This window comes from Hibiscus syriacus, unplaced genomic scaffold (assembly GCF_006381635.1).
Source record: "Hibiscus syriacus cultivar Baekdansim isolate YM2019G1 unplaced genomic scaffold, ASM638163v2 tig00011547_pilon, whole genome shotgun sequence".
Lineage (NCBI taxonomy): Eukaryota > Viridiplantae > Streptophyta > Magnoliopsida > Malvales > Malvaceae > Hibiscus > Hibiscus syriacus.
This window is the reverse complement of record NW_024062249.1, coordinates 150,904-222,992: the sequence shown is the minus strand read 5'-3', so window position 1 is coordinate 222,992 and position 72,089 is coordinate 150,904. Positions and strand designations below refer to the sequence as shown.

At 32.9% G+C, this 72,089-nt stretch overlaps 2 protein-coding genes, 1 long non-coding RNA gene and 3 pseudogenes across 6 annotated transcripts; 3 read left to right on the top strand and 3 right to left on the bottom strand.

The window, feature by feature from the left end:
- Positions 1–20,251: 20,251 nt before the first annotated feature.
- Positions 20,252–26,531, top strand: LOC120204723 (histidine kinase 3-like). Of its 3 annotated transcripts, none has more exons than XM_039204753.1 (11): positions 20,252–20,388; positions 21,001–21,589; positions 21,831–22,067; positions 22,367–22,536; positions 22,742–22,954; positions 23,216–23,402; positions 23,484–23,535; positions 23,672–23,901; positions 24,026–24,124; positions 24,265–25,385; positions 25,639–25,882. In XM_039204753.1, exons 2-11 carry the CDS (start codon positions 21,101–21,103, stop codon positions 25,880–25,882), a joined length of 3,042 nt encoding a protein of 1,013 aa, XP_039060684.1. In that variant the 5' UTR covers positions 20,252–20,388; positions 21,001–21,100. The 3 variants fall into 3 exon arrangements, with proteins under 3 accessions (XP_039060684.1, XP_039060683.1, XP_039060685.1); XM_039204752.1 differs by lacking the exon at positions 20,252–20,388 and having other exon boundaries at positions 20,764–21,006; positions 21,053–21,589; XM_039204754.1 differs by lacking the exon at positions 20,252–20,388 and adding an exon at positions 26,131–26,531 and having other exon boundaries at positions 21,101–21,589; positions 25,639–25,984.
- A 3,446-nt stretch (positions 26,532–29,977) lies between these two features.
- LOC120204720 lies at positions 29,978–31,920 on the top strand (annotated as a pseudogene).
- A 508-nt stretch (positions 31,921–32,428) lies between these two features.
- Positions 32,429–32,712, bottom strand: LOC120204722. The gene is made up of 2 exons (XR_005523972.1): positions 32,644–32,712; positions 32,429–32,514 (listed from the first exon to the last, which is right to left on the bottom strand). It is a non-coding gene; the product is annotated as an uncharacterized LOC120204722 (long non-coding RNA).
- A 13,767-nt stretch (positions 32,713–46,479) lies between these two features.
- Positions 46,480–46,684, top strand: LOC120204721 (annotated as a pseudogene).
- A 2,496-nt stretch (positions 46,685–49,180) lies between these two features.
- On the bottom strand, positions 49,181–54,425 carry LOC120204719. Of its 2 annotated transcripts, XM_039204750.1 has the most exons (3): positions 54,321–54,425; positions 49,514–49,925; positions 49,181–49,330 (listed from the first exon to the last, which is right to left on the bottom strand). In XM_039204750.1, the coding sequence occupies exons 2-3, from the start codon at positions 49,879–49,881 to the stop codon at positions 49,273–49,275; spliced, it is 426 nt and encodes a 141-aa protein (XP_039060681.1). In that variant the 5' UTR covers positions 49,882–49,925; positions 54,321–54,425; the 3' UTR covers positions 49,181–49,272. The 2 variants fall into 2 exon arrangements, with proteins under 2 accessions (XP_039060681.1, XP_039060680.1); XM_039204749.1 differs by lacking the exon at positions 54,321–54,425 and having other exon boundaries at positions 49,514–50,158.
- Positions 54,426–57,810: 3,385 nt separating this feature from the next.
- Positions 57,811–60,739, bottom strand: LOC120204718 (annotated as a pseudogene).
- Positions 60,740–72,089: the final 11,350 nt, after the last annotated feature.

The window sequence follows — 72,089 nt, the reverse complement described above, 5'->3', positions numbered from 1 at the left end:
ATGGAATAATCAGGATGATAATTTGTCTCTAGCCTGAAAAAAAGGAAATGAGAGTGATAAGCTGAAGATGAATAGTATAAGCTCGAGAGAGAGATGAGAGATCCCCCTCTGTTAGCCATACATGGAGTTCATACATTGATGTGTGGTTGTTAGACCTATTGTCATGATTGCTATCTGTTGGTATGGTCTTGAAATCAGGCTGCCTGACAATCGATTTGACCTTAACAGGTCTCGCGGTCATGATCTGCCATCTTGTCAAGGGTTTGTGGTTCGTCGAATGATATGAAGCTACGGAGGCTTTGATAGACGAAAGAGTGGGGTTGGAATTATTATTTGCAGAGGAATATCCCCGAAGGTACAACACACCCATGCCCATGTCCGGAAATGAGTTGGATGCATAAGTCCAAGAGGAGTAAACGCAATATAAATACCGTATTTATCCGTTCACCACCTTTCGTTCCAATGACATCTTCTTGGACGCCTTCACTAAAAGCCCTTTTAATGAAATACTTTGTTTAGTGCAACCATTTCTCTACCCAATGAAATACGTGTTCAATATAACCACGTCTCAAAGTTGATGATATGACTTTAAAAAAAGGCTCTAGAGTTGCTGTGACAAGCATGCTATCCAGTTTTGCTGATGAAGAGGTCACTATAATGGGGCATCACTCATCTCCAGTTTTGGCCTGGGTAGGACCTCAACTTTTATGCGGTGACAAAATTTCACGTGTAAGTGTATGTCTCGAGCAGTCTCTTCTATTTTTCTGATTGTAATTCTTAGCCACATATGGATGTCACTTTATGAACTGTATTTGACAAAGAATTGGAAAAAAAGGTGAAAGATAAAGTTCATGACCCCTTGTTCTGTAACATGAACACCTGGAGCCATTACGTATGGTATTTGGCCCCTCAATAATGTTCAAATTTGTCAAGTTTTATTTGTCCCACTTGCTTTTTTAAGTGAGCAGATACCTAGTTGAGTTAGCTTACTGGAGTTATACTACTATGGCGAGTGATGTTCATGTGGGATGATGTTAGAAATAAGGACCCATCGAGTGGGCAGTTTCCACTTTAGAGAATATCCTAGTGTTGATGGATTCTTCATGGTATATTGTTAGAATTACAGACTACTGCAGCCTGCAAGTGCCTTATGCACCAGCCAGGGGCGTGGCTGAGGGTGTGCAAGGTGGGCGACCACGCAGGCCCCAAAAATAGGGGCCCCGAAATTGATTATATTTATCAGTTGTTGCCATTAATAAGCATAAAAATAGAGGTCCTGAAATCGAGTATATCTATCAGTTATTGCAATTAAAAAACATAAAAATAGGGGCCCCGAAATCGAGTATATCTATCAGTTATTGCCATTAAGAAGTATAAAAATAAGGGTCCTGAAATCGAATATATCTAAAAAATAAATGCCCCTTTATAAGAATTTACACAGAACCCCCAATAATCTAGCCATGGCACCAACCACGGTGCCTATTCATTCATCGAACTGCGACAAAGGGTTCATCTTTTTTCACTATTCAATAAATGTCGAGCGTTGTAGTCAAAGCATTGTCTTTGTATCCCAAATTCATCCTTTTCTCTGAAGAATAAAAATTGATCATTATAGATGAGAATAAGTGAATTATAATATTATAAAAGATCATTCTTTTAGTTTGGACGGAGAATCGTTATTGTAATTCTGTTTCTTTTTAAAATGATGGAAATCTGGGTTATAAGCGTCAATCTCCTCTTTTGGTCTCGGTGTATGGTATTAATGTGAGATAAAAAAAGATTATTCTTTTAGTTTGGATGGAGAATGGTTATCGTGATTCTGTATTTTTTTTATAGAAAAAGATGAATGGAAATCAGGGTCATAGGCGTCAATCTCCTCTTTCGGTCTTGGTGTATAGTAGTGATGTGAGATAAAAATGTGTGAAGTGAGGTTTAAGATATGGCGGTAAATGAGATGAGACGGATCACGAGTTACTTGAGATTGATTCGGTCAAAGCTCAATAAATATTCAACTTAAATAGATTTGAGCTCGAACTCAACTCGAGTTTTTAACAAGCCGAAATGAGCTACTTGATACTTGACTTGAAAAATTCGTGAGTAGCTCGAAAATATAATATATTAAGATTTTATTTTTTAAAATAAATTATTAATAATATTAACATTTATGTAGTGATTTTAAAAAATGCAATATAGGGTTTTTATGTATTTAAAATTCATATTCGAGTTCGAGTTTGAGACCTCAATCAAATTAAATTTAAGAATTTTTTTCATTTCGAGTTTTTACAAACTTCAATTTATGATTTTGAATTCGAATCGAATTTAAAAATTTTAGAGTCGTGTCGAGCTCAATAATACTCAAGCTCAACACAACTCGTTTACAACCCTAGTTTTAGGAGAAGCAGCAGCTGGTAACTGAAATTCCATCAAGTTGCAGTTTTACACTCCGCGTTGTTTGGATAAAGCCGAAAGGGAAAGGCTCATGATTGGCGCAGCTATTGCGGTGTGAGTCATCCGGAGAGAGCGTCATACGGCGCTTAGGCAAGCCAACAGGTAATGGCTGATTGGGTGGGTGCTACAATTATTATTAATCGTAGTTTCAGCTTTTAGGACAAAAAGGGAGAATAAGGTTTGGCAAACTCCGACCAATCTACCCATTACACGAGTTAATGGGTGCGTTGGATACTCTCTGATAAGTTAATGGGTGCGTTGGTCCATCATTGAAATGTTCTATACTCATATAATATTAATATAACCCCAAACTCATTAATCTAATCTCTGTCTTATAATAGGATAAACTATTCGGATAGTCCCCTATGTTTTCATTTTGATGGACTTTGGTCACAAATTTAAAATTTAAGGGATAATGGTCCCTAACATTATCTTTCCGTTCGATTTTAGTCTCTCAATCATTAATTTTCGTTAACCCCCTTTTGTTTAAGTCCCTAACATGGCTAAGAGACTAAAACCGATGGGAGTTAACGACTGAGAGACTAAAATCGAACGGATCGATAATGTTATGGACTAAAATCAAACGGATCAATAATGTTAGGGACCATTCCCCTTAATTTTTAAATTGGAGACCAAATTCGATCAAACCTAAAAGATAAGGGACTATATGCATAGTTTACCCCTTATAATATAATAATCCAATTCCTCCGACATCTGTTCTTTCCACGTCAGCATATCGGATGGTCCGTTTTGTATCACACAGTAGAACCCTAATAAATATTCCGAATTCAAACAACACCAAATTTAATGATTTTGATTTAAGGTCTATTGTGATTAGAGATGTATAAAATTTGATTAGATTAAAAAATATGCTTTTTTTAAATTTAGAGTTATTTGAGTTATATGAATTAATTTGAATTTTTTGCTCGATTTTTTGAGTTTGTATCGAATTTAAATTTATAAAATTCAAATAATCGAAAATTTTATATAAAATAAAATTATTTTGATTTTTAATCAAGTAATTTAATTGATTTTTAGTTTACTCTCTAATTTCTTTATTCTTAACTTCCTCGACCACTTCATTTCTTCTCTCTGGCAACCAATTTTTTTGAAATACAATCCTTAAAAAAAATTATTCAATTTGATTCATTAATCTCAGCTCTTTCTAAAAAATATTTATCACTCAATTTCTTGATTCTCTTCAATATTTTATATTCAAAATTAAGTCCTTTATAAAATATATATATTATATGATTTTAGGTGATATTTAATTTGTTTAATAATGTAACAACCCGGAAAAATTTAGAATAATATTAAATTGAAATTGGAGGTTAATTGTGAAAATTAGTAAATTATGAGGACTAAATTGAAAGTTTTGAAAATTTGAAGTCCATTTTAGAAGTTGAAGAAAATTCAATGACCAAGCCCTGAGTTATACCTTTGAGTGTCGGCAGGTTTTTCTTTTAAAGGAAATGAATTGGTTTCTGCGTGAAAACACAGAAAACCAATTCAGAAATTTCCTTTCCCCTACACTAGTTTCTAACATCGATTCCGACGCCGTCTAAATTCCGATCTTCGTTTTGAAACCACCGTTGTGTTCATCATCGAGCGAGACACAAACCCTTCAAATTAATTGAAGCGAAACGCTGCCAAACGTCGGGAATTTCCAGTCAAAGTCTCGACGTTTTATTTAGCTCGATCGCCGGGAAAATCTCAAATTCATCGCCGATCGTTGCTCTGTTTACGACACCTCCTGCACCATAGTGTTCCTTGTGCCGTTTCGAGTCTACCGGTGTCAACCTTGGTCTCCGTCGACGGTGGCGCGTAAGGAGGTAGAGCAGTCAAAGTTTCGACCAATTTAAAATCGTGCTCTCCGCCGTTCAAAAATTGGAACTGATCGTTGTAAGTATCTCGAAATCGCTCAAAATAATTTGTAGAAATTTTTCCGTGATTTTTAGAGCCCTGGAGGACGTCTCACGCGCCACATGCGCCGCCGCAGGGAGAGTGAGCAGCTGGAAAACCGGTTTGACCGGTCTAAACCAGTCTGACCCGACTGTTGACCGTTGACCGTTGACTTTCTTTGACCAGAACCTTAAATGGCTTTGACCGACCCTTAAACGACCGTAAATATTTTCCGAGTATACCTATTCTGATAGTTTTCGACGACCTGAATCCGTTTTCGAAGTCTGTTTCACCAAATTCAAACCCGAAGGCCTCCAAATTGACGGTCAAAGTGGTTGACTTTGACTTTGACCAAGAATTTAAATTTTTGAAAAGACATACTTTATGTTTTTCGACGTCCTGATTCCGATTCCGCAATCCGTTTGGCCAAATTCAAACCCAAAATCCTCCAAATTGATAGTCAAACCCTGAAAATGCTTATATACTTAAGAATTTAGCTTTGAACAATTAAGTAAGACTTGGGGCTGATAAATTATTATTGTTTGAAGGTACAAGAGACTCTCTGGATCGTTCGACAGCTCGACCCAGCTCTTCTAGATCAATTAAACAACGTGTGCCAGTATTCACCCGTAAGACCCGTAAATTTTATGATTTTAGAGATTTATTTATGTTACCCATAAGTAATATAGTGTTATTATAAAATAGGTTCAAAAACTGTAGCAGAGCGTGGTGAAACCAACAATCAGTAAATCTACTATTTGAACCTATTATCGAGGTGTGTTCCCTAATTATTACTGAACTGTTTTATTGGTTTTAATATGAGGTACACTGAGTTCTTTGGTTACTGTTTTATTGATGCACCAATTTAATGTGATGATTTATGGAATTTGTGTCACGGTGCAATTGAACTTTTGGATTGAATTACAATAGTATAGCTCTGATCAAGCTAATAAATAGAATGGGCCTAATGTGACTCTTGGGGCCCCAAGATACATTAGGTTGGCTTCCCTTGTTGTGTGCTTAGGGTAAGCTATATGGACTTAGACTTACGGGCTTAAGGATACAAGCTCTAAAGCTTATCCTTAGGTTGGCTTTCTTTTTGCTGTGTGATTAGAGTAAGCTATATGGAAAATAGTTTTGGAAATTACTGATGGTGTACAAGAAAAGAGTTTAAACTATGATTTTCAAAAGTTAAACTCTTTTATGAATTTATGAGATTTACTGGACTATGATTTGTTTAATGTACCTATTGTGATTTTAAGGTAATATTGGGACATAATAAGCCTAGCTCACATTTCGAAAATGTTTTTCCCCCTTTCAGATATTGTTGGTTAGATACATCGTTTTGAGCACTTGGAGGATCAACATATCTCTTGAAGTATATCTGATTGTAATGTTTTATCTTGCTAGTTGACTTTATTTTGGTGACATGGACCTTATTTTAAAGTATCGTATTTTAGGATGATGACACGTTTGCTATTACTGTTCGATTTATTGTGATTTTGATTTTGAAGACCTGTTTTAAATTAATTTATTACTTATTGGTATTATATTTACAAGTTGGGTTTTGATGATATAATTTATTTCATGACATTTATAATATGATTTACATTGATTGAATAACGGTTTTAGAAAATGTCTTTAAGAATCATAACGTGATCCACTAGACTTAGTCGAAACGCATAGGTCGGGTCTAGGGGGTTACATACATTGGTATCAGAGCTTTTGGTTTTTAAACCGCGGACTGTGTATGAGTCCACATTGAAAATACGGTTTTAGAAATATTTTACAAAACAAGTTACTAAGACCATGTCACAAGTTATTAAGATTTTAACTGTGTTCGAGACTCCAAGTGCTTATCTAACCTTAAGTTTTATCTCCTGTAGTAAACTTGAGATCCACAAAAAAATGAGTGCTAAACGTGGTCATCGAACTAGCCGTGGACGAGGTCGAGTAGCTAGATTTGCAGACCCGATCGATGAGATACGAGTAGATCCCCCACCTCCGATAGGTGATCCTACTCCTACGACCCCAACGAATCTGCCTCCTACCGCTGGTATTGGCATGACTACACCGACCATAGGAGCGACCGATATTGAGTCAGAGTCTACCGGAGTTGCTTTGGATGAGAATTTTGGTAGACAATTTCTGCAGTTGATACAGGGAGCAGTCAGAGCTACTGGTGTTGTATCAGAGGTTCCTATTTCGCGGACTTTGATTGCCAATGGAGTTAGAACTTTTGGGGGACAGATTGGTGGAGCTCCTACTGAAGCTGAGGATTGGCTCCAGGATACAGAGAGACGAATGGATCAGTTGGGTTTAGACTCAACTAAGAGATATCAGGGTGCTGTGGCGATGTTAGATGGCAATGCCTACACTTGGTGGGAGTCAGTGACCAGTAGTGTTCCTACCGATCGTTTGACCTGGAATTTCTTTAAGGATCGCTTTCGGAGTCGTTTTCTAGGATAGCGCTACTTAGCTCAGAGATATCAACAGTTTCAAGACCTGGTTCAGGGAGACATGACTGTTTCTGAGTATGAGATCGAGTTCTTGAAGTTGCTGAAGTATAGATTCAGTATGGTACCTACTGAGAGAGATCAATGTCGTAAATTTGCCCTTGGACTCAGATACGAGCTGCGTAGGCAAGTTCTAACCCATCAGGATGAGATATTTGATGTGTTGGTAGGCAGAGCCAAAGATGCTGAAGAGGTGGAGGTTTTAGCTTCTGGTAGAGAGCGTGTTGAACAGTAACGATCTAAGAAATTTTCAGGCCTGATAGAGTCATCAGCACAGTCCGGGAAAAGGACTCGTACTTCAGTCCCTCAGAGAAGCAATACATGTTTCAGGCTTGCAGTATCCTCACCGTTAGTTGGCAGTCGAGGCGGTTCCTCGTCGTATTATCATGGGTTCCTCTGTGAGTTTTGTGGTAAACAACACACAGGAGAGTGTCGTAAGAAGATGGGTCTTTGCTATCAGTGTGGATCTAGTGGTCATTTTTGGAGGGATTGTCCTCAGCTAGCTTCGTTTGAGCAGACCGCTACCCAGACTCCTGTGCGTTCTCATACTACAGTACAGACCCCAATTAGAGATCGTAGTCAAGGAAAGACTCAAGGATCAGCATCCAGGACAGACAGTAGAGCCTGACCTCAGCAAAATAGAGGGCCAACAGTTTCTGAGGCTAGACAACCAGCTTTGGTTTATGCCACTAGACATCGGGATGACAGAGATGAGCCTGAGGTTATTGCAGGTACATTTACTATATATTACATTCCATACTTTGCATTACTGGACAATGGCTCCACTCACTCCTATGTATCGAGCTCGGTATCTCGAAACCTTCAGATTCTGATCGAGAACACTGAAAATAATGTTACGGTTACGAGTCTAGTAGGACATGCGATATTACTGAATAAAGTATTTCGGCGTTGTCCTCTGGAGGTTAAGGGAGAAATGTTTCTCGCTGATCTTATGGAGCTTCCTTTAGAGGAGTTTGATCTAATTCTTGGGATGGATTGGTTGACTAAACACAAGGTAAATATGGATTGCGAGTACAAGAGAGCTACTCTGAAAACTTCTGATGGTCGGACTGTTGTGTTAATTGGTGAACGTCGCGGCTATCTCTCCAATATAGTTTCAGCGATGAAAAATGATCGTATGATCCGGAAGGGATATGAGACTTTCATTGCTTGTATTTTGAACACCAAATGTGCATTGTCCACGATCGAGGAGATTCGTACAATTAGCGAGTTTCCTGATGTTTTTTCAGAGGAGTTGCCTGGGTTACCTCCTGATAGAGAGGTAGAGTTCGAGATTGAGACTTATCTGGGATCTGCACCTATTTCTATGGCACCTTATCGCATGGCTCCAAAAGAACTTAATGAGTTGAAGGTCCAATTGCAAGAATTATTCGATCGATGATTTATCCGACATAGTACCTCACCCTGGGGAGCTCCAGTTCTGTTCGTGAAAAAGAAGGATGGGTCGCTAAGATTATGTATTGACTATCGGAAATTGAACAAGATAACGGTCAAGAATAAATATCTACTACCCAGGATTGATGACTTATTTGATCAATTACGAGGAGCTACTGTATTCTCTAAGATTGATCTTCGTTCGGGGTATTATCAATTGAAAGTTAAAGGATCTGATGTTGCAAAGACGGTCATTCGCACTAGATATGGTCATTATGAATTCTTAATGATGCCTTTTGGTTTGACGAACGCTCCTGCAACTTTCATAGATTTGATGAATCGGGTGTTCCGACCATATTTAGATCAATTTGTGGTGGTCTTCATTGATGATATTCTGATCTATTCTCGTACTGTGGCAGAGCATGACGAGCATTTGAAGATCGTTCTGCGAACTTTGAGAGAGCATCGTCTTTATGCCAAACTAAGCAAGTGTGAGTTTTGGCTTCAAGAAGTGTCGTTTCTGGGGCATATTATTTCAGCGCGAGGTATTCAGGTCGATCCAAGCAAGATTGAAGTTATTTTGAATTGGAAACGACCCAAGAATATCTCTGAGATTCGCAGTTTCTTGGACTTGGCTGGTTATTATCGACGTTTTGTTGAGGGCTTTTCGATCATTGCTTCTCCTTTGACAAAGTTGTTAAGGAAGAATGTGCCGTTTGACTGGGGTGAGGCACAACAGGAGAGCTTTGAGAAATTAAAGGCGGTATTGACTCAAGCACCAGTATTGATTCAACCAGAGTCCAGGAAGGATTTTACAGTGTATAGTGATGCGTCACACTCAGGACTCGGTTGTGTTCTAATGCAGGAAGGTAAGGTGGTGGCTTATGCATCCCGTCAGCTGCGACCGCATGAGTGTAATTATCCTACTCACGATTTGGAGTTGGCAGCAATAATTTTTGCCTTGAAGATTTGGAGACACTATCTTTATGGAGAGAAGTGTTACAATTTCATGGATCATAAGAGCTTAAAGTATCTTCTGACCCAGAAGGAGCTTAATTTGAGACAGCGACGCTGGTTAGAGCTTTTAAAGGATTATTATTGCGTGATTGATTATCATCCTAGTAAAGCTAACATTGTAGCGGATGCTTTGAGTCGAAAGGCGGTAACAGAGTTGATATCTTTAATGGCCAAGATGAATTTATATGACGATGTCACTCTGTTAGCAGAATTGCAAGTTAAGCCGACCTTGGTTGATGAGATCAAGGCTAAGCAGCCCCTTGATAGCTCATTGTTTCCCATCTTTGAACAAGTAGAGCAGGGGACAAATTCAGATTACGCAATTGATCGGGATGAAGTTTTATGCTTTAAAGGTCGGTATTGTGTGTCGGATGATGCTGAGTTGAGGCAGACTATCCTTATTGAGGCTCATAGTAGTCCATATGCTATGCACCCCGGTGGAGATAAGATGTATCGGAATTTGAGAGAGAGGTATCATTGGGTCGGCATGAAGAATGACATCTCGAATTTTGTGGCTAGGTGTTTGACTTGTCAGCAAGTTAAGGCAGAACATCAACATCCATCAGGTTTGTTACAACCTATCAAGATTCCGGAATGGAAATGGGAGCGTATTACTATGGATTTTGTTACTGGTTTACCTATGACTCCTTCGAAAAAGAATTCAGTTTGGGTGATTGTTGACAGACTTACAAAGTCAGCTCACTTCATTCCTGTGCGGGTAAATTATACTTTGGACAAGCTGGCGAGATTGTATATTTCAGAGATTGTCCGATTACATGGTGTTCCAATGTCTATTATTTCTGATCGAGATCCAAGATTTACTTTGAGATTTTGGAAGGCGCTACATACGGCTTTGGGAACAAGATTGGATTATAGTACATCCTTTCATCCAAAAACTGATGGTCAATCTGATAAAGTGATTCAGATATTGGAGGATATGTTGCGGGGTTGCGTAATCGATTTTAATGGTAGCTGGGAGAACTTTTTGCCTTTGGCTGAATTTGCTTACAATAACAGTTATCAGACCAGCATTCGTATGGCACCTTACGAAGCACTCTATGGGCGTAAATGTCGCACTCCGATCTGTTGGACTGAGTTGCGTGATAGGAAGACGTTGGGACCTGAGTTAGTGCGTGAGACGGAGGACACAGTTAGATTGATCCGTGACCATCTTAAAGAGGCATTTGATAGGCAGAAGTCTTATGCAGATCAGAGAAGGAAAGATATACAATTTGAGGTTGGTGATCTGGTCTTTTTAAAAGTTTCACCCTGGAAGAAAGTATTGAGATTCGGGTGTAAGGGTAAATTGAGTCCAAGATTTATTGGACCATTTAGTATCTTGAAGAGGGTAGAACCTGTAGCATATCAGCTTGAGTTGCCTTCTGAGATCAGTCGTATTCATGATGTCTTCCATGTATCAATGTTGAGGTGATATCATCCAAATCCAGATCACATCATTCAGGTTGAGGATGTAGAGCTGAGACCTGATTTGTCATATGAGGAGGAGCCCATTCAGATCTTAGAGAGAGATGAACGAGTTCTTCGGAATAGGCGTATTCCAATGATCAAAGTTCAGTGGAGTAATCGAGGCCCCTCAGAAGCTACTTGGGAGACATTGGAGTCAATGGAGGCTCAATTTCCTCATCTATTTTCATAAGGTAAATTTCGAGGACGAAATTTCTGGTAAAGGGGGAGAATTGTAACAACCCGAAAAAATTTAGAATAATATTAAATTGAAATTGAAGGTTAATTGTGAAAATTGGTAAATTATGAGGACTAAATTGAAAGTTTTGAAAATTTGAAGTCCATTTTAGAAGTTGAAGAAAATTCAATGACCAAGCCCTGAGTTATACCTTTAAGTGTCGGCACGTTTTTCTTTTAAAGGAAATGAATTGGCTTCTGCATAAAAACACAGAAAACCAATTCAGAAATTTCCTTTCCCCTACACCATTTTCCAACCTCGATTCCGACGCCGTCCGAATTCCGATCGTCGTTTTGAAACCACCGTTGTGTTCATCATCGAGCGAGGAACAAACCCTTCAAATTAATTGAAGCGAAACGCTGCCAAACGTCGGGAATTTCCAGTCAAAGTCTCGACGTTTTATTTAACTCGATCGCCGAGAAAATCTCAAATTCATCGCCGATCGTTGCTCCGTTTACGACACCTCCTGCACCATCGTGTTCCTTGTGCCGTTTCGAGTCCGCCGGTGTCAACCTTGGTCTCCGTCGACGGCGGCGCATGAGGAGGTGGAGCAGTCAAAGTTTTGACCAATTTAAAATCGAGCTCTCCGCCGTTCAAAAATTGGAACCGATCGTTGTAAGTATCTCGAAATCGCTCAAAATAATTTATAGAAAATTTTCCATGATTTTTAGAGCCCCGGAGGACGTCTCACGATCCACACGCGCCGCCGCAGGGAGAGTGAGCAGCTGGAAAACTAGTTTGACCGGTTTTGAACCGGTTTGACCGGTCTGAACCGGTCTGACCCGACCCGACCGTTGACCGTTGACTTTCTTTGACCAGAACCTTAAATGGCTTTGACCGACCCTTAAACGACCGTAAATATTTTCCGAGTATACCTATTCTGATAGTTTTCGACGACCCGAATCCGTTTCTGAAGTCTGTTTCACCAAATTCAAACCCGAATACCTCCAAATCGACGGTCAAAGTGGTTGACTTTGACTTTGACCAATAATTTAAATTTTTGAAAAGACATACTTTATGTTTTTCGACGTCCTGATTCTGATTCCGCAATCCGTTTGGCCAAATTCAAACCCAAAATCTTCCAAATTGATAGTCAAACCCTGAAAATGCTTATATACTTAAGAATTTAGCTTTGAACATTTAAGTAAGACTTGGGGCTGATAAATTTTTATATTTTGAAGGTACAAGAGACTCTCCGGATCGTTTGACAGCTCGACCCAGCTCTTCTAGATCAATTAAATTACGTGTGCCAGTATTCACCCGTAAGACCCGTAAATTTTATGATTTTAGAGATTTATTTATGTTACCCATAAGTAATATAGTGTTATTATAAAATAGGTTCGAAAACTGTAGCAGAGCATGGTGAAATCAACAATCAGTAGATCTACTATTTGAACCTATTATCGAGGTGTGTTCCATAATTATTATTGAACTGTTTTATTGGTTTTAATATGAGGTACACTGAGTTCTTTGGTTACTGTTTTATTGATGCACCAATTTAATGTGATGATTTATGGAATTTGTGTCACGGTGCAATTGAACTTTTGGATTGAATTACAATAGTATAGCTCTGATCAAGCTAATAAACAGAATGGGCCTAATGTGACTCTTGGGGCCCCAAGATACATTAGGTTGGCTTCCCTTGCTGTGTGCTTAGGGTAAGCTATATGGACTTGGACTTACGGGCTTAAGGATACAAGCTCTAAAGCTTATCCTTAGGTTGGCTTTCTTTTTGCTGTGTGCTTAGAGTAAGCTATATGAAAAATAGTTTTGGAAATTATTGATGGTGTACAAGAAAAGAGTTTAAACTATGATTTTCAAAAGTTAAACTCTTTTATGAATTTATGAGATTTACTGGACTATGATTTGTTTAATGTACCTATTGTGATTTTAAGGTAATATTGGGACACACTGAGCCTAGCTCACCTTTCGAAAATGTTTTTCCCCCTTTCAGATACTGTTGGTTAGATACATCGGTTCGAGCACTTGGAGGATCAACATATCTCTTGAAGTATATCTGATTGTAATGTTTTATCTTGCTAGTTGACTTTATTTTGGTGACATGAACCTTATTTTAAAGTATCGTATTTTAGGATGATGACACTTTTGCTATTACTGTTCGGTTTATTGTGATTTTGATTTTGAAGACCTGTTTTAAATTAATTTATTACTTATTGGTATTATATTTACAAGTTGGGTTTTGATGGTATAATTTATTTCATGACATTTATAATGTGATTTTACATTGATTGAATAACGGTTTCAGAAAATGTCTTTAAGAATCATAACGTGATCCACTAGACTTAGTCGAAACGCATAGGCCGGGTCTAGGGGGTTACAAATAATATTATCGATCTTCAATATATTGTATATGATCATAGAGAATTGTTTAAATTAGAATCAACTAATATCAAAACATCATATATAATTATATTTAAATTTGAACGTAAACTAGAAGTAAACTACTTTATTTGATTCGATTCAAATTTTATAAATAAAATTAAAATTTTTAAAATAAAAGTTAAATAACAAATTATATTAAGAAATTTAACTAATTTAAAATTTCCATTTAACACTTGATGAAATACCCATCCTTAATTATTGATATATAAATAATCAAGATATAATATATATTAATCCTTTACTTACCTTTTTTTTATAAAATGTAAATCTAGTTACAATTCTATTTAGAATTGAAAGGAAAGAAAAACTTTAAATATTCTTAAAAAGGATTAGGATCAACTTACATTGTGCAAACTGTAAAACTCTATTAATTTTACTCTCATTTAGGATTGTTGGATGGGAGAAAATCAAAGGTTGATATTAACATCTTATTTTTTTCAGTAAATATCTTCTCATTTTCTATTATTAATCTCAGTTTTTTATTTTTCTTCGACCAACAATCCTAGAAAGATGTAAAACTTAGTGTAAACTATATAAGTGATCACCTAACTATAGTCCTTTTTCATTTTAATCACTATTTTTGAATTTTCTTTTCAATCATGTCACTCAACTATTTAAATGCATTCAATCAGGCAATTTGTCGTTAACATTTAACGGAAATGGTGACGCGAAAGTTAATAAAATTAGTATAATTACACATTTGATTCTCAATATTTATACATTCTTTCAATTTGGCCATAAACTTTAATTTATTTTAATAAATTTAATCATCCAATCGTATGATGACACGTGACACAACATGATTAGAGAGATTTTTAAACTATTTTTAAAATTTTAATTAAATAATATCTCCAACAATCAAGTGGTGACACGTGTCACCAACTATTAAAAGGAAAAATAAAACAAAATTGAAGCTAGGCGCAGGAAAAAATAGAACCCAAAACCTTATGCAAAGATGGCAGTGCCTTAACCATAAGAACAAATCACATGTTTTCATTGAGTTCAATTTTTTTTTATATATTATATTTTAAATTATGACAGAAAAATAAAATAAAAAGTTATTAATTGGATTTGAATATGAAATTTCAATTTGGAATGGTACACCTTAATTATCAAGATAAATCAAACATTTGAATAATTAAACTATTTTTTACATATTGTTAATATCTATTAATAATAAAATTAATTTTAAAATTTAAATAAAATGAGAAATAATTTTTTAAAATGTTTTAAAGAAAAAATTTAAGATTTGAATTATAAAATTGTCTTGTGATTTAAGTTGTGTTCGTAACTTTGGATTCGTTAAATAAAATTTTAATGTAACTTTATTTTTTAAAATATAATTCATATATAATAATTGAAAAATAATTATGAAAAAATAAAAAGAAAATAATTTCATTTAAAAATAAAAATTTCAAACTAAGTTTTATTATTAATAGATATTAACAATATATATATAATAGTTAAATTGTTCAAATATTTGATTTACCTTGGTAGTTAAGGTCCACCTACTCCAAATTGAAATTTCATATTCAAATCCAATTAATAGTTTCTATTTTATTTTTCGGTCATAATCTAAAATATAATATAGAAAAAAATTTGAACACGTAAACCAAGACGGAATTGTCTTGCTGGTTGAGGTGCTTCCGCAATTGCATTGGGTCTTTGGTTCGAATCTTCCTAGTGCTTAGCTTTTAGGTTTTTCATTTTCCCTTTAAATAATAGGTCACCACTTGATTATTGTAGGCATTATTCAATTAATATATTAAAAATATTTTTTTAAAAATTTCATTCAATTGATGATATGTGTCATGATAGATATCACCTTTAACATACGTTATCACATGATTGGAAGATTTTTTTTAAAATTAAATTAAATTAAAATTATCACTAATAGATATTAAAGATCAAATGTGTAAATATATAATTTTATTAATTGTTATATCAATACTTTTATTAAATATTAACGATAAGAAATTTAATTAATTATATTTAAGTAATAGAATAAAACACAAAAAATGTGTTAAAGCCGGCAGACTGACGTGGCTCTGCAAAAAGAAAAGATAACTAGTATAAAATAAACGTGTTTAAAGTTAAACCTGGAAGATGGTTGGGGTTTTAGATTAACGAGAAAGGTTAAATGGAGAGATGCCTACTTTTGAGGGAAGTATGATGTAAGACAGTTTAATATATAGTTAATAAAAATATTATCAATTTTATTATTATTATTTTAATAAAATTAATAAAAAATTATTAAAAATATTTTTATCGAAAATGTTATTATTGAGTATTTTATCGTGTTTGGTAATATAAATTAATAAAAAATAATATTTTAAGTAACATTTTATTATATATATTATCAAGTTTGGTACAGTACTTGATAATATTTTGAGTAGAAATAATAATATTTATGATATTTTTTTATCTATTTTATTTAAAAAATAATAAAATCAGTAATAATTTTCTTTAATGATATATTAAGGTTGTAATATGAATATATGATAGAAGTTACTCTACTTTTGTTTATTCCTCAACCTCCCTGTTGACGACAGCAGCTGTTCTTTGGCTGGTGATGCCGTAATCTCTGACGCCTTACTTGTTTCTTTAAATAATAATTATAAGTGATTATTGGATTGAGTCGCCAACAAAATTTTGATTAATCAATTTAATGAGTTTTATTTAATTTTTTTTAAATAAATTATTCAATCTTTTAAAAATTTAATTATAATTATTTATAATATTATGATATAAATTAATTTCAATTTAAATTGTTTTCTCTAATCATATAAAGCATGCATATGTTTTTTTGTATTTTTTCCATATATATAAGATTTATGATATTATTTAATAAAGAAAAAATTATATAAAGTTATAAAATATATTTATAATGTTACTTTTTAAAGAATAAAATTTGAGGAAAACGTTTAGGAGCATAAAAGAATCAATAATTGTAGGAAAGAAATGATTTACAACCAAAAAAATACAATAGATTGAATAAAATAAAAAGCTATGAAATTAAAATAATGAAATTTATCGTTAAAAATAAGAATTAAAGTTACATATGTATTTTATAGTGTATGCTGTTAAAATTTAATTAAAAATATATTTAACACGAAAGATGAAATAAAAAAATAAAAAAAAATCATACAAAATTAAGAGATTAAATAAACATTCAAATATTTCGTCTGCTTTTGCTTTCACTCTTTTGCGGGTTTAACCTAAAGTGATTTTTTTTAATTTTATTCGGTTTCTCGTGTTTGAACAAACTTTCTTTTGTTTAATATATACGACGTGCTTGGACATTGCTTTGGAACTCTAATTAAAATCATACACGAAAAAGATATAAATTCATTATTTTAAAATATAATAATTAAATCATCTCAAACATATTTTTACAATCATCGAGGTTTGATCTTCATTTTCATTTCTAGCCTCTTCATTTTAATCTCAACAAATTGGTAAATATGTAAATTTAAAAATTTTATTTTATTTATTTATATAAAATAAAAAAAACTCTAGTATTTTCCTTAAAGTGATTCTTTAATTTCCTTTTAAGTGTCGTCTTAATTTCTTAAGTAATGACTTAAGCATCTTCGCGTCTCCTGATTAAGAAGGGTCGACGATCTCGTCTAGTTAAATATATTTTTACGATAATTTATCGATGCATTTAGAATTTTTTGCGGAGTAATTTGTCAGATCGGTCCTCTCGAGTCTCGATCTCCACGTCTTTAGCAATATTACAAAACGTTAGAATAAATTATTGGTGGTTATTAATTTTTTGTGTAAGATAAAAAATGTATCCCATTGAATATTTTGATTTATTTTTCTTCGCGTTCTTCAAATTTATATGTTGAAATTATGTTAGTTTTATTGCATTTTACCTTTTTTATTTAATAAAAATATAGCTTATTTCAAAGAATTAATTTAATTAAACCCTAGAACTAAAATTAAATTTTTATTTTATTTTTAAACCCAAATCTAATTATTTGTATAAATCATAAAAAAATAATGATCGAAAAATGGTTTCCTTTTAATTTTGTTTCTATATACTTCTTTCAATTTTAACTCGTGTTGCGTAAAAAAATATTTCATCTCAGTTTTAGTCAAACCCTATGAATTAAACACTATAAAAGGAAGGGTTAAAATAATTAAAGAAAATAGAAAGAGACGGACAGCTATGTTGGGGGTTGGCTTTAATTAATTGATTAAACATGCTTTTGCATTTATTTCCTTCTTAATTAAATATTATTATTTAAATATGATTAAAATGTTTTTATTGTATATAAGACAAAGCTAAGAAGCATCAGAAAACATGCTTCCACAATTATTTTATCTAGAAGACTTTCAGTCCATTATCCTTCTAGAATTCCATAATTTTGTTTTTAGTTTCTTATTTTCTCAGTATTAAATTTATTTAAAAATTCATTATTAAATTAAAGTTTCAACATATTTGTTTATGTTAATAAACAATACGTTGTACCTTTCCCCTAACCACTGCCGACCCCATAAATTAATTGAGGCCTTGTGTCTGTTGATGCATGCATGACTTTCTTTATGTTTTTTTTAGTTAATAAGTCTAAATTGTTTGTATTAGTAGTTAATTATTTTATTAATTAAGTGTGAAATTGCCTGGCACATTGCTGGGTGCACAGATTCACAAGCTTGGTTAAAAAACAACGAAGGAATTACGTTTGATTAAACCCACGATCTTGTGGGGTTCATGTTCCAGTTGGAATTTATGGACAGAGAAAGAAAAAGAAATTCAAACATCCAGCTTTCCAGTTTTGGAATTTTTTAAACGGTGAAGTGAAATGGAATCTTGTTGGATCTAATGTTTTCTAAAACGGTGGTGTAGGCTTGTGCTGGATTTAATTAGGGATGTGTAACATTATTTGATTCGGTGTATTTGATTTATTGATAGATTAAGTATTCAATTCGTTAGATTTTATAAATCTGGTCACAAGTCGTAATATTCGGGTTGTCATGTATTCGGGTACTTGAATTTTTGTTGTTGTCATTCCTGTTTCAAAGGACTTTGCCTTGACTTATCCGTATCGACCTAAGTTACACATCTGATTTTGATGGGTTAGTCTTTCGGTTTGAATTTTTTGCATACGCATTACACAGAAGCTTTGAACTCGAGATTTTTTAACGATATCACGCTGCTTACCACTTGAACTAACTCCCGTTGATACTTGAATATTTATTTTCTTATTTTAGATTTTTTTCACAATCCCTAAATTATTTCATCTTAATATTCTAAATCCCTGTTCTTTTAAATTGTTCTATTATGTGATTCTAATTTTTTTTCAACCTCAAAATATTTTAAATATAATTGTATTTTTTAATTGATTTTTTTTTAACTTTTAACTTTTATTTTTGGACTGTAATTTAGATTTCTAAATTATGTATTAAGAACATTTTAGGTTTTATGTATTTTTCATATGATTTCTTAAATAATATTTTTTTGGAAAAAAAAATATATATAAATATAAACCGAATACCCGTGATTTAAAAATATAAGTACCTAAATTTTATAAGTATCCGAGTTTCACAGATTGAGATACAAAATGATTATTTTAGTATCCGAAAAATTGAGTATACAATACCTCGAGTATCTAATTACGAACATATCTAAATTTAATAACATAATACTTATCCTAATAATTATAATCATAATCGATTATTATCGGGATGGACTAAGGAGGGCGGTGGGATAGTCACCCCTAAAATTTTCAGATTATCATATATTTTAGATTTTTTATGTATTTTCTGTTGATAATATACTTTCACTCCATAGAATTTTATAAAGTTAACTCCTAAAATTTTAAAAGTTCGTCTTCCTTAACATAGAATCATAAATAAGTCCTTAATTATTTCAAAACTCGCTCAAATTGATAACTTCAATATGTGATAAACAAATTGCTTACTTTGTAACAAAGGCTTATTTTGTCATTCAATTTATAGTAAAAGGACTCATCAAATAATTTGACCTTAAAATAATAGTGATAAACTTTTTTTAGAAATAAAGCTAAACGATAGAGATTCTCATTGTTGGACATGTAATTTAGAGAAAAGATAAATATGCATTTTAGTATTTAAATTTGGTTTTAAAGTGTAATTTGGTACATACTATTTTTTTTAGTCCAATTCAATACTTAAACTTGACATCAAGTCTAATTTAATATCAAACTTTTTGATCTAGTTAAATATACAAATTTAAATTTAAATTTAAATTAATTCAAATAAATTTGTAAATATTGATTTGAATAAAAAAGTACGTGTCAATTTAAATCAATAAATAAATTTTAAAAACTTAATTATATTTAAAATTTTAAGTATTAAATTAAATTAAATTAATTATTTTTAATACTTTGAAGTAATTATATAGTGATATTTATTCATAAAATTTTGTAGTATATTGATGGCGCACATATAGTTTTGTAATTATATTTTTATTAAGCCATTTATTTTTATCGTTTCATTTAGGTCACTTATTTATATTTTTATATTATACCTAAAGTTATGTTTTAATTTTATTTTGGTCACCTATCACCGTTAGAAATTAATAGTGATATTGACATATTACCGTAAGATAATATTATATCATCATTGAAAAAATAAAAAATGACATAAAAACAATTCTATTTTTTTAACGACGAGTAATTAAAATGAAACCAAAATATAACGTTAGATAAATTTTTAAAAAATAACAATTAAATGATAAAAAAACTACAAAAATAAGTGAATGACTAAATACTTATTTTACCCTAACTTTATTGTATTGCTATTACGAGTATTATTTTATGGGGGTTGGGGTGTCGTGAAGGGAACGGATAAAGATAATGGCCTAAACTAGCTGACACTTCTACAGCCATATTCTTCTCCTCTCTCTTTTTTCACATTTTTCACAGATTCTTTCAATCTTAAATGTCCATTAAGCCACTTTCGTTATGTTCTTTTTTTTTTTTCTCTCTCTTCAACTACAGAACCAACTTGTTGAAGGTTAGTGTCATCTCTTTAAGTAACTAATAAGATTTACTTTCTATTAAGTTTTATAGTAGCTCCAGAATTCTGTTCATAGATCTCTCCACAGTGGGGGATGCTGTTCTTTGGGTTTGTGGGGTGTCAAACATTAATACCCTCATATTTGATTGTCGTCTTCCCTGCTTGATTTTAGGAATTTAAGGATTTCATTTCAGATTCTTTTGCCTTGAGGGAAGATTATCTCTTTAGCTAAGTTTTTCATTGATTTGATATCTAATTTTGGGGCTTTGGGTGGTTGTTAGAAAATTGAAACTCAGAATCTTGAGAGATTCTTTGATTATTTTTTATGGTAATTGTGAATCTTTTTTTTTTCATTTTTCTTCCTCATTCCAGGGCTTATTATCTCGCATTTATCAGATAAGATAGCATCTTTTGTTCCTTTTTCCTTTCCCGCACGGATACAACTCCTAATCAATCTCTGTCTTGCAGTCAATTTGGCGTTTGATGGGTTTGCATTTTTATTTTTATTTATTCTCTTATCCCAAGGTTCTTGAGATTTTCTGGTGATGTTGGATTTTACTAGACAGTTTTTATAGATTTGACAACTGGGTGTCTCTCTCTCTTTTCTAGCTGGAACTAGCGAGGAAGTAAGACCCACTTTCAGGCTGGGGCTTCGGGGGGTTTACTGTATCTCCTTTAGTTTAGCTGGTAATTAGTCACTGTTTCTTGGATGAGTCTGCTCCATGTTTTTGGGTTTGGTTTAAAGGTGGGGCATCTTCTTTGGATGTTATGTTGCTGGATCGCGTCTATGATCTCGATGAACTGGTTCATTAATGGTGAATTTAAGAACCCCAAGGCTGGTGTCCTTGGTGATAGTGCTGGCAAGATGTGGTTCAAATGTTGGGATGAAATCTTAAACTTTAGCTTTAAGATCCACCATCAGTACTACCAGTATATTGGTTCGAAGAAAGTTTGCAAGTCCTGGTGGAGAAAGCTCTTGTTTTTATGGGTTATTGGCTGGACCTTGGCTTCTGTTTGGATCTTCTATTATATGAGCTCTCATGCGACTGAGAAGCGCAAGGAGACGCTGGCTAGCATGTGTGAAGAGAGAGCTAGGATGTTGCAGGATCAGTTTAATGTAAGCATGAACCATATCCAGGCTATGTCTATTTTGATCTCGACTTTCCACCATGGGAAAACCCCATCTGCTATTGATCAGGTAAAGCCATATCCTCTTCTTGGAACTTTTAGATAGGATCATAGAACTAGTTGATATAGATAATTAAGTGCTTGATTGCTATTGTTCAGTGTTGTTTTCTTGTGCTCAAATCTAAGTGTCAAAATGCTCAATAAAGCATGGTTATTTAAGCTTAAGACCAATGAGATTTGTGCGTTTAAGTTGTGAATCATGATCGCTTGTGTTTTAGTGGAAAAAGAAAACTCACTTTGAGAACCTGTAGGGGACTTTTGCGAGGTACACCGAACGAACTGCTTTTGAGAGGCCCCTTACAACTGGTGTGGCATATGCTGTAAGGGTGCTCCACTCTGAAAGGGAACAATTCGAGAGGCAACAGGGCTGGACTATTAAGAGGATGGATACTCTTGAACCATCACCAATTCAGGAAGAATATGCTCCTGTTATATTTGCCCAGGATATCGTTTCACATGTGGTTTCTCTTGATATGCTGTCAGGAAAGGTGAGTTCCTTAACTATTTTTAAAAAGGTTTTTGTGATTCCTTCACTAGCCATGGTCCATAGTGATTAATTTCACCTAAAGTCATGCTATTTCTGATTAAAAAAAATAACATAGAAGAGAAACCTTAAATTTTATTAACCATAACAAAACTGAAGAGTTATTTTTTATCACTTCCTAGTTTGGAAGAACACATAATTTTCATTCTATTAAGACCTGTAACACCGATTTTATAAAAAAAAATTAGTCAATTCATTATAATATTCAGTTGTGAGTTTTTTATATTTCTTGTGTATCAACAGGAGGACCGTGAGAATGTATTGCGTGCAAGAAGATCCGGAAAAGGGGTGCTAACAGCTCCTTTTAGGTTACTCAAAACAAATCGCCTTGGAGTTATTTTGACATTTGCAGTTTATAAGAGGGATCTTCCCTCAAATGCAAATCCGAAAGAAAGGATTGAAGCAACTGATGGGTATGTTTTCAGCACAAACAATAGTAGACAGGGAATGTTTAATCAATGTCTCATTGTTTTATGAAAATTAGTGAAAAGATGATTTCATTATGCTGCCCATCACTAGAGACAAAAGATCTCTTTTTAACAAGAGGACCCTAATGTGACGTCCCTTGTTAGTAGCTTTTATAAGAGACGTTATCCTAATATCTCATTGCTCTATCAGGTATCTTGGTGGAGTGTTCGATATTGAGTCACTAGTGGAGAAGTTGCTACAACAGCTATCAAGTAAACAAACAACCCTTGTGAATGTATTCGACACATCTAATCAGTCTTGCCCTATTAGTATGTATGGTTCCAATGAATCAAATGATGGGTTGGAGCACGTCAGCCACCTTAATTTTGGAGATCCTTTCAGAAAGCATGAGATGCGTTGCAGGTAATCCATATATCTAATGTCACCTATTAATATGGTCCCTGAGGTTTAACTTCTCTTCAATATGGGCCTCTTTTGTCGATTTTTGACTGAATTTTGGCATTTCCTTGAAAACCTATAATTTTAGTAAACTGTGCTTTGCAAGTGGTATGTCAACCGTTCATCTATGTTCATAAACCCAATCTATAAGAGGTTCTAAGTTCTTTAAAACATTTCAAAGATAAAAAGTGGAATATACATGGACTCAGTTTGTTCTTTTCATAGGTTTAAGCAAAAGCCACCGTGGCCATGGGTAGCGATAACCACTTCAATTGGCATCCTTGTAATTGCATTACTTGTTGGACATATCTTCCATGCGACTGTCAATCGAATTGCCAAGGTGGAAGATGATTGCCATAAGATGATGGAACTCACAAAACAGGCCGAGGCAGCTGATGTTGCCAAATCTCAGGTATATGATAATCTGATTTATACTCAAGCCTTTGGATCAGTCATGGATGTTTGGTCCTAATTATTTGTGTCCTTTTTGCAGTTTCTTGCTACCGTTTCCCATGAAATCAGAACCCCAATGAATGGTGTTCTTGGTGAGTCTTGGAAATTTCTGTTTTTTTCTCCGATGTTATTTCAAGTTTTTTATGATTGTACTTTATAGGATTATATTAAATATCTAGTAGATAATATGGTTTTCTTATCCATGACAATGAGATGCTTTTCGTGCAGGAATGTTGGATATGCTTATGGACACGGATTTAGATGTTACACAACTAGATTATGTCAGAACTGCACAAGCTAGTGGAAAGGCACTGGTTGCACTCATAAATGAGGTTTTGGATCAGGCTAAGATTGAATCTGGTAAGCTCGAGCTCGAGGAAGTGCAGTTTGATCTACGAGCCATCTTGGACGATGTGTTGTCACTATTTTCTGGGAAGTCTCAGGACAAAGGAGTAGAGGTAAGTACCAACTTATCCAATTCCCCCCATTTCCTTCTCTCCTCTGCCATTTCTTTAGATCTTACCCTTCCATATGGCATTCATCCAAGAATCTAACGAGAAATCAATTTGTGGGTGAGTGCAGTTGGCTGTTTACATCTCTGATAGAGTGCCTAAGATGTTAATTGGTGATCCTGGGAGGTTTAGACAAATAATCACCAATCTCATGGGAAACTCAATTAAAGTATGTGGTTGGTTCTCCTTTTAATTTATACAAAACTTGTTGAGACTTGAGATTTATTTTCTCCTATTTTAATTTAAGTTCAGTTTTGTCTGGACTATGCTTTGGTATCAATAACTTATAAGTTAGTTATCTGTTGTCAGTTCACTGAGAGAGGGCACATCCTTGTGACTGTTCATCTTGCGGAAGAGGTCATTGATTCAATAGAAGTTGAGACAGAATCTTCGTCAAAGAATACCTTGAGTGGTTTCCCTGTTGCAGATAGACACCAGAGCTGGAAAGGATTTAGAACTTTCAGTAAAGAAGAACCTGTGCATCCTTTCTCCGACAGCATTAATCTTATCGTATCGGTTGAAGATACTGGTCTAGGAATCCCCCTAGACGCCCGGCCTCGTGTTTTCACTCCTTTTATGCAAGTTGGCCCTTCTATTGCTCGAACACATGGAGGCACGGGTATTGGATTAAGCATAAGCAAGTGTTTGGTTGGTCTAATGAACGGAGAAATTGGATTTGTTAGCATTCCTATGGTAGGTTCCACCTTCACATTTACTGCTGTTTTCGCCAGTGGCAACTCTAGTTCAAAGGAGTACAAGAGCCAGCAAATCAATAGCCAGTCTAATACCGTTTCCTCAGAGTTTCATGGGATGAGAGCATTAGTTCTGGATCCTAGACCTGTCCGGGCCAAGGTGTCAAGATATCATATCCAACGTCTGGGTATTCACGTCGAAATAGTTTCTGATTGGAAACAAGGTTTATCTATCATAAACAGGGGGAATAATGCTGTCCACATGGTTCTCATTGAACAAGAAGTTTGGGATAGAGATCTAAACAGTTCGGGTCTCTTCATCAATAAATTGGAGAAAATAGGTCATGGTACTCCTCCAAAGGTATTTGTTTTGTGTAATTCTATCAAGTCTTCCAAAGGGAATACTACTACTGGTGCCTGCGACTTGACCATCATCTCAAAGCCATTGAGGGCTAGCATGCTAGCGGCATCTCTACAACGAGCCATGGGCATTGGGAACAAAGGGAACCCCCGTAATGGGGAGTTACCAAGCTTGTCTCTTCGGAATCTTCTCCTCGGGAGAAAAATTCTAATTGTAGATGACAACAATGTGAACCTGAAAGTTGCTGCTGGTGCATTGAAAAAATACGGAGCTGATGTGGTTAGTGCCACAAGAGGAATAGAGGCAATCGAACTTCTTACACCTCCTCACAAATTTGATGCCTGTTTCATGGATATTCAAATGCCGGAAATGGATGGGTATGTACTCATTTCGCATTTAGATGCTAGAACTTTCTCAATTCGGATCTAGAAATTGAGTTTTGAAACCTTCAGAATAAGATAACAAAATATGGGAAAAATATTTTCTCTAGTTGGTGCAGTGAGCATTGAAGACACCTTTTGCAATGTCTTTTCTTTGGTGGCTGCTGTTTGCATGTCATTAGTTCTCAATTGATTATATTCGGGCTTAGTCGTGTTTATCTCTGATAGTCTTTTCTTCTTTTGCCTATAGGTTCGAAGCTACAAAGAGGATTCGTGATGTGGAACGGAACATCAATAAACATATTCAATTTGGAGAACTATCAGTAGATGCTTATAACAATGTTTCAAACTGGCATGTACCCATCTTGGCTATGACAGCAGATGTTATCCAGGCCACACACGAGCAATGCCAACGGTGTGGAATGGACGGATATGTGTCAAAACCGTTTGAAGCCGAGCAATTATACCGGGAAGTTTCACGATTTTTCCAATAGGCAAGATGAGATCAGAATCCATTGGAAGAACATCTACTCGTTACATGCCTGCCACTGGCTACGCTCGATCCTCAAAAAGAACCTTCCGAATTCACGATAAAGGTATAGAAAAATTGAACATCCTTGTTCGATACAAAACATAATCCGATGCTTAATCCCGAGCCCGAATAACACAGTTCCATATGAATATTTAGTTTCTTCTGTTTGCCGATCCGTTGACGTCTTTGTAATGGTTGATGTTTTTGCAGGGAAACACTTGTTTTTGTTGCAGAGTGTACATAGAATCATGCTAGAACATAGGGATTGAGTTCTTTTGTATTTTACAACGAATATAGCAAATCCTGATGTACTTCCGTGTGACTTGTAAGGTTGGTCATTCCAAATTCCAATCCATTTCAGCAGGGTTGGTAAATTGCTGTGCAGTAAAAATGAAGCCACAAGACTTTGGGGTAAAAGAAAAAAATTTACCGGATGGAAATGGATGATTCCAATTCCAAGACCTGGAGTGTGGTTATATAGAAAATTCCAGCTGTATCTTCCTTGTGTTGGTAATAAAAACCCCTGCAAACTGGGAGCTGTTTTCTCTGGACATTATTTATTGTACAATATTGACCACGACTGAATTGAAAGATGAATTGCTTCTCAGCTATTGTGGGAGATTGCACCCTTGTATTCATAATGCTTTCTATTTTTATTGTCCCACCATAACTGACTTATCAATAATCGTTTAAAATGTGTGTGTATGATCATATAAATATATATAATATTTTTGTAAATTTATTAATCAAGTATACGTCTGTCATTTAATCATTTCAACACGTTTAATTCCATTTGAAATATTTTTTAGTCGAATTTCACCTGCTCCACATCCCACACTAACAAGTATAATTTTCTGAAAAAGAACACAACTGAGAATTGTAATAAATTCTTGAAGTAAGCAAAAGAAATGAAAATTAAAGGGTAATTAACACAATTACCCTCAAATATGGAGTTTATATTTGACAAATTGCTTCTCAGCTGTTGTGGGTAATTGAAATATAAAGTTTTTTTGTCCTAATTGTGTAGACAAATTAATTTCTTTTAAACTAATTCTACGTTTACCCCATTAAATAATAATTTTAAATTATTTTATATAAAACAAGAAAAAATTATAAATAGAAAAATATCAGCGTTCATTTACACTTTTACGTACATAAACTATATCTTAAATTGACTTTTGAGGCGTTTTTTTTCAGAAAAATCACTTTTTCATTTAATATTCTCGATCAGGCACCATTCAGACTATATTTCCCGATCTAACACCCTTTGCAGGAAGGCGCCCCCTGAATCGCACTTTACGCCACGTGGTCGAAGGCGCGGCCCCCGGGGCGCGCCTTACCAAATGTGTAAAAAATTCGGGTGCTAATTTTGTAAATATTTTTAAACGGGTGTCAAATACGTAATTAATTCCTATTATGGTGATATTTTTGTAAAAACGTCGGCATTTTGAATTGTGCACAGCTCACAACATACGGTTCATGTGGTTTTAATGAAGTGTACAGTGTTTGTAGTGGTTAAGTTTATTAGTATTTTAGTGTCACAAGTTTATTTTTTATAATAATAAATATTTTATAATTTTAAAAATTATAAATTTTATATATTTTTGAAAAAAATATTGTCTTTTAAAATTAATTGTATAAAAATATAAAAAATATTAAAATAAACTTTTAATTACAATTGAGGGATCAAATTAATTTTTATTCATTATTTTTTATTTTTTAACAACAGTTAATAATATTTATTCCTTTTTAATAAAATTATTTAAATTTTTGCATTAAAATTACACAATACGTATAATCTAGTATATAAAAACTTTGAGGATAATTATTTTAAAATATGAATAATTTTATAAAAAATTTATAACTATTATTTCTTTTACAAAATGATGATGATGATAAATATTTTATAATTTAAAAAATTATAAATTTCATATATTTTTGAAAAAATTATTGTCCTTTAAAATTTATTGTTTAAAAATATAAAAATATTAAAATAAACTTTTAATTACAACTAAGGGTTCAAATGAATTATTATTCAATAAATTTTTTAAAAATATATGAATTTTATAATTTTTTAAATTATAAAATATTTATTATTATAAAAAAATAAACTTGATATACACTAAAATACTAATAAACTCAATCACTATCACCTGGAATCGTGCGGTGTGGGGTGTCTGCACAATTAAAATGCTGACGTTTTTACACAAATGTCATTATAATAGAAATTAATGACGTATTTGGCACCCGTGTAAAAGTATTTACAAAACTAGCACCTGTGTTTTTTACACATTTGGTAAGGCGTGCCCACCACGTGGCGTAAAGCGCGGTTTATGGGCGCGTCTTCCTGCAAAGGGTGTTAGATCGGGAAATATAGTCTGAACGGTGCATGACATGGAAATATATAGGGTTAGGGTGATATTTCGGGAAAAACGCCGACTTTTTGATGCCTAATGAATTTTTTGTTAAAAATAATTATTTAATATTTTCTCCGTTACACTTTTAGATTTGAAGTGTAATTTAGGCATCTAAAAATAATTAAGCGAATTTTTTTCAATTGTCTTTATAAAATAATTAATGCCAAAAATATTTTTTTAATAATTTTACATTGTCGCTGTAGTTAATAATTTATATAATATAATCTGATTAATTTCCATTACAGTTTAACTAAAATATTGTTTTTTTTAACTATGTAACAAATACCCATACTAATATAGTGATTAAGCATTGTACTATCTATATTTGATATATTTTTAATTGATGAATAAGGTAGTGACATTTTTTTTTGAATAATTTGGTGTAAGTATAAGACAATATTTGTTCAAAGATAACTCTCTACCTTTTAACATTGAACGCTCACACCCCTGAACATGATAACTCTCAACCTTTCAACATTGAACGCTCACACTCCTAAACATCTATGATGTTCGAACTGGGGTCTTCAGGAATAACAACAATTCCTTTACAACGAAGACTACTTGATTTGTACATGTAGTGACATATTTCTTTATTTTATTAGAGAATATTCATTTATTAATATAAATGATATATGATAAAGCTGACGTGGAGGAAAAATGAGAAAATCATCACATCACATCATTTTCATCATTAATTTTTAATATCAATGATTAAAATCGAAAAAAAAATGTAATATTAGTAATGCTTTTATCAAAATGAAATTGGAGACCAAAATAGATATATGGTATTATTTTAATAACCAAATAGAGTAGTTTACTCAAAATACACAAAATGAGAAAACGCAGACAGCTACTTGTTGATACTTTTATAATTCAAAATGAGCCGTTAGATCAATCATCCTATAAAAGAAAGGGTAAATTATACCATTCCTCACTGAACTATACTTTCTCTTATTTTACTCATCGTACTTTCAATTTTTCTATTTTGGTCACTAAACTTTCAAATTGCTCATGTTTTAATCATTCTAAATTATTTTATTATTATTTTCGTATGATGTGGAATTTTTATTATTTAATATAAAATGATTAAAATTATAAAACAAAAAACAAAAGGTGACCAGACACTGCCTCCGGCCACTGTCGACCGCTGTAGATATTGGTCGTTCGGTCTCAATCGACACCATAAGTCTAAATCCGACCTTGATTTTGTCAGAACTTTCTCCAAATTCCACGAATTGGAGATTGGAATTGAGGAAGCCAAAACGTTTCAATCGAGATTCATGGGGTTTGAAACATTTTTCGACGAAACAACAACCAGATTCAGACTCAAGGGGTTGAGCGAATTGATCCATGGGATTTGAGACCGAACGACAACCATCTATGGTAGTCGACTGTGGCCGGAGGTGACATTCGACCACTTTCTATTTTTATTTTATAATTTTAATTATTTTATATTAAATAATTATAAAATATCACGTCATACGAAAATAATAAAAAATATAGAGTGATCAAAATAAAAACAATATCAAAGTTCAACGAATAAAATTTAAAAAAATTAAAACTACAATAAATAAAATAGGAGATAAATTATAATTCACTTAATAACTATGTGATTTACTCTAAAAGAAAAGAAAGAAAAACCTCCTCTAAAAAATCTTCGCTCGCCTCTCATTTGTTCGTTAATTAAGAGCCGCCGCTCAAATTCGTTAAATAATAGAAGAAAAATGGATCTTGATGCAGTAGCGAAGGCGTCCATCGAGCACTACCACTCGACATTCGATGCGAACCGGGCCGGTTTAGCCAATCTCTACCAGGAAAGTTCCATGTTGACCTTCGAAGGTCAAGAGATCCAGGGCTCTCAGAACATCGTTGCTAAGCTCACCAGCCTTCATTTCCAGCTAAATCACCACCTTCGATTTCCAGCCTTCCGGCTCCGGCGGAATGCTTGTCTTTCGACAGTGGTAACCTCCAACTCGCAGGCGAACACCATGCTCTCAAGTTCAGCCGGGTAATTTTTCCTAGTCTTCTATTCGTTTCTCTTTTCTATTTTCAGGACTTCAATGCTTACATAGCTGATCGATCTATGGTTAATCTATGCTGTTGCTGTTGATTTCATTGATTATACCATCGGTTTTAATTTCGCATGCAATTGTCAATGGGTCCTGTAAATTATGTTTCGATCTGGCGCAAGTTGAAGTGGGAATTGAAAACTGTGATATCTATAGCCCTTAATGCTCATCTGATATGCTTATGATTAGTACGTTTTTCATTCATTTTGATTCTGTATTAATTGGTTTGAGAAGGGTAAAAAGTGTTATTTAGGCGATATACCTGATCTCAATTGATGTGCCATGAATACGTTTCGGAAGATATGGATTTTGTTTTTGGATCTACCACCGATCCAATGAACCTGCTGCATTTTTATTCTGTTATGCACCATGGAAATGCACATTTCCATGTTCATAATAATCAATTATGTACCCTATCGCTGTTTGATATTGCTATCCTCTTGACTTGAACTTTCCTCGAGTCTTAGTTGTATAAAATGTGCAAGCAATACGATGATTACTGTATAAACTGCATTCGAGAGCTTTATTCCGTTTCATGGTGTTTTTTCTATCCCAGGCCAAGCATCATTTACTAGTATTCTTATCATTTTCTCTACTTATGTTTTTCGCATGATTAAGTGATGGAGGGTGCTCTCGTTGCTCACTCTAAACAATTATCCGCCCTCTCTCTCGACGTTGTTTCTTGGGACTCTGCAGGATATAAAAGACAATCCAATTCGACAGCTCTCTTCATCAAAAGGCATTGATGATTTTCATTGTGGTTTATGTCTTCCATTTGGAACTGGGAAGAGATATATGATTTTATGTTAGGAAACGATCTATAAAATTTTAAGGGGGCGAATTTACAAAATTTTAAACAAATTTTTAATAGAAAATATAAAAAAATACTTAAATTATATGAGAATTTAAAGTTGTCAGAGACGATTACCCCACCAACCACCACGATTCCTGTTTGGGACGGAGCCATGATCAAATATTGAAAGAGGCAAGGTAATTAATTTAAAAATAATGACTTATTATGTATTTATTCTAAAAATTGTGAGGACAAAAGTCTAATTTTACTTAAATTTAAACTAATAAGAACCTAAAATACTATTAAACCAAAAATCCCTCCCACTCCCTATATAGCTCCGTCCATGAACTTATATATGTTTCATCTGTGTTTATAGTTAACCGTTTTATGTTGCAGAGATATTATTCATTTTGTTTGTAAGAGCATTGGATAACTTTTCATTATCAACCTCACTAACCTATGTATCCTTGTCTTGCATTCCGCTTTCAGATGTTTCATTTGATGCCAACACAAGAAGGAAGCTTCCATGTGTTGAATGGCTTATTTTGGTTGAACTACGCGTAAAGACAAAGTCACTATGATTAATCAATGGACGGTACTACAATGTCGAGGATTTAAAACACTTTCGCTTGTTTTAGGCATCTTAGATCAAAATTTGAAAATTTTCTGTTCTTCATGGTTCGTCATGGTTTCCATGTCTCCATATTTCATCGACTTCTTTGCTGTGATTGGTTGAGTTCATGAAAGACATTATCTAATTATATCATAGTTGAAATTGTGTTATATTACCATACTTCTCGACTTACATTCCAACTGGATTAACAGCATAAAAAGATGATAAAAACTTACAAGAAGACAAAAGCTACCATTTGAAACCTTCAATGGCTCAGTGTCCTTCACCACTCGATCTCAGGTGCGGAAACTCAACATGGGGAAGCTCAGGAATTTGAACCGAGTGATCCGAATGTTCAATAACGTGATTATGTTGTTTTGTAGGTCTTTTCACCTTGTTAACAAGCCAACTTCCAAATGAACTAAAAGGGTAAGAGAAACCATCTTTAACCTTAAGAAGGAGGGATGCCTCCGAGACTTGCCAGAACAAAGAGATGACGATCATGGCCGAAACAAGGCAATGGGTAATAGTATTCTGCTTCTATAACTCTTTAATCTCTTTCCTTAATTTTTCCACATCGATTCCCCCACATTCACTGCCATTTTCACTTTTTGCCTCTGCTTTATCATCATCACCCTTTCGAGAATTAACTTCCTCTGGTTCGGATTGCTTCAGCTTTCCATCTTCTTTTAATGATTCCAACTGTTCAATATCCGTAAGCAAACATTAGTTTCTTTTCTTTTTCATCAAGAACAAGGAAACCCTATTTTTTTCTGGGGATTTAAAACTATGGGTTTGGCGAGTGAATGAAAAAAGTTCAGATTTTCTTACCTGAGAGAACAATCTGGAGAGGAGCTGTTTGTCGTCGTCTCCAAAGTGTTTTTTGTTAAAACTTAGAAGAACACCTCCTAGAAAAACAAAGAGAATATAAACGAAGTGAAGGAAAGTAGAATGTAGGCTAAAGACTATGCCCAGCCCTTGGTCAAAAGACCTGTTAATATAGCCACGCTGATTGCCTCCTTCATGGATTAACACTTGAAAGTTTAATCCAATAAAGGACAGCTGGCTTAACCACCTAACAATTTGCCAGAAACGGTTAGCAAAACCAACAGCTAACGGCTCCACTTGGCAACCCTTCCAGCTGGCAATCCTCAATTCTTAACATTCACCCCGTTTTCCAACTTCTTGAGGTAAAAAAAAATTTATTCTTGTGCAGCTGAAGCCTCTGCAGCGAGAAAACATTAAGCTTTTGGTGTAACTCCTGAAATCGTGTTGTAACTAACGGCTTTATTAATACATCCGCAATTTGACAATTTGCAGGAACATAATTGACTACAAGTTATTTGTCCATGACCTTCTCCCTGACAAAATGAACATCAAGATCCTCATGTTTAACTTTAGCATGCAAGACTGGATTAGCAGCCATGGCTACAGTGCTGGTATTATCACACCATATAACCGGAGCTTGAGACAGTTCAACATTCATATCATCTAGAACTGCTTTAACCCGCAGAACCTCAACAGTTGTATCAGCAAGACTTCTATATTCTGCCTTAGCTGTTGAACGGGACACTGGCCTTTGCTTGCGTGAACTCCATGACAACAAATGACTACCTAGGTAAACACAATACCCGGAAACCGATCGCCTATCATCGAGATCACTGCCCCAATCTGCATCTGTAAAGGCTTTGATTTGAAGTTGCCCCTGCCCTTGATTAACCATAATCCATAATCCAGTGTACCTTTTAGGTAACGTAGAATGCGTTTAACTCCTGTCCAATGAGCTTCACAAGTGGACTTCATAAACTGTGCTACTTTATGAACCGCAAAAGCAATGTCTGGTCTAGTATGACACACATACAATAGTGCACCAACTGCACTTCGATACTGCTGAGCATTGATAGGAGCTCCTGCATTTTCTGAACTCAACTTGGGTGTAATAGGTAAGGGCGTGTCCACAGGTTTAGCATGAACATTAAACTTGGTCAACAGCTCCTGTACATACTTCTTTTGACTCAAAAACATTCCAGTTACTGTATGAACAACTTCAATGCCCAAAAATTAGTGAAGAAGCCCGAGATCCTTTAACGAGAACCTGTCATGTAGCTGCTTCTTAACCTCGTTAACACATTTTTCAGAAGACCCCGTGACAAGAATATCATCAACATACACAGCAACATACGTGATATCATGCTTTGTGCCACAAATGAATAACGAGCTATCAGCTCTAGAAGGTCGAAATCCCATGTCACACAAGCACTGTTGAAGTTTTTTATACCAATTGCGAGGGGCTTGTCTAAGACCATAAAGGGCTTTTTGAAGCTTGCACACTAGCTTTTCTCCATGCTCACCAGTTTGTTCGAACCATTCTGGTTGAACCATGTATACCTCCTCCTGTAGATTGCCTTTGAGGAAAGCATTATTAACATCTACTTGATAGACTTGCCATCCACGTAAAGCAACAACCGACAGTAACACATTTATCGTGAAGAATCGCACCACATGACTGAAGGTATCAACAAAGTCGCATCATGGTACTTGAGAGTACCATTTTGCGACAAACCTTGCTTTAAATCTATTAATAGAACCATCCGAGTTGTGTTTAATGCGAAACAGCCATTTACACCCAATGGCTTTTCGATCAGCTGACAGAGGAACCAACTTCCACGTGTTATTATCAGTCAACGCCTTGAACTCCATTTCAACTACAGTACGCCAATGTTTATGTTGTAAAGCATCTTGCACACTCAAAGGAGTATCATTAAACAAAGCATTATAAACCTTAGGTTTGAAAATTCCTGCTTTGCTGCGTGTGACCATGTGATGCTTATTTGTGACGTGCTGAGCAGCATCAGACACAGTCCTGCTTGAAGCACCTGGCTCCTGAACACTTATTGAACCATTTTGATCATCATTTGGAGTAGCACTGGAATGTGTAAGCTCACTATGAGTATCCTCTAGTTGAACAACAACTCTCGACACAGCATCTGGCTCGTCCTCCATTGTGTTAGCTCTATCATCATGGTCAGCATTTACACCAGGTGTATGAGATGAATCAACCATTGCATCGTCCACCAGATCATGTATATTAACCAGATTATCACACCCAATATCCTCGTGATCGGTCATGCTGAGTTCTTTACAAGGAAAAGGAACAGTCCAATCAACTTGTTTGACATGTTGATTGATACCAACACGGTGAGCCACACATGGAAACACATTTTCATTGAACACCACGTGTCAAGATATATACACACGACCTGATTCGTCAAGGCATTGATATCCATGATGTTGTGAAGAGTAGCCAAGAAATACGCACGGCTTGGACATGAAGTCAAACTTATGTCGATTGAAAGGTCGAAGACATGGGAAACATTGACAGCCAAAGACACGAAGAAACTGATAATCAGGTTTCTTACCGTACAACTTCTCAAATGGTGAGATCCCTCCAAGCAAGTCTGCAGGTAACCTATTGATTAGGTAAACTGCAATAAGGACAACATACGACCAATATTTGAAGGGAATGGCTGACTGAGCTAGAAGTGTTAAGGATGTGTCAATGATGTGCTGGTGTTTACGCTCAACTACACCATTCTGTTGCGAGGTATGTGGACATGTAACCCTGTGTTTGATTCCTGCAGCTGCAAGACACTGCTCTAAACCTCGATACTCACCCCCACCATCAGTTTGTAATGCAACAATGTTTGTTTTAAACTGATTTTTAACAAGAGCATGAAACAAATTGAAAGCTTGAGTAATATCCGATTTATTACGCATCAAGTATACCCAAACATTCCTGCTGAACATATCTATAAACGAAACATAATATTGCCAGCCACCAGACTTAATCGATGCTGGACCCCATACATCTATTTCTACCAACTCAAACAAACGACTATAGACTGTATTTGATTGCAAAAATGGAAGCCTGTGACTTTTTCCTAGCTGACATGCAACACATATTTCACTATTATTATGAACACCATTCTTAATGTGAAAGAGTGAAGATATAAATTTTCGACGCAGAGTGTCCCAACCGTCGATGCCATAGCCAGAAGCTTTTATTGGACTTAACATCTTTTTCCTCAGTAGAAGCAGTAACCTGATGAAGCATGCCATCCATACAAGCAGTTTTATTAAAGCAATACAACCCATTTTCCGGTTTACTTTCTAACTGGATTCGGCCAGTTTCTTCATCCTTCACAAAGCATTTGTCTGAGTGAAATTCGAGGTATACATTGTTGTCTTGTGTAAGTTTAGAAATAGATAACAAGTTTCTAGTTATTTTTGGAACGCACAAGACATTCTTTAGCTATAGATAACATGTATTGGCAGTTAATGGTACACTACTTATATGTGATATTGGTAATGTGGAACCATCACCAAGGTAGACCTTACCTTTTCCTGAGTATGGTCGACCCAAGGATGCTCCAGCTTTGTCGTAGGTCGTATGGTGTGTAGCACCAGAGTCGGGATACCATTTGTCAGCAGCAGACAGAACTCCTTTAGCAATAAGAGAGTTTATTTGCACAATGTCAGTGGTGGCATCTTCAGCGACCACCTCATCTCCTGCAGCTGTATGAACAAACGGATTATAAGACGAATCATTAGCATCATATTTACACACATTGGCCTGCATTTCATTGGTATCTCTGGACTGCCTCGAAGCTACGCCTTTAAAGTTCTCATCGAAGCGATGCCAACACCTATCCACTAGATGACCAATCTTCCCGCATAATTGACATTGATGCCTAGGTCTGCCCTTGTATTTATTCACGTTCTGAGTTTTTTCGCGAGAATCATTTGTCCTATTACTAGTGTAATACCTGTCACGATTACCATTGGCATTTCCTCCATTGTAATTATTATGCCTGGTCAAGTTTATGCTGACCGCTGTCTTCATAAGGTCACCAATCCTCGATTCAGCATCAATGAGAACCAAAGTGACAATGTCAAAAGTATAAGGTTCACGACTCACTATTATGGCAGCAACAAACGGTTCAAAATTGCCTGGAAGCCCATTGAGTAATGTAACAATTTTATCAATCTTAGAAATCGAGCTTCCACTTGTCGCAAGTAAATCACAGATCTCTTTGATTTGTGTGGAAAATTCACGCACAGATAGGTCTCCTATTTTAAGAGACCTGAGTCTTCCATGCAAGCTCATAATCTTTGTAGTGGAGAGCTTGGAGAACATGCTGAGAACCGTATTCCAGATCTTAGCAGAGGTATGTGCTCCTACAAGCTGAGGAAGAATGGATGAACTGATTGTTAAAAGAAGCTAGGATGCCAAAGAACTATCCTGTTTTTTGTGCCACCGGTACACCGGATTTACTATTAATTCACCAGACTCATCAACAATAGTTTGAGGTGGAACCGACAGCGATTCATCCAGCAGATGTTCCAGTTCGTGTCCTTGAATCATAAGGAGAACTTGCTGCTTCCAAAGAAGAAAGTTGTTACCATCTAATCAAACATTAACATACTTGTTCATTAATGGCGTTTCTACCATCCGATTATTGGCAGCAGTAGCACTGCTTCCTTCTGATATTGCTTCGACTGCAACAAACGAGTCAGGCATGATGAGCAGAAAGTAGAATCATCAAAGAGAGATCACCGTTGAATCACTGGCACTTGGATCGCTAGACATCTGATACCATGTTAAAACTTAGAAGAACACCTCCTGGAAAAAAAAGAGAACATAAATGAAGTGAAGGAAAACAGAATGTAGGCTAAAGATTATGCCCAGCCCTTGGTCAAAAGACCTGTTAATATAGCCACGCTGATTGCCTCCTTCATGGATTAACACTTGAAAGTTTAATCCAACAAAGGACAGCTGGCTTAACCGCCTAACGATTTACCAGAAACAGTTAGCAAAACCAACAGCTAACGGCTCCACCTGGCAAACCCTTCCAGTTGTCAGTGCTCAATTCTTAACATTTTTCACCATAGATATCTTTTATTATGGTTTCTTCTAAGAGTTTCTGGATTGCCATGTTGATCAGTTCGGTATCTTCACTGGATTCCATTGGATAAGGTTGAGATATGGAAATTTAACTACTTTTGGTGGATGATGGATGAAAGTTCTGGTTAATAATATTATTTGGCTTAGAGAGTTCCACAAGCTGAAGTCAAAATTCAATAAAGCTATCTATATGAGAAGAAGAAGAGGAAAATGAAATAAGGAAATTTGAGGTCAGTCGGCAATGATTTGAGCTTATCTGGTCCACTGGCCCATGTTGCAGTCGTCGAAAAGGTCTAATTCTGGCGGTGGATTTTCTTTAATATAAATTACTATATTATATGTAACTTGATTATAAAATTTTATTAGAATTTTAAAAATATAAATACATTATTTAACGATAAATAATTATTTTTTCATTAATTATTTGCCTATTATATTTTTCAATTTAATGTTTTATTTATAGTTTTATTGAGATAGAATAATTTGATATAATTTACTCTATTTTTATGCAACTGAAACAAGTTGTTGCTAATGGTAAAAAAGAGGCATTGAATGTGGGTGTTGTTCTTATTTTACCAGAAGGGTTTGAGTTAGTCCCTCCTAATCGTATTTCACTCGAGATAAAAAAAGATAAATAATATGTCTTTTCAGAACTACCGTCCTACTAAAAAAATTGTAAGACCCTAATTTAGGGACTAAATTTAAGAAATTATAAAGTGGTGAATTTAATTGGAATTTTGGAAGAAATTGAGGATTAAATTGAATAATTTCAAAGTTGGCAGATCGTTTTAAGAAGTGAAGGAAGTTTAGTGGCTAAACCCATGATTTAACCATTTTTTATATATGTTGAATTATAAATTTCCCCGTGCGCAGGTTTAGCTGAGATTTTTCAGTTTTTCCTCTCTGATCAACCAACTTTCAACTCCGATCGACTCGCCGTCCGACCTCCAATCGACGAGCCGAAACCACCATCGTGTTCGTTGTCAACCAAGGAACATAACCCCTCAAACCTTTCGTCGTGAATCATCACCGTTCGTCGTTAATTTCAATCGGAAGTATCGTCGGTAATAACTCGATTTTAGTTGGTTTTTCATCGATTCATGACAATCGGGACATCCGTTTACGACACCTCCGGCACCATCGTGTTCGTTGCATCGTTCCGAGTCCGCCGGTGTCATCCTTGGTCTCCGTAGACGGCGGCGCGTGAGGAGGTGAAGCGGTCAAAGTTTTCGATTCGTTGAAATCGAGCTCTTCGCCGTTCAAAAATTTGAACCGAGCTTTGTAAGTATCTCGAAATCGCTCAAACTAATTTTTAAGAATTTTTTCGTGATTTTTAGGCAGTCGGAAGGGGCCCCACGTGCCTCCATACGCCGCCACTGCGCATGGGGATGGTCCAAATGACCGGTTTGACCAGTTTTGGTTCATAGTTGACCGGTTTGACCGGTCATAACCCGACCCGACCCGACCTGCTGACCCGACCCGACCTGTTGACCCGACCCGTTGACTCGTTGACCGTTGACCGGCGTTGACCACCGTTGACCGGCTTTGACCGGGCATTAAACGACCTTTGACTTCGACCGAGTATACCTATCCTGCTCTGTTTTGAAAACCGGACCAGACCGGCCAGTTCAACCGGGAACCGTTGCTTAGTCCGGTTTAATCTAAATCGGTTGAACCGCTATTAGTGAACCGACCAGAACCGCTGAACCGTTTGAACCGGACCGGCTGAAAACCGGAAAAAACCGGGAAAAACCGGGATTTTTGTTTTTTTTTTAAAAAATTAAACCAAACTTCATTTGTTAAACGAGCCAAGTCGAACTCGAGTATTGCTGAGCTCGACTCGAACTTGAAAACTTTAAATGTAAACTCAACTCAACTCAAACTCACAAGCTAAAAATTATCAAGTTCAACTCAAACTCGAAATATAATATTGAAACTTAAACTCAAAAAGGCTTGAACTCACTCAAAAAAAAAATTAGAAGCTCGATTGAAGCCTAAAATTCGAGCTTGATTGAAGTGAAAGAATAGTTCACTCAATGCTCACCAAAAGGCTCCATAATTTTGAATGCCAAATTACCTCTATTATTTATAGAAGTTAGTTGTGATGCGCTTCTATGTTTCTTAGCAATGTGAGATTGTTTTGTTCTCATATTTTTACTCTTTAGACTTTTGGGATGTTCTTCTATGTTTCTTAGTCATGTGAGATTGTTTTTTAAAAAAAATTAAACCAAACAATATCATTTTATTATGATTTTTTAACCCCAAATTTATTTTTTAATTATAGTTATATAATTATATTTATTATTTAATATGTTTTACCTTAAATATTATGTTGTAGTTAATTTTTTGTTTCACTTGATTTTATGGTTTTTAACTTATATATGTTATGACTTGCTTTGAATATGACTTGTGATATAAAAAAATTATTTTTTATTAATTATTTTTGGTATTTTTTATTTAATTTTTTAAATAATTATGACGTCGTCCGGTTCTTCCGACCGGTCAGACCGGTTGAACTAGTGAACCGGTAGCATGACCGGTTCGCTAACCGGTCCGGTTATGAAAACCATGCTATCTTGATATTTTTCGACGTTCCAAATCTGATTCTGCTGTCCGTTTCTCGAAATTCGAACCCGAAGGCCTCAAAATTACCGGTCAAACCCGTTGACTTTGATTTTGACCAAAAATTTCAAATTTCCGAAAAGTCATATTTTATACTTTCGACGTCCTGAATCCGAATCCGAAGTCTGTTTCGCCAAATTCGAACCCGGTAAGCTATCTTTCACTAATTTATCACCTGATTCGATCCGTTTATCGCAATTAAGCTCTGTTTCTGATATAATTTATGTTGATATGTATATGAGGAATTATTGGAAGTTGAATTGAAGATAAAAGGCGTTAATGGAATTTTTATGGTCGATCAGTATTGCATGGAAATTGAGGTAATACTTTACTACCTCTTTATGCTTTTTGGAACATGTGAATATTGGTAAATGCATGATTAAGATAATGTTGGTCTCATTTGTGTAGTTAATTAGTTTCTACACTCGATATGAATGTGGTAGAAATTCGGTATTTGAATACGGATCGAATGATTAATATAAGAGATTGAAGATTGTTAGAATTAAATTATAAGTTTGTGATTAGTGATAAAGAAATCAAACATGGATTTGTAAATTATATTTTATATCATCAAAGGTTAAATGTTAAAGGTACTTGGATGGGAAATTATGAGAATACTTCGGTAGGGTAAAAATACGAAATTACCCTTATATTGGAAAATGATAAGAATTATCCCTGGAAGTGGATTAATAAATCTGAAAAGACATATTGATCTGATAAATATATTGATGTGCATAAGAAATGTTAGTTGTACTTGGAAATTATAGATAACCGGTTTTTAACCCCAAGAGGGCTTATACAAGATACTAGAAGTCTGTTAAGGGAATTATTTCAAGATCAGAGAGTGTTCAAGAAAGCAATTAATCATAAGATCTCTAAATTATATTATTTTCGTTAAGAGATAATATCGAAATTATCTGGTTAAGAAATTTCGGAAATGCCCTTAAGAGGTAGAATAGTCAGAGTTAACCCTGAATGAGAAAGTACTTAGAAGATTCGTACTTAACTCGATTAAGTACGGATTTGATTGTTAAAATCCTGACTTAGTGCAGGAAAATTTCTGATGTTCCGTTTGTAAAATATGAGAAGACACTTGACCCGGAAATATCCGAGTTATGAGTAAATACCTGAAGAATAATTTGTCGGGGGTGTTCTGTTGTCAGAATTGTTCGAAAGGACTGAAATAAATGATAAGATTGAATTTAATAGTAAGATCAGACAGAAGGAAATGATTAAAGTACACTGAATCTGTACAATGACCAAAATACCCCTATAATGGAAATGACCCAAGAATATCACCAACCACTGGAATGATTGGATATCCTCGAGCTCTGAAATAAATGGAATAAAACTGAACACCAAAATTACCAAAATAACCTTATGGCCTAAACTAAGTAAATACCTTGGATTAATTAAGGAATCCAAATAAGTATAGGTATTGGACTACCTTTAAAAGTTATGGAACATAACTTAAGTGAGCCGATCAACCTTAATAATATGTCAGTACCTGAACGACATAGATATTACTTGAATGCATGTTCGTCTACTCAAGTTTAGCTCAATGATAATTTTGGAAGTATTCAACTCAGCTCAACTCTAGATCGCATTCAGTACTAAGAATTGGACATTTGTTCGACAAATCAACCACGAACACCAAATTGAATGGAACGGAAATACAACATGTACCTTAAATTCATGAACGTTTGAATTACTCTGGAAAATCCCGAAGTAACTGGTTTTATGGGAACACACTAGATAACATATTCTGATCTCCTGAATTCAGTTATCCGAAATATTTCCATCTGAACTGAAATACCACCTGAAATATCAATATGATCTCTGCTCAGCATAAAAATCTGTAAATGTTCGGAAACAATAAGGAAATATATATTTATCTGTATCTGTACGTTCATCAGCATCATCTGGTAGTTCTGTATTACTGAGCTTTTCGAAGCTCACTCTATTACTCACTTTTTCAGGTTAAAAGAATTGTACCAGTGCAGCTATCGACTTCAGCAAGGGAGTTCTTCCGGCGTTGCAGAGTATGGTACATGTGATTAGGGGGCATGTAATTGTATTTTGATTTATATACGAGTATGGAAATCTGTTTTATTTTAAAATAGTGACAATTGATTTTATAAGTTACACGTTTCAATAAAAGTTTTAAATTTTCCGCTATTTTTACAGTGAGTTGCTCCGGTGGCCCTAATGTGACACCCCAGATCAGATCGGGTTATTCGCATCGGTTTGTGGGGTTACAAAAATATTCTTATAATAAGTCTTGTAATTGATAAAAATATAGTGAAATCACATTTTCTATTATTTTCCCACGCCCTGGTAAAAAAATATGAAGATTCTTTTAATGAAGTTTTTAAAGTTGATGTTAACTTTTAATCCTAAAATATTCCAATAGAAGAAGTCCCTTCATTAAATCGTTTGTATTATTTAATACAAAAAGAATCTTTTGCGTAAAGAAAATTTCATATGCATGCACGCAAAAATTGCTTAAGGTGTTTTTCCACGATTTTATGTTGTTTGTGGTGCTTGTAGTACATTAATTATTTTGTATTAACTAATCTTTTGAAATAGCTTATTTGTGTTTAGTTTGTTTTTATCTTTTTACACGTTTGTTCGAAATTTCATTAAAGTGATGGGAATATAAATATTAATTTATTGATTATTAAAAGAGATTTAATTAATTTTATTTTAGATTTAAAATTATTCTTGTCCGAATAAAGTGAATCGTTTGGAGTCATCCTCTCACGTTGTGTGTAACATATAATATGTTAGAATTAATGTTGTGAAGTTTACAATATCTTAAAATTTCGTAGTACTCTTCAAGTTAGGAGCTCATAGGTCACAATTGCAATTTTCTATTACTCCATTATTGATTTTATTATTGGATAAATTTATAGTGGAGTTAATTGGTCCGATTACATAAATATTTTTTTATAAAATAAATTTTGCAATTAAATTCTTAAAATTGGTTGTTATAATTAATATTTTAGGAATAAACAAGTGTAGAGTCTAAAATAGGTTGAAATAAATTATGACTGTTAGAGTATGATGAATCGTACTCTAGTATAAAATTGTACAAAATACAATTTATTGGAAAAGATATTAGGAATTTACTTTAATTCACATTGAAAAATCAAAATGGTTTAAGATTGTTTTTATAGGTGTAGTCCAAGGAGTCCTAATTACAAATAGAGTAGAGTTCTATCAAAGTCAAGAGTTTTAACTGATCTAAAATTATTTTTATCTAAGAAGTACGCTGCTAGAGTTAGTGTTAAGATAAAACATTAATATTTACAAAGTAATAATCATAATATAACTCACACTCCCCTTAAAGCCGAGGAGTAAATATTATAAAGACCCAGCTTGGATGTGATTTTTTCGAAAGTAACCCTTGGAAATGCTCTGGTCAAGACATATGCTAGCTGATTTTTTTTCCGAAGAGATGTAGTTTATTCTTATTGTTCCACCATTCACCTTCTCAGGAATAAAATGTCTATCGATCTCCACCATTCAATTGTAACTTAGTTAGAATCCTTTGTAACCAAACTTCTTCACAAATTCCAAGTGCTATTGCTTGAAACTCTGCTCCAGCACTACTTATGGAAACCACAACTTGTTTTTTGCTTCTCCAACTCACCAAGTTTCTCCAAACAAACAAACAATAACCCATAGTTGACCTTCGATCCGTTGGCTCTCTAACCCAATTAGAATCTGAGAAAATTTTTATCGTCCTATCTTCATGTTTTCTGAAAATCAATTCATGTCCCGGTGTCATTTGCAAATACCTCAAGATTCGATTCACAACCTCTAAATGTTCTTATATAGGATCATTCATGTATTGGCTCACAATACTAACAGAAAAAAACTATGTCCGGCCTTGTTAGTGATACATAAATTAGTTTATCCACTAACCCTTGGTATTGTTCCATATTTATTGGACTCCCCTATTTTTGTAATTTCATGTTCGTTTCCATTGGAGTTTTCGAAGGCTTGCAACTAGTCATCCCAGTCTCAAACTCTCTTGATCTTGCCACTTCTATGCCCAAAAAATTCCACGAGGTCCCTAAATCTTTGGTTTCAAACTCTTTTGCTAGCAATGTCTTTAATCTCTTTATTTCCATTAAGCCATCACCCACGATGCTGATATCATCAACGTAGACAATTAAGATTGCTTTTTTTCTTGTTTGGTGTAGTCTTTACAAATAGAGTGTGATCAAATTATGATAGAGAAACAACACCGGAGAATATGGAAGTTGCTCGAGTTGAGTAAACAAACATAGAAAGCTCTAGACTCGATGAAGAAATGAGAGAAATTGATGGAACAATGGGTGACGATAGCTAGGTAGTTTTTAGGGTTTTATATGCTAGAATTAAGACAATGAAACAAGAATTAAGACAATGAAACAAGGATTAAGATAATGAAAACAAGGGAAATGAAACAATTAAAAAAATAACGACAAAGTAGAAACAAGAGTTATAAAAGACAACTAAGGGGCCGCTTGGTTCACGACATATGGGATTACCGAGGGAATAGAATCATCATTCCCCTGTTTGGTTGGCCAGCATTCCCAACTCCCAGTAATATTTTATTACTAACAATGGATTTTTTGGGGTATATTACCAGGAATGTGATTACCCCATTCCCTTAGGTATTGCTGGATTACCGACGTTTTGGATTAAAATGCCCTTAATTTGTTTTTCAAAAATATCATTTTTCTGTCGTTGAATAATAAAAATTCTACGAAGGTTAAATTACAAATTTATCCTTAAACTATTTTAGATTTACAAAAAAAAGTCAATAATTAGAATTTTATATGAAGTTCAGAGGTTAAAATAAAGTTTTACCATTTCATTAAACCTATTTATCTTTTCAATTTTATAAAAATATTATATAAATTTTATGAATTTAAATTTTTTTAAAGAAAATATATAAATTAATTATATTAATATTATAGTGGAATTCAACTTGTTAAAAAATAAATATATAATAAGGATAATTTGGTAAAATATATATTCCAATAATCTTTTATTCCTTTAATCAATCACTGTAATCTTACATTCATACTAAACTAACCAAACACAAAATACCAACATTCCCAATAATCCTATTCTCCGGTAATCTTTTATTCTCACTGGTAATCTTACATTCCGTGAACCAAAAGCATCCTAAAAGACAAAACATGTAATGAAAAACTTGAATTTATCTCTTTTAATGTAGACGACCAAGGGTAAGTTGATCTCAGATTTCAACGAATAAATATTCATTGGAAAGATATAAATTTAAGGATTGTAACTGTGAAGACAGAATTGAAATAGGATGGTCGAATTGATGGGAAAATTGATTTGAAATTCTACCCCTGATAGGTATGATATTAACGCAAACCTTAGAATATGGATGAAGATGACGTGATAGTTTGAGGAAAAAGGTGATGTTGTGGAAGATTGATATGAAGGATAATTGTTATATCGAAAACTCCTAGTCGTAATGAAAAAGATAAACATTATAATATGGCTCAAACCATTCCTCTTAATCATAATGAAAAGATAAACTAGATTATAAAGATTTTTCTCTTAAAAATACTAAAGAACTAAAAGGATAGAAGTTTCAGACACACTAGATTATCAGCTCTTGTAAAAATGAACTTTCGTATTGTATATAAGAAAAGAATTGATGATTACAATGGTGGGATGAACATTTTTATATAGATTTTGAGTCTTAGTTATAACATGATTAAAGCACAAAATAATAATAAAATCTATCCTAAATCCATGTGAAGGTGGGCGTCTTGAATGTAAGCCCTTGATGAAGCTTTGATCCGACGGTGTTGATGAAAGCAAGCATGATGAAATCCTTGTAGTTTGATGGACGGTCCATAATATTAATCATGGAAGGGAAGGAGTATTATGTTGGCAAAAGATATACGATCGGATTTCTCAGTCACTGGAAAGCGACGGACGATCCATAATGTTGCCACGTCGCCATAATACTGCCACCATTTCAAATTCACTTATTTTTCTCTGAAAGAACTGTTGTTTTTCTCTCCTTCTTTTCCTCATAAACCATGGCGGATATGGTGTCGGTGGTGATAGTGGTGGTGCTGTTTGTGGTGCTAAGTCCGGGACTGTTGTTTCAGTTGACGGGTAGGAACAAAGTGGTTTGGGAACGTGCAAACCAGTGGGGTTTCGATTCTCGTCCATACTGTCATCTTCTTTGGGCTCATCACTATCTTCCTCATCGCCATTGGTGTCCACATCTACACTGGATAACCACACCCTTAACTCGTGTTTTATAAGATTTGGTCGCTTTTTTAATGTTTTGTTTTGCTTTAAATACCCTTGCGATTGGTTAATGTTATGTTTAACCCGGGGGAAGTGATGGATGCTTTTGTTTTATGTTTGTAATCAAGTTAATAGAAATGATTGGTGAAAAACTAACAAAAATTGTGCTTTTATTGTATGTTTGGACTCTGGGTTTTTACCTCTGTTCTTGCTTCACTAACTTGGAATATCTGATGCTTAAATGCCGAAACAAAAGAAGACAACAACAGTAACTTTGTTTTCACTTAGTTAAGCTGAGTTCACCACTAGGGCGGTAAAGAGTCGACTCAACCATTGTTTTGAAATTCGGGCCGGCCGGTTCAATCGAAAATCGTTGTCTAGTCCGGTTCAATCGAGATCGATTAAACCGCTATTAGTGAATCGGTCAGAATCGTTGAACCGTTCAAATCGGACCGGCTGAAAACCGGAAAAAATCATCAATTTAATTTTTTTTAAAAAAAATTAAACCAAACGACGTCATTTGTTAAACGAGCCAAGTCGAATTCGAGTATTGCTGAGCTCGACTCGAACTTGAAAATTTAAAAGTAAGCTCAACTCGATTCAAACTCACGAGCTAAAAATTATGGAGTTTATCTCGAACTCGAAATATAATATTGAAACTTGAACTCGAAAAGGTTTGAACTCAAAAAAAATTTAAAGCTCGATTGAAGCCTACAATTCGAGCTTGATTAAAGTGAAAGAATAGTTCACTCAATGCTTACCAAAAGGCTCCATGATTTTGAATGTCAAATTAACTCTATTATTTATAGAAGTTAGTTGGGATGATCTTCTATGTTTCTTAGCCATGTAAGATTGTTTAAAAAAAAATTAAACCAAACAATATCATTTTGTTATGATTTTTTAGTCCCAAATTTATTTTTTAATTATAATTATATAATTATATTTATTATTTAATATGTTTTACCTTAAATATTATGTTGTAGTTAATTTGAATCATTTTGTTTCACTTGATTTTATATTTTTTAACTTATATATGTTATGACTTGCTTTGAATATGAATTGTGATATAAAAAATTATTTTTTATTAAATATTTTTAGTATTTTTATTTAATTTTTTAAATAATTATGACGTCGTCCGATTCTTCCGACCGGTCAAACCGATTCGACCGATTGAACCAGTGAACCGGTAGCATGGCCGATTCACTAACCGGTCCGGTTCTGAAAACCACACTCAACTCAATCACCAAGTACCGTTGATTTAAAAAGATAAAATTTGAATTGAATTCGATTTCAAAGTTTATAAGTTTAAATTTATAAAATAAGATTCGAAAACATAATTTAAAAATAAAATTCGATTTGACTTTAGTCTCAGTTAAATACATCAAAATTTTATTATGCATTTTTTAAATAACATATAAATGTTTATTTTTTTAAATTGTTTGTGAGTTTTTTTAGTTGAGTGGTAAATAGTTTATTTTAATAATTTGAGTCGATTTTAAACTCAAATTAAATCTATTTGAATCAAATATTAATTGAATTTTAATTGAGTCTATTTGAATCAAATATTAATTGAATTTTAATTGAGTCTATTTGAATAAAATATTAATTAAATTTTAATTGAGTCGAACTTGATAATTTATTATTTTTAATCTCATTTACAATCTTATTCACGGAAAAAATAATATTAAGAGAAATATTTTTTTTCGAAATTACATTCTATAGAAAAATTATTAACAGCAAATATTTTTTTCTTAATAGTAATATTTTTTGTTAAAATAATGAGAATGTCATCAGCTCTAATTTTATTTTGTATTAGACAGTTTTTACCACTTTAAATAAAGATACCCTTAAATTAATGAATTTTTTATAATGATCATTTTTTCAATTCTTATTTATTTTATTTTACTCAAAATTATAAATATAATAATAATATACAAAGATTTTAATATGATAAATTATTAATAAATTTGAATATTTAAAATTATTTTATATTTTATATTTTTAATATTTAATATATTAATTATTTATAATTTTATGCGGTAAAAAATAACATGATTGTAAGATATAATTATTTAAATTAATCTTTGACTTTAAGTTATTAAAAAATAGATCTTATACATTGAAAAATAATATCTTTGTCCATTCAAGATTATAATATTATTTTTTATATAAATAAATATAATACTTATAAAAATATTTTTTGAATTTTCATTCAAATATTAATAATTTAATATTAAAGTTTAACTTTTTTAAAAATATATATCACAAAGATAATTTGATAAATATATATTCAAGTATTTTATATTCCCCAAACAAGGTAATACAATATTCTCATAATAATATTACATTCCAGCAATATTATTTTAAAACATAATCTTACATTCAGTGAACCAAATATCTTTTAGAATTTTAGAAAATATAAAATTATAAAATTTTAAAGATATTAATATAAAATATATAAAGAAAATATATAACTATATTATGGACGTCCAATCCATCCCTTGTATTCTATCAGACAAAGAAGCTACATAACTCAGTAAGCAGAGTGAACCACACTCCATGCATAAGGCGTGCAATCAATCAAATGCTGTTGCAGGCCATTTTAACTCTCTGACTAAACCCTGTTTTATCATGCTGCGATGCAAATGAGGGTAAACGATTGATGAGAATCAGAGATGTGCAGTATAGTAATTGATGAAATTGTGACGGGGATAATGAGAATAGAGGGGAAATTCGATGTGTAATACAATATAATTATCAACCCAAATCTGCACCAACATCGTATTCAAAAAGAATCAATGGGAAAAAGAAAATTACCAGGAATATCCTTGGGCGGCAAGAGAGGGGCGATGGCATAACAAAGAATCGAACGGCCAAACAGTCGAAACAATCCCAGCAACGTAAAGAACAATGGCCAAACCAACAACCCAAGGCATCAGCATCAACCCTATGAAGAAAGTGATCGATCCACAAAACATCATCGAAACAGATATCCCCAGCATCAGCCATCCGAATCCCGCCGGCGTTATCGTCCGGGGATAACGCCTCCTCTCCGATCCCGGTGATTGATCGGAGAAAAACAGCGCCGTCGCCGTGGGAGGTACTCCTAGAAGATTCAGGACCAGCGCCGATAGGTCGTGGAAAACTCTCGATTGCTGGCCCTGATTTTGCTGTTGTATTGTCATCTTCTTTATCGCAAACAAATTCGTAAAAGAAAATGTCCTGAAATCTATAATCCAACGAAGAATGAAAAAATATTTGATCAGACTTTTTCTTCTTCTTCTTTTCCTTATGTTAAAACGAAGCAAATGGATAAACTCGGGCAGGTATGGAAGAAAAAAATGAACAAGAGTTGTAGCCAAGACTATGTTTGTTTCTCGGGAAAATTCGGAGGGTAAGTAAGAGAGAAAGTGACGCAGGCGGTGCTGTAATTCCGGTTGGGATTGCACTTCTCTCTTATTTTAGACTTTGAGGAATAATATAAAGTTAAAAAAGAAAAAGAGGAAAAAGAACAGAGGTTATGCCCGATACGAAAGGAATAAGGTTAAGGCGTGAAATCATCTGCCTCTACCTAAACCTTCCACGTGGCTTTAATCCACTAGCAGTTTCCAGTACACGCGCAAAATATTTATTAGGGTAAACTACATTTTTAGTACCTAAACTATTACTTTTGTTCCGTTTTGATACCCTAACTTTTGTTTCTCAAAATCATACCTAATATTTAGTTTAAGTTTCAGTTTGATACCCCAGCATTAAAAACTTAACGACGACGTTGACATGTCACCAGAAGGTAATATTGCATAATTATTAAAAAAATTAAAAATATCACGTCAATAATTATGTTAATCTTTTAATGTCAGGGTACCAAATTAAAACTTAAACTAAACGCCAGCTATGATTTTGAAAAAAATTAAAGTTTAGGTACCAAAATAAAATAAAAATAATAATTTAAGTACTAAACGTATAATTTACCCTATTTATTACTATGATTGATATTAATTTTAATTTTTTAGTAATATGAAGTGATTTTAAAATAATATAGGTTTAAAATCCATTTTTTATTTATTGACAATGTATATACTTCAAGCAAATACACTTTTTCAAATATAAAATTTATAGAATAATATTTTTATTATTATTGAGACTTCAATGGATTCTATTAATGTTTAAATTTAGATGTGAACAATATTTTTTTAATAGAAATATTTGAATTATAACGAGTTCTGAATATGGGTTTTTTAAGGTAAATGTAATTTCATTATTGAAAATAAAAAGGGATAATATTTTGTTTTTGTTTTTACTCTATTATATAGAAAAAATATTGTTACTTTACCTAAGAGATACATTGTACGTTGTCCAATGAAGAGTGGAGACCAGGCCATTGATTGCTTTACTTATTAACAACAATTCATTTGAACTAGATTTTAATGCACGTTTCTTTGAAAATGGGATCTTTTAAAAATGGCTTATTTATAAAATAAGAGCCCTAACTATAAAACTTTTCCTAAATAGGTGCCCAAACTTTTTTTTGAATCATTCAGGTGTCTAACTTACAATCATTATCACTTTAGGTGTTTGGACCGTAACAACCATTAAATTTTATCGTTAAGAGACATATGTCACGGTCTGGTAATTTTAAAAAATTTATTTAAATAAAAATATATATTAAAAACCCAAAAAATCAAAAACTTTAAAAAAAATCAAAACTTTGGAAACTCCAATTTCAATCTCGAAACCCACACCGGCCTTCATCATTTGACGTCAATCGAACCTCTACCAGAACCTTCACCCAACGACAAGCCAAACCCGATCATAAATGTCGCATCTTTGACGAAGGAAACAACAAAATCGAAACCCAAAACCACGCCTCCGATGAACTCAAACCCCTAAATTCATGACACCTAAGTGATCCAATGATGTGCACGACAGTAAGAGAGACGACGATCGAATAGGGAGATGGTAAGAGCATCGTCGACAATGGTGGTCATGGTTGGATGTTAGGGTTAGGCTTAGACTTAGACTTAGGGATTTGAGATTTTTAGGGTTTGGGGCTTTTTAGTAATTTTAAAAAATAGGTTTTTTTATAAATACAATAATTAAAAAAATAAAATTACAAAAGCGTGACATGTGTCACTTAACGAAATTTTTAACGGTAGTTAGGTCTTGGACACCTAAAATGGTACTGTTTATAACATTAGGCACCTGAATAATTCAAAAAAAAAGTTTGGACACCTATATGAGAAAAGCTACATAGTGCGTGCACTTATTTTGTAATTAAGCATTTAAAATTATTTAAGTATTTAATAATAGTAAAAGATAATTTACACATGGTGTTTTTATATAATAATTCTTATTTTAAATTTTAGTCTAATTTATATTAATCTTTATGCTACGAGTCTATTCTAAATTGATCCTTAAACTTTAAAAGTATTCTATATCAATCTTTAAACTATCAATATGGTTTTATTTTAATCCTTGTTAAGGTGACATTAATTTTATTGTTAAAAAAATTAATTTGTTTTTGAAAATCATAGAATTTGAACCCAAAATCTTCTACAAATTAGCATAACAATCAAAAAAACAAATTACATTTATTTTAGAAGATCGTGATTTCAATTCCCAATACATTGAAAATATATTAATATTTTTTAAAGACCATAAGTTTAATTCTCTGGACTTTCGAAAACTAATAGAGTTAATGTCGCCTTATCTAAATGATCAAAATATAATGATATTTTATAGTTTAAGGATTAATATAGAATGCATTGAAGTTTATGGACCGAACTGGAAGGGGACTCATAATTTGGAGACGAGTACAAAATCTTTTAAGGTTTATAGATTAATTTAAAATAAAAATCATAGTTTGGGGACATCCTGTGCAATCAGTGGCGATGCACTAAGCCCCCATAGGGCCTAGTGCATCTCCATTATTTGGGGAAAAATGGTTAAATTTGGCTTAACGTGTTAAGGAAAAAAAGAAAAAAATTAAATTTTTTGCATATCCATTATTTAAAAAAAAAGAAAATTAAAATTTTGGACCCTAATTTTTAAATTTATGTATCCACCACTATGTGCAATTATCTTAATTTTGCAATTACAATTGTTTTTTAATTGATAATTTATTTCAAAATAAGAAAAATAAAATTTAATATGAATATGTATTTTTACTTTAAGTAGTTCCCTACTTCCTTGCCTTATTCAATATATATTTGTTGAATATATATATATATATAGATGTTGAATATATATGTTGAAAATGTTAAATTAAGTAAAATGTAATATGAAACATCATCAAAGAAATGATACGAGAGAACATAAACTTTAATAATACAGGGAAAAGGAACTCATTAAAAATAAATAAAATAAACTTGACAGCTAGAGGAATTGAAATTAGAATAGTAAAAAACAATATTTGGAAAATAATATATAAAATACAGATTTTTAGAACGATAAATAAATGACGTTTAATCAAAGTCAATGGTTGTTAATTATTAACTAAGCGTTTAAAACATTAGCTATTCTCTTGGAGGACGCAAACCTCAAGAGTAAGTAAGCAGTCAACGTCATTAATGAAGAGCTATGAATGCCTATCGGAGAGACGATGGTAGATGTAATGCGACATTGGTTGACTGATTATTTTTTAACGATGTTTGAACTTTTAGGTTAATGATCACTGAAAACAGATTTTGAAAAAGTAATTAACTTAGCCATATTCAAAACCTAACCCCACTAAATACAAACATGGCTATCATACATATGTCCACTGTAAAATGAAAAGATTTGAAAGGGATGAGAGAGATTCATGAAGCAAGAAAATAGATATCAGAAGAACTAAAAAGGGGTTATGATGGCTAGCATCACCATTTGCTATTGGTCTAATGTAAAGCATCAAATTTAGGGGAAGTAGATGCTTCTGTCAACCTTAAAAGGGATAGCAAATAGACAGTTTAGGTTAACCTTATGATCTTTAGTGCTTGATCAAATCAGACATGCAACCCCAAACCAAATTTATCTCTGACCAGCTAAAGATGAACATAACAACAATTCTCATAACATAAATATAAGGAAGTATAATATAGCCTTTAAAATAAATCACCTTATCAAAGTTTCCTCTGATAAATTTTAAACTTTGTATAATGAAATATCGGCACTAAAAGAATCAAACAGACTTGCAAACTTTCAACGATAAGTAATTTAGAACTGCTTTTAAGGAATATGAGAGATCATATGATAAGATAAACTAAAAGCAAGGCGAATTTAAAGCTGGGAGAAACTGCAAATAGATTCATGCACTTTTTTCTTTCTTATATTTTTTTCTATATTTTCTCAGGAATCAAACAACAGCCAACAAGAAAAAAAAAATCAAAATAACAAAAAAAAAAAAAGCAGAAAAAAGATAAAGTAGAACTTTCTTCTTCTTCTTAGAAACAGAAGAGAAAAACAGTGAGAAGTTGAGATAACAACAACAACATCAACAAATATCTAAATGGATTGATGGATCAAAATATTGAAAAGGATGATTAAAATCAAAGAAAAAAAATTCTCTTTATGTTTTTATTTACTTAAAATCAAGCAAAGAGATGGACTTTCCGATGAGACTCTATGCATCAAGTATTATAATTACCTGTGAGAAGATGAATGATCGTTTAAGTAATCGTCATGGATGAGTCGCCGAGGAGAGTAAAGTGATGGTTTTTGGTTGGATGATTTTGAGTGTCAAGAATTGTGAAGGGTGGAATTAGACTTGTAAAATGACTTATCCATTTTCAGAAGGTAAGTTGTTTTATGGGAGGAAAAAAAAAGGATCTTTTTACCTTTGAAAGTTAAGTGTTTTCAATTGACCAAAAAGTTTTCCTTTGAACCAAACACAAGAAAATTATAAAAACATTTTGCGTAAAATGTTTTCTTTCTAAACAAACAAACCCTAAGTTTTATTGTTAAAATTATTTTTTTGGTTTAAAAATATTTGGTTAATAAATGTATATATTTTTTAAAATATTTGTTTATAAATAAATATCTATAAAATCAACTTTTTCTAACAAAAATTAAAAGATAGTTTAAAAATCTGCCTTTACATTCTGAGTAAAAAAAAAAAATTTAAGAGTTGATTACGTCTCAAAGTTAAATTATCCTCACAACTCTCAAATTGGAATTGAGCGACCTCAATGGTAAATAAATTATTGTTATTCTTTGAGGTCCACCAGATTCAAAAAACTGTCAAATTAACTTTTTAATATAATATGTGTTGCTAGTTTTTCAAAAAATTATGAATATAAATTTAACTTTAATTTTGATTTTCAGAAACATGAAGCAAATCTAAATATATGTACTGAACTTTATTTGGAAAACGAAACATATTTAAATTAATTTTTTAAATTGAAAAAAAAAAATCATAAAGGCACTCGAGGTCCCTAAACTTAAAAAAAAAACGTGTCCTCATCCTATTTTTTGGATCAATGTGGTCCTCCAACTCAAAAAGAGAACCCAATGTGACTCTTTGACCAACGGTTTCGTTAATTCCTGCTGTTATAAATTGGATAAATTACACCATTAATCACTTAACCATTTTATTCTCTTCTATTTTGGTCACAAAACTCTAAAAGTTTTCAATTTCGGAAATCTTAGATACTTCAGGTACTAAATCTGTAATTAACCCATTTGACCCCATTTCTCTAACTTTTTCCCTCTCCTCATCTGTGAGAACGCAAATTCTGCTTCCCTAACATTCCAACTCTTCCATGAGTATCCCATAAGTGGCGACATTCGGCCAAACCCTATATTCCAGCATCGTCCTAAACCACTTTGCACCCATCTCAACAAGCCCCCTTTTAGAACAGGCATATATCTTCGTATTGAAAACCTGAACATTAAGTTCACAGCTCGAGTCACCATTCGCTTCCCTAACCATCGATTCCGCCGCGTCTCAATCTTCTCTCCGACCCAAAACTCGAAGGACCAATCTGTAAGCAGTCACATTTCCTTCTAGTTTCCCATTGCTCCTCGTCCACTCAAAAAATCTCAAAGCATTACCATCATCTGATCATCAGACTTCTCAAGTCTTTTCAATATAGAATTACAATGCTCCAATTTGAAAATCCAACCCGCCATTTCTAAATACAAGAAAATCGCCTCTTTCTACTCCATAAGTAATCCTTCTAAAACCAAACTTGAAACCCAAATCGCCTCTGTTGAACTTGGCTCGCTACGGCAGCGAGTAGGAGAGGGAAGAAGTTAGAGAAACGTGGTAAAATGGGTTAACTATATCTTTAGTCCCTGAAGTATCTACGATTTATTAAATTGAAAACTTTTATAGTTTAGTGACTAAATATAAGAGAAGAAAATAGTTGAGTGATGAATGGTGTAATTCACCCAATTTATAAAAGCAGGAATTAACGGAACCATTGGTCAATGACGGAAAACGTTTGTCAAATGATCACGTTGGATTCTTTTTCAAGTTGGAGGGCTATATTGATCCAAAAGATATGATGAGGTTCATATTGATTTTTTTTAAATGAATATCTCTTTTTTATGAATAATTAAAAATATCACAATCCAACAGCTTTGGACACTGTCTTTAGTTATCATAGCAAAACAACAAATTTTTTATTTTCTAGAAATAAATAAAACTTTTATATCATGTATGCTTTAAAAATAAATGAAAACAAGAAAACAATATGTATTAATAACAATCAAATAAATAACTAAACATGTTGATGTTTAAATTGGGTAAAAATAGAAATTAAATCAGGTTTAAAACAATTAATTCATGTAAAAAGATTAAATTAAATAAATTGAAAAACTGAAATACTCAAATTATAATTAACCTCAATAACAACAAGATATTACTCAAATTAGATATTGGTTCAATACTGTTCAATCCAAGCTAAAATATCATTATGAGTTATAAGTATTCTCGTTTTTAAACCCGAAATATCTCATTTAAGGTGTTTTCATTTTTTTTATTTTTCTTTCTTTTCTTTTTCTATTATCTTTTTTCCTTCTTATTTTCTCTCTCATTGCTATACTTTAAGTTTTAAAATATTCGGTTAACTACACGGATATCACTTATATTTGTGTTATTTGGTCACTGATTTCAAAATACATGAGATATTGTCACATTCATTTTTATTTAATTAAGATATAGTCACTTTTTTATTTATTTATTTAAGATATGGTCACCACGGGTTAAATACGGTTAACATTTAACATATTAAGTGGCATGATATTTTGGTATAATCTCACATTTGGTCCCTATTATTTACATATTCTCTCAATTTAGTCATACTTTTTAATAAATTAAAATACATTTAATCTTCCAATCGAATGATGTCACATGTGTGGTGCCACGTGTCATGATTCGGTTGGAGAACTAACTTTATTTTAATTTATTTATTTTAATTTAATATATTTATTTTTCACCAATTTGTTTTGCTTTGTTAAATTAAAATAATATAAATTAAAATAAAGTTAATATTCCAACCGAATGGTGACACACGACACGACACGTGCAATGACAGTGAAATCATTCAATTGGAGGATTAAATTTATTTTAATTTATTAAATGTATGACTACGTTGAGAGAATATGTAAATAATATGGACCAAATGTGTGATTATACCAAAATAATTAACGACTGTTAACTCGTGGTGACCACGTCTTAATTAAATAAGGACGAAGGTGACCATAACTTATGTATTTTAAAATAAGTGACCAAAAGTGGACTAAACATAAACATAAGTGATCATCCGTATAATTAACTCTAAAATCACTAAGTGCTAAATTTAAAAAATACCCTAAACCTTTAAACAAAATAAACCTAAAAATTGAGCTTCAACGAGCCCGAAACTAAGCGCAATATACTCCAAATTAAGGACATATTTGCTTGTATTGTGATTAAAAACTAAATTACGTAAACGAAGCTCAAAGATGGAATCTTCTTACAGGCAAACAACACATTATTTAAAAAGGAATTGAATTTGTCAGAGAGAGAGAGAGAGATGCGCAGTGGCATCCTAATTAAAAAAAAAAAGTCACGAAAGTTAATACTATTAAATCCACCATATTACACACAAATAACCACGCAAACACAGATGATAAAATGCGCTGATATTCTTGCATGCATGCATTTTCCCCATGCATGCTTTCTTATATTTATTTCATGTATCATCATGGTCATCGTAGCCATCCCGCCATGTAATTATTCACACTCGGACCCCGGGTGATCTCCGGTATCGTATCCGGCTGATATCTGCAATCCAACATAATCGGTACAATTAGTTAAACCGTAGATTGTTATAGCTACTAATTCAAATTCGTTGTCCGTGTCACATATGAAAATATGTGATACCCGATATGCAATGTCGGCTCGCAGTCCAATGGATGGAAGAAGACATCGCCGGCCTGAGGCTGATGAGCTGATTGTCGCCGTAGCCGACATCCTCCACGTTTGGATTCGACTGAAGTGAATTTACTTGATACCCTTCCATCAACTGCAAAAACAATTGGTTCTCTCTAGTCATTGAATATGGTCTTCGGTAATCTTAAAAGTTGTTAAAAAAGGAACTTACCCTTTGTTTTAGGGTCCTGTTGGCTTCATTAAGTAGATGTTCCTGCATCAACATTTTGAAAGTAAATAAGTTAAGGGTATACCTTTCGCTGGAGGTCAGTGAGCTGATCCAACATTTATTGAATCTACAACAGAAGATCAGATTGATTATTATTTGAAAACACAAACAAATAGCAAATTTCTTTCACTGCAATTTCCAAAGAGGATTAGAAAGCAATCTGATCAGCGTACCCGAGTTGATCGGATCAGCTTTAATGATGAATCGGGCTGCCTCTCGAGTGACTCAAGCTCTTTTCTGCTCAAAGGGCCAAGATCTTCTCCTAGTAAATTCCCTTGGGACCTCTGGAAGGCTTCATATCGTGCTTTGAGCTTCAGATATTCCTGCTAACTGCTCAACTCCTACATAGACACCATGAAAATGATGAATTTAAAGCATGGATTCGCTTGCCACTAAATACCAGATTTGCAGAGAACTTAAGCATTGAAAAACATATGCACGTTCTTACGGACAAGCACATCTGTTCCTACCATTGTATGAAGCTGTTAACAATGGTTATGGTAGATATTGACTCAAATTTAATTATGTTGGATTTTATTGTAACTTTATTAATTTGAGATATACATGATTTTGACATAAATATCAAGTCTTAGCTTTCATGGTCTCTATATTTATAGTGAATTATTATTTTTATCATAAAGATTAAATCAGATTATATCTTGTCTCTTATGCGTATCTTATTTTATATTAATCTCAATTTTTTATTTCCTGCTTACAAATTCCTAATATTATCTAGACTATCATACAAACAAATGATAGCCTTTAAGCTTCAACTTGGTCCTAGATTCATGTGACAATTGGATATAGATACTAATTTGACACAAATTGATTTAGATATTTTGAAATTCTTCATATATATGTGAAATTTTAAATCTCCAATTTGCGTTTCAATATGAATGTATCATAGATGTAAATAATAACGAGTTTAACTGTATTAGATATAAATCTAAATTCTAATCAATAATTAATTTGGTTGAAATTTACTTAATAATTAATTAATTTTGTTTACAAAAGTTGCAGAGATGAAACATTTGTCTCGGGAGCTCCATGGCTGCACTTCTGGTACATCTCCAATGTTTTCATCATGCTGTATAGCCATATTATTGATTAAATAATATATAAGATTCAGTAATTTTCTCACAATGCAAGGTGCATCAATGGAAAAAGATGAAAAAAAAACATAATTTTTTTGAAGTTTCCTAAAAAATATAGATCTGAGAGAAACTTGGGTGTTTAGAGCTTCGTTTAACCTGAAATGGTTGAAAATGGAAAACCCTAACCTGTGGGGGGAAGCAGCTTTGGGGAAATCAAAAACCCTAGAAAAACTCAGAACCATCCATGGAGATCATGTCTCCATCCACTTTCAAGTGATTAAAGTAACAATTATAATTCCCAGAAACAAAGAAAGAGAGAAATACAATATAATCCACTGGAAACAAAGCAAGTTCTTTTGTGTAAGGAAAAGAAAAGAAGAGAAAAGACGCAACTGAAAAACAGAAACGACGGTGGTGAAGTCTCTTGTTTGTCTTTCCTGTTTTGATTTGTTCGAAAACATCTCTAACAGGTATCCATTGGTTCGTAAACAGAAACTGCACTGATCAAGCATGATTTATAATAACTTAAGGGGGGAAAATGAAGATCTAAACTTGACATGGAAAAAAAGAATTGGTTCCTGAAATTCAAAGCTAATCGTCAACAGATCTCCGAGTTTCTTCAAGTTAGATCAGAGATTGAAGAAAACCAGACGATGAAAGAAGAAAGAGATGGAATTAGGGTAGTCAATATAACAGTGATCTTCGTTTAGATGCTTAAGAATTACAGATCTAAACATCAGCAAGAAGGGGAAAAACAAAGAGGCACTGCCGTAAACGCCAAGACATTCACCGAAACGGCAAAACTCAAACATCACTTTATTTCATATATTTTCACTCTTCTTCCTCAAAATTTTCTCTCAAAACTCTCAACACCTAAAAACTGCAAAAATCCCACCGTTTCAAGGTCAGAATTCAAAGCCAGCTAAAAAGAATGAGAAAGAGAGAGCTTCGCTTTATGACCTTAAAAAACAAACCCTTTAGCTTTTAGAGAGAGAGAGAGAAAGGATAGATTTAGTTGTTTTGGTGATATACCTTGAACTACTGCAAAACTCGTACAGTTTTCCTCTATTGGAGAAGATGACCAGAGTAACCTCGGCATCACAAAGAACCTAAAGCTCATACGCTTTGTTCAAAAGCCCTTTCCTTCTCTTAGCAAAAGCCACTTGCCTGTTAATCTTGTTTTCTATCCTCTTCAACTCAACCCTACCTCTCCCCATTTTTTCCAACACTGCAAATAACACTATGTTTCTCTTCTTCTTCTTCCTACCCTTTTTATTCTCTTATCATCATTTTCTAACCTAATTCTAATCAAAACCAAAATCTTTTGCTTTGTTTTACACACTAAACAAAATGATAAGACATCCCTACACAAAAGGAGTTTTATTTTCCCTCTCCCCTAAGGGACCTAGTTTTTTTTGTACGTTCAACCGTTGGATGGTTGATCCAACTGACCATTTTAGGGTTCGGGCAATCGTGTGACTAGGGTTGGGCATGGGTCGGGTTTTTGGTCCACTCGACCCGACCCGAGAACAATGACTCCTCCACCTGACTCGACCAAACATTTTGAAATAAAATCCGAACCCAACCTGACCCGAAATAATAAAAACATTATTCTATTCAATAAAAACAATGATTTAATTGAAAAAAATAATATATAGAAGGGTATTATTGTAATTATTTTTAAATATATAAGATAAAATTATATTTTTTCGGGTCGGGTTGGGTCGAGTATTTTTAACCATAAACCCGAACCCGACCCTAACACCACATTTTAAAAAACCCAACCAGATCCGACCTGAACCCAAAATTATTTTTAGAAAAACCCAACCCAATCAGATCGGGTTGGGTCGGGTCAAAACCCATCGGATTCGGGTCCTATGCCCATCCCTATATCCAACTAACTGTCATGTTCTGCTAAAGAGACTTAGTTGTCCTGGTTGTTCCCCGAGTGTCGAGCAAGGCTAGTTTTATGTAATCCTAGCTATTATTATTTCTACCTGTTATGAAATTAATTATTGTTCTCACTTGTAATTTTATCTAATGATATATTGATGTTATTGATCCCATCAAGTCTAATCCATTAACCATTGGATTACCTATCCAAAATTGTTCACTGGTACCGATACTAACCCTTCAATATCGATACTGAACCCTAAATATCGATACCCACCTTTTGGTATCGATACTTGCTGACTATTACATACTGATAGGGGAGGGTGGTATCGATACTCTTGGATGAGTATCAATTCTCTAGTGTTGGGGTATTAATATTGTCCTGAGTATCGATAACAAAATTAGGTTCGATGTTTTGAAAAATATCTCAGTATTGATACCCCTACTGGAGTATCAATACTCTACCATGTGTATCGATACTCCTTTGAGTATCTATACCAAAAATGTATTTTGGAATCTGAGTTATGCCCCGGTATCACTACCATGAACATGCTTCATAACTCATGTAACCTACCAAAACCTATATAATGATTTACATGTGGTAGAGTTGAGTTAGAAATATGTAACCTTTGATTCTAAGCTGTTGAAAGACACCTTAAGGTCACCAAAGCACAAACTTTTCCTTCCCTCTAGATTTGGAGCTTTCTCTAACTTCTCTCACTAAAAAAGAATCAAACATAAGGGTTACTATATGGGTTTAGAGGTTAAGAACACTTCCTAGAGCTAAAAATATCTGAAAACAGATCGAAATCTCCAAGTTCCTTAAATCCCACAAGACCCATAATACCATGGCCAAATCCTGTAAGAGAGGGCTTGAATTGAAGCTTAGAAAGAGATGGTTAGGATTATTACCTTTGGAATGCCAAACTAGAGATGCAAGAGTACCAAGTTATTACCTTTGGTTAAGCTCTTGGTGAAATGAGAGGAAATGAAGAAGAAGGAAGAAGAAAATGACAAAGAGAATTGAGAAAAATAGGTGTTCCAGACGTGAGATCATTCTCATTAAGGGGTTTCAACCTTTTAAAATAAAAAGGGTATAATTACCTTCTTGGTCCTTCTAATTTTAGCCACAATCTAAAAATGCCATTTTTTATTCTCTATTGGGTTAAATCCAAGCCCAATTTCACTCAAACTTGGGTCAAGACTTCCTACAAGCCATGAGATTTATCCAAAGCCCAGTCTGAATTAACCTGAAACTCCTAACACGGGATTTAGGGCGTTACAATTAATGCAGACCTTGTATTATTTTTTTCTCTCAATGTGACTCTCTAATTCATAAAATAAATCTAATGTGGCCTTTTGACCAATATTTTTCGTTGTTGATCATTACGGTGATGACGTGATAGTTCATGGTGCTGACATGGTGATCCAAGGTGTTGACATGATAATACACAGTGGCTGATGATGTGACAAATGAACTAAATTGATTTTTTGATCAAATTGTTTTTTTAAGTTCAAGAGCTTATTTAATTTTTTTAGAAAAATAAAATTTGTTTAAATTTTAAATATAAAATAATTTAAATATTTAAAAATTAAATATATAAATACTAAAAAAAATTAAATTACTAAAAAAAATTAATATACATATTAAAAATGCTAAAACTATTATAAAAAATTAATTTTTGTTTAATATATATCATAGGTTATAAAATGCTAACTTATAAGTTGTTAAAAAAATTTTAAAAATATTTTTAGAAAGATATATTATACATAATATATACATGTAATGTACAAACATATCATTAACACTTATACAAAGCATTCTTATTGGATTAATCGAGACTTACAAAATTTAAATTAGTCGAAACTTATAAATTTTGGATTAATCAAAACTTACTATGTTTTGTAATTATCTTTTATGTTGAAACTTATTATATAATTATATTTTAAATCAGTGGAGACTTACAAAAAATAATAATTAGAAAACATAATAAGTTTGGACTAATCTAAAAATTATAAGTCTCGACTAATTTAAATTTTGCAATTCTTGATTAATCCAATAAAATACTCTGTATAAACGTCGATAATATGCATGTATGTTACATGTATATGTTATGTACAATATAAAAAAAATTAGCTGACCCTTTTTCCCATATGTAATGGGATAAGGGGGAGATATGGTAGTAGACTGCCTCCAACACCAGGTTGAGAGCAGCTTCCGTGGGAGACCTTTTTCCCATATGTTATGTATAATATATTTTTTGAAAATACTTTTTAATTTTTTTAATAATTTATAAGTAACGTTTTATAAGCTATTACATATATTCATTTTTCAATTAATAATAGTTTTAGTATTTTTAATATGTATATTCAATTTTTTTAGTAGTTTAATTTTTAGTTTTAGTATTTTTTATATTTAAATTTTTAAATATTTAAATAATTTTATATTTATAATTTAATAACTTTTTTTAAAAAAATAAATAAACCCTTTAACTTTAAAAAACAATTTGAACTTCGAACAAAATAAAAAAAAACTAATTTAGTCCATCTATTATGTCATCAGCCATCATGAACTGCCACGTCAACACCATGAAATGCCATGTCAGTATCATAAACTATCACGTCAGCATTGTAACGGTTGAAGATGGACCAGTTCGTCAATTTGGTTTATTTTCTGAGTTGGAGGGCCACAATGATAGAAAAAAATAATACAATGACCACATTGTTTTTTTAAAGTACAGGGACCTCTAATGCCTTTTTACCAAAAAATATTTTAATATTTTTATTATAATTAATAATTTATTTTAGTTTTTTTATTATCAAATAATATTTAATACCATACGTTTGAAAAGTTAAATATTAAAAATTATAATTAATTAACTTAAATATTTTAGTTTAAATATTTCTTAGACACTCTCAGTTTTGAACTCAAATTCTAATATTCAATGTTGGAGCTCATTCCAACCCATTTTCGAATTTTATGATATTTACCTTTTATATATTATGTAATTTATATTCTATGGGAATTGAATATATACTAGTATAATATACATAGTGGCGAAGCTGGAAATATTTTTAACAGGGACCAATTTTAAACTATAATTTTTGGAGGGGATCAAACTAGAATTTTTACAATTACACTAAATTATAATTCCATAAAATATAAAGGATTTGAATGTAATTTTACTTTTGGTGTCCATGGCGACTCTGCCTGCCTTGCTCCACCTCTGAATGCACATGCTAACAGAAAATACTAAATTACTAAATATTCAAAAAAAAAAAAAAATTAAATAATGGCACGAACCAAGCGACCTCGGCTATAAAGAAATTATTGTTATTCTTTAAGGTCCCATGTTCGAGCACTGTGAATGTCAGGGGTGTGAGTGTTCAATGTCAAATAATTAAAAGTTATATTTGAACAGATATTGCCTTATACTTACATCAAATTAATCAAAATATATATACAAAAATAAATAATATAAATAAATTATTTTTTGATAAATTTGATATGAATATAAAATAATAGATATTTAAAGATTCTTAACTGTTTTACAATAATTAACAAGCTGAAACGCATCCACAAGAAAATCATTGGAACACATTAGAAGAACTATGAAGAAGGAAAGAAAGAGAATAGAAGGAAAAGATAATTTAGAATTCACAAGAATACTTGTATGACGATTGTGTGGTAGAGTAAAGATTATTCAAATATATCTAACCTAGTGTTTGTGCACTCTGAATTCTAGTTGGATATTGTGCCGATGCTAAGTGGCACGAGCACATCCCGAGTATTCTAGAGGAGTAAACTAGTCGAGCGAGGTACCGATGCTATGTGACCCAAAATTAGCTCAAGGTATAGAGAGATATTGATGCTATGTGACCTAGGTCTCGCCTAAAGTTCTTTAGTAAGCAAATAGGGGTGTGAGTTCTGTGATGCTAAGTGACCCTGAGCTACACCTTGATCCTTACTATGGTTATTGTGTTTAGTGTATGTCAATGTTCATAACCATACTTGTAGCATGCTTATATGTTGGATGCATGTAGTTTACTTGGGTTATTTGTGTGACATTGAGCTTGTGAGCTCAGCATATGGAATGTGTTTCCATGTGTAGGTTCTTAGGTTCCAGTTGAGGAGCTCGTCGCCATACTTGGGATTTACATACTCGTTTTTCTTACAGAGTACGTCTCGAGTATTATAGTGGGCATGCACTGTCATAGACCCTAGTTATTTATTTGAGTCATAAACTCTGTTTTATACTTACGTATTTTTAGAGATTGTTATTGGGAGCTCCCCATATTTTAAATACTTATTTTTGTAACCATATTATATTTTGGTATTTATATTATGTTCGGATGTTAATTTTGTTAAATGTTTTTTCAAATGTTAGTCACTTATATGGTCGCATTCTAATCATCTAAATTTGGGTCGGATTGGATTAGGTTGTTACATTGAAACACAATTTCCTCTGGATGTTTAACTAGGTGAAATGATTATAAAAGATTTTTAGGCCTCTTTCAAACCATTTTTAAAAATATCCAAAGCATAAGCATAAGAAACTTGGATTTGATTCAAGAGACTTACTAACTCTTCATAGAATTGATTCATTGAATCAATTTGTCGAAGACTCACAAATTCGGCTATGGGCTCTTAAAATCCCTTAGAAGCAAACCTCACCCACATCAATTCCACATATTATGCCCGACTCACATGATCCGGTCCACCATGTTGTTTTAACACAAACTGATACCAAACGAGAACCTTTCCATCGAGATTCAATATCACCATATGAATCCGTGATTTTTTTGGTATTGCTTCAGCTTCCAAAAATCGCTCCAACTTAGACCTCCAACCTCGGAAATCCTCTCCATCAAAACATGAACATTTGAGCTTGTAAGCAATATTACTCGCCTACTCTGAATATCCCCTTGCAACCTCATCTGACTCCCCACTTGTTTTACTACTGAGAGAGTGTCCCAAAATTCCCTTTGAAAACTCATCTGTGATCTCTGAACTTTTCATTTTGTTCAACCTTTTCAAGAAAGATTTCAACTCCTGAAATCGATCATCAACCTTAGCTTCTAGTCTCACCATCTTAGTTTGCAAACGCGTAACATCCTGCTGCAATTGATTCGCTGACTCCACTTGACTTCGCGTCTTTACATCGTCTATCATTGCCAGGTCATAAGCTCTGATACCCTTGTAACAAGCTAAAACAAACCCACAAGAAAATCATTAAAACACAAAAGAAGAATTATGAAAAATAAAAGAAAGAAAATAGAAGGAGAAGACAATTTAGAATTCTTTCATTTTTCCAGTTTGTTCCACCAATTCTGTTACAACCGAATATATTCAATTATTCGCAAAAACATCATCATTTTGCTAAAACAAATCACTCAATCAAAACGACAACGTTTTATTAATTCCCAAATAACACAATAAACGTTTATACTCGTGGTATATATAGCATTTGAATCCTAGACCACAAAAAATAACAATATATTTTTTATCACTAAGGTTGCTTGGTCCGTGCAATTTCAATGAATCTAAACGAGTTTAGATTAATTATTTACAAATATAAATAAATTTTATATAATTTAAGAAGTTTGATATGACTATTCACGAAAACTGACATCGTGATTAATTTTTTTAACAATTACAACTCTTAGTTTGATTTTTTTAAAAGAATATAAAATATTTTATCATTGCACCAAACGTTTGATAATGTATAAAATATAAATGAGTTATTTAAAGACTTGAAGGAAGGTTCTGTTAATTGTGAATTTAATACTGATGACCAGATCCGTTGATTGGGCATTTAAAGGAGAGAAGGTGAAATGAGGTCTGTTCAATTATGGACATTTTGTTTTGATCTGTTTAAGGTTAAGCAAATAATCTGGTTTTAGTTGTCGCTGGGTTTTTTTTTTGTGGGGTACGGTGCACATGGTAGTTTCAAATATATAATATAACACATAAAATTTTATTTAATGCATAAAACTTTTATTTTTATTTGATTTTGACATGGCAAACTACATATTGTATTTTACATGAGCTATTTTACCTTTGCACATACAATGACATTTATTAAATATAAAAATAAAAGTTCCACGTGTACATTACACACATTAATATTTAGGTAAGATAAATAAAATTTCTTGGAAATTTGTGTACCTTCGAGAGAAATGTAGGCCAAGTAAATAAGAATCATTCTAATGACTTTTTTAGGTAGCAGAATTTTGTGGTCATAAGTAACTTTTAGGCGAAATCCAAGTTTCTTTTAAGATTTACAATTACCCAATTTCTTCCTTATTTTGACGAATTCACAGTTTTCCAATTTGCTCGATTACTTGTGTATCTATTCGGTCTTTTAAAAATAATTTATAATGATTTTTATAGTATAGATATGGATTAAAATATTAAATTTTAAACGTTGTTGATATGGCGGTCTATGCATAGTTTATATAATTTTATTTAAAAAAATTAAACTGTAATGAGATCGGAGATGGTAATTAAGTAGTAATTAATTAATAGACAAAGTAGAGTGTATACATGTAGAAACTAGCACATTAACATAAATTCAAGATTGATCAAAACTCAAAAATAGAAGATACGATCGCTAGAATGACTAATCCATTCTCTATATCATTTACTGGTACGTGCTGCCATGGGATCATTCATTCAATCAACTCCATCGAGCTTAAAACGGCGTTCTCGGACGTTCGAAATGAAGCTGGCGGCCTTGAGGTCCACATTTTCGTCGGCGGGACCCCAAGTCTTATTCGCGAGCCCATTGATCTGGTTGGAAGAACTCGTCGGGTGGAAGCTCGCGTAGGTCGATACCCTCTGCATCGAGAACGGAATTCGATTCGGAACACTCGTGTGTTCATAGGAACCGGTAGGTTGGTTGGAGCTAGCATATGAATAGGGAACCGCCTTGCTGGATTGGTGATGAGCAGCGGTGGCTCGTGGCTTCGCCGTGACTCGAGGCAACGACTTGGTTAATAGACTGCCCAAAGGACCCTTCTTCTTAGTTGTCTCCATTTTGGGGTATGTGAACAATGATGAAACGCAAGAGTAAGATCTTTTAGTGGAAGAAGATGGTTAAGTTTGGATGTTGGATGGGCAAACTCCCATGTATATGTATATATATAGGGAGCATCGCAATGTGATGGTAATCCAAACGTTTGACCAACAATCCCCATCACCGTCAGAATCAACTTTTAATACACTAAAGAAACTAATAACAATGAATCCTTATTTTATTATTGAAAATTAGTATTTCTTTGTGTGTGAAGTGATTAAAAAAAAGGGTGGGGTTTTGACATTGATATGGAGATGAAGAAGCCTTGTTGGGCCACGCCGTCCATAATCTAGAAAAGGAAACACAAAATCTGATAAATCCAGGACACAAGCAGTTAAATGATAGGAATATATTCGCTGCCTATAACCGTGTTGCACGACCCAGAACTTGCCCTAACACTTCCTTAAGTATTCCTATTCTTTGCCTATAACCGTGTTACATGACCCAGAACTTGCCCTCACACTTCCTTAAGTATTCCTATTCTTTGCCTACAACCGTGTTACATGACCCAGAACTTGCCCTCACACTTCCTTTTTTAAGTACTAGTTAAGCTTGCAACAACGACGTACTAAAATGAAATAAAAAATTAAATATTAGATATGATTTTAAAAAAAATTAAAATTTAGATATTAAAATAGATCAAAACTAATAATTTAGGTACTAAACACATAGTTTACCCTTTATTAAAAATATTAATATGCAAAATTGAACCTAAAAGAACATATGAAATTAGAACACAAAAAGGTATTTTTAAAATAAATAATTATTTAAAACATACCCCTATTTTCGAAAAATATTATATTTTAAAATGAAAATAATTTAAAACATAAAAAGGTATTTTAAAGATAAATATTTAATTGTACGCAACTTTATGTATCACTAATGAACCCTACAATTGTCATCATTAAAAATGATTAAATAAATTAAATTTTAAATTTTTATAGTGATGTGTCAATTTCCCGTAGACAGTCTTAGCATTATATATAGGGATGAGTATTGGTCGGATCGGATCGAGTCTTCCATTCATCCGATCCGATCTAAAAATTATACATTTTTCACTTGATTTCAATCTGACCTGAAAAATATTTACCTACACCCGATCCACCTTTTTGAGATAACATCTAAACTCGATCGAATCCGACTCGAAATAATATATTTATTAAAGAATATTACTTTTATTCAATAAAAATTAGGATTTAACTAGAAAAAGTAATATATAGAGGAATATTATTACAATTATCTTTAAATGTATAAGATAAAATTACAATTTTTTTGATTGGGCCAACTCGGATATTATCACCCTACACTTAAATCTGACCTGAACCTAACCTCTTAAAACACTCAACCTGACTCGATCTGAACCTAACCTCTAAAAACACCCAACCTGACTCGATCGAGTCGAATTAGAATCCATTGGGTTCGGGTTAGATCCCTAATTATACACCATCAACGAATCAATGGTATTTTGTTCCCATTGGCATTATTTTACTGAATGGGTACCATTTCGATAAATAATATTGTTTGGGTGTCATTCTGATTAAGAAAATATTATTTTTGGTATTATTCCCTAATTAGCCTAACAATGGAGTCAAAACGAGACTAGACTTTAACAAAACCTAATCCAAATTAAACCAAAACAATACCAATGAGATTGGTTTTCAGTTCTCTCAACACTTTTGCTTTTCCAGGTCTGTGATTTGTTCTTTTGAATAACTTCATGGAGATTTCTTAAGCCTAATCCTCTTTGATTAGTCAAGTTCTGCAATATACGTAAAAGGTAAAAATCATAATTTCTTAATAAAAGAAGGCGATTTACGCGTTAATTGCCAAACCCAATTAGGTATTTTGCCTAACCCAAAGAATTTGATCCACCGACCCTTTCATTTTCATTTCATGTATTAAAAAAATTCCGTAAAATGAATTATATTTTCTGAAAAATATTTTATGGATATTTTTTAGAAAACGTTTTACGATGTTTGAAAGATGTTTAAACCCTTTTTCCACTAGTTGATGAATTTTTTAAAAATTATTTATTACAAATATTAAATACAATAAATAATATTATTTATCATAAAAATTAATATATTATTTTTAAAATATTAAAATAATTTATTTATTATTAAAAATATTATTTTTATAATTTTATTAACGAAAATATTAATATTGGTATATTTTATTGAAATAAAAATATTATAAATTATATTAATTATTTATTAAAGTAATAGTGTTATATTATATTTTAAAAATATTAATTAGTATATTTTAAATATCTTTATTAAAATATTATTAGATTATTATATTAATATTAAATATATAAATAATATTATTCATTATTAATAATATAATAATATTATTTCTATAAAATTAATAAATAATATAAAATTTATTAATAAATTATTATATATTATTAAAATAAAAAAATAAAATCTTATATTATTATTATATAATTGATTATTTTATTATAATATTAAAAATATAATATTCTATTATTAGAAATATTAATAAATATATTTGAAATATTTTAATAATTAATATTTTGAATAAAATGATATTTAAATATTTTATTAATATTAAATTTATAAAATAAAATTATTTTGAGTATTTATTCTTTGAAGTGAAAAGGTCGGAAAATGACTTACGAAAAATCAAACCGTAAGTCATTTTCCAAAAAACACAAAGGAAATTCTGTTGACCAAGAAAATATTTTACGTTGATCAGGAAAATATTTTACGTTGACCAATTAATTTTCCTTCAACCAAACACTGAAAAATGAGAAAAATATTTCCAAAAAACGTTTTACGAAAAATATTTTACGTGAAACAATCCGACCCTAATTTTCTAAATCAAGTGCTGAAATCTTTTTCCTAACATGTTATATTTGATAAGGCAGCGTTTTAGTTTTTAATTAATGATTATGTGGCTTCAATGGATAATTCGGGAAAGACAAAAAGAATGGTAAAGGAAGGTAAGGACCAAGTTTACGAGGGTGAAATTATGATGAGAGATGTAAGGAGCGAAGAAAATTAGAGTGCTTTAACGACATGATTAGTTGTTGTCAATTAAATGATGTTGATATGTTGGGGGAATAATAAATAATGCAGGGTAAATTTATCAGTTATGGATATGGTCCTTTTTAGTATTTATATTTTTATTTTTCTTAAAATTACGTCTAACATTTAATTTTTATTTTATTTTATTTTAGTATCTTGTTAAAAATTTAATGTTAAGTTTTGGAAAAAAACTGAAAGTTTATGTACCTCGTTAAAAATTCAAAGTTGATTTTTTTAAAATTACGTCTAACGTTTAATTTTTTATTTTATTTTAGTATCTCGTTAAAATTTAAAGTTAAGTTTTGGAAAAAAAACTGAAACTCGTTAAGTTTTTAACAGAGGGGTACTAAAATGAAACAAAAAACTAAACGTTAAGAATAATTTTTAAAAATTGAAAAATTAGGTACTAAAATAAACTAAAACTAATAGTTGAGGTACTAAATGTGAATTTACCCAAGAATATATTAAGGAATCGAAGAAAGAACTAGAATTTAGCATTAGTAGAGTTAAGGTGCGTGAGTATATGTATATGTAACAACTCAAGGGAATTAAGGAGAAACTAGAATTAAACGAACCAAAAATTCATTTTCGCTCGTGAATTTTGGCAGAAAGTTTGTTAATATTTTTTATTTATTAAACGATTGAATATAAAT

What these genes read in the sequence shown, in the direction of transcription:
- LOC120204723 (XM_039204754.1), top strand. Translation starts at nt 21,101, where the DNA reads ATGAGTCTGCTCCATGTTTTTGGGTTTGGTTTAAAGGTGGGGCATCTT. An exon ending in AAGCATGAGATGCGTTGCAG is followed by an intron (nt 22,955 to 23,215) that starts GTAATCCATATA and finishes TTCTTTTCATAG; the next exon opens with GTTTAAGCAAAAGCCACCGT. An exon ending in CAAATGCCGGAAATGGATGG is followed by an intron (nt 25,386 to 25,638) that starts GTATGTACTCAT and finishes TTTTGCCTATAG; the next exon opens with GTTCGAAGCTACAAAGAGGA.
- LOC120204719 (XM_039204750.1), bottom strand. Translation starts at nt 49,881, where the DNA reads ATGACAATACAACAGCAAAATCAGGGCCAGCAATCGAGAGTTTTCCAC. An exon ending in GCCGCCCAAGGATATTCCTG is followed by an intron (nt 49,331 to 49,513) that starts GTAATTTTCTTT and finishes TTTGCATCGCAG; the next exon opens with CATGATAAAACAGGGTTTAG.